The sequence below is a fragment of the Oncorhynchus masou genome, chromosome 30 (assembly GCF_036934945.1).
Source record: "Oncorhynchus masou masou isolate Uvic2021 chromosome 30, UVic_Omas_1.1, whole genome shotgun sequence".
Classification (NCBI taxonomy): domain Eukaryota; kingdom Metazoa; phylum Chordata; class Actinopteri; order Salmoniformes; family Salmonidae; genus Oncorhynchus; species Oncorhynchus masou.
In genome coordinates, this window is record NC_088241.1 from 13,142,887 (window position 1) to 13,214,385 (window position 71,499).

Genomic DNA, 71,499 nt, shown 5'->3' on the forward strand with positions numbered 1-71,499 from the left:
AGGGCCTATTTCACATCGACAGCCCCTCAGCAGGCGCCCAGCCGGTCGTGTACTGTGTCCTTCATTGATCTTTTCCCAGAGAAGACAAAGATAGATAAAGAGGAACACGGTGGTATGGTGAAGACGGACGGGTCTGAAAGGCAGGAGTAGAATTGTTAGTTAGAGACCATAGAAAAATCTGGACACCGATATCCAAACTCATTACCATGTCAACTGTAACATTTCCCTTGGTGTTCAAGCAAGTATGATAACTATGACCCTGGTGTTATCTTATTTGAGAACGATTACTTCTCAGAAGCATTGTTATACAGTTTCTTACTTTTCATTAACAGTGGTATGAATTCTGACAGTACATGAGAAGTTTCTAATCAAATCCATAATTTAGCCCAAACTATATTGTCCCATACTAACCCTTCCAGCCCACAACAACCACTGAATCTCCTGAGAGGGCCTTATTAAGAAACACCGAGACATTATAGTTTGTATCGTTCCTCTGATCTTGCCCAGTGCTATTATAGCAGGTCGACACGGGAGTTCAGTTTCACATCGTCTTGTTTAAATCAGTGTCTTGATGTTGTGTGTCTAATAAACTGTGCTGCTTTGCCTCATCAAGACTGATAATTATGTTTCTGGTGAGAGAGATGAGCACTTCCACATACAGTACATAACAACACAACGCTTCCTTCCTTCCTCCGCCCACCATCCCGCCCGGCTCCTAACAGGACTCCTCGGTAGTTAACGCTACTAATTAGTGCTCCTCTCTCCTATGGATCCATCTGCAGTTTCACAGACACCGGGGGAGGTGGAGGAGGGAAGATGTGTGTACCCCAAACTCTGCAGATCGAAACATTTTGCTACTCACCACAATCACGGTATATGTTGGGGGCATTTGAGTCCGCCTGTCCAACTTCTCAATCTAAATAGTAATCCTTTTGATTTGATTGGTTTATTTGAATCCCCAAAAGCTTTCACAGGGGCATCAGTATTCTTCCCGGGGTCCACAAAAACAAAAACCCTGACAAGTAAGAAAACTCTGATGGACAGTCACACAAATGTAAAATACATCGATATACAAACAATACAACAAAAAATTATGTATTTGTTAGAGTGTCTGTGTGTTGGTTTGTCAGTCCCCTCATTTATATTGGTGTTGTCACTGTTGTTGTTTTTTAAGGAATGTACAAATGTAATCATATCAAACCTCTCTTTCACTGTATGAGTACACAACCACACCAGCCACATTGTCTCTCGTCAGATAGCGCCCCTCCTCCACGACACTCGTCCCTCAATCGGTGCAGGTGGAATCAACGTGCTATCTGATGTAAGACAATGCACCAGACATGCAAGTAGCTATAGAAACTAACATAAACCCTAACCTGAACACACATCCTACCCAGAGGCACTTTTCAAGTTTCTCCTAAAGATAGAATCAAATGGACATTAATAATATAACTCCTCTCTAAATCTGTCCACTTCTAAATTGTCCCTCATCTCAACCAATAAGTAAAGGTCAGCTGGTTACCATGGTGATGGGTCGGGGGACTTGCCTTGCCTTTGTTGAAATGAAAAGGAACAGTGGAAGTAAGAAGAATCAAGGGACTTAGTCACAAGGCTCAGATCCACAAAAGGAGTGAGAGCACGGAGGATGTGAAGACAAATGTGTCCAATAGCCAATATCTAATTAAACAGGTTGTCTATGTGAGCAGCTGAGAGTACAGAGAAATAGTGCCTGTCTGCTCCTGCACAGTGAGGGTGGATGGAGGAGAGACCAGGAGCCACGAACAGGTCTCTTTTTAGCAAGGTCCCCGGTAAAAAGAGATACACTCTGAGAAAATGAATCTTTTATACATTCTCCTTTGGCACAAGAGAGACTTTTATCTCTGTCCCATTAGCATTTTTGGCGCTGAAGCAATTTACATTTTTATAGCATAATTAATGAACAAGAAAGTAATTTACATTTTCGCTCCATTCGCCGGGCACATTGTCTGGAGCATATTTGATATTTGGAGGGGGCCAGTATTTGGGAATGTGTGGGCGAGTTGGTGTGTCATTGTCTCTGTATTTGTGTGTGTCGATCAGTGTGTCAAGCAATGTGTGTGTGTGTGTGTGTGTGTGTGTGTGTGTGTGTGTGTGTGTGTGTGTGTGTGTGTGTGTGTGTGTGTGTGTGTGTGTGTGTGTGTGTGTGTGTGTGTGTGTGTGTGTGTGTGTGTGTGTGTGTTTGGAAGTTTTCAAGGAAAAGATGGAACAAAATAGGCCTTAATAAACAACAGGGGAGGAATAGAGGAGGAGAGGTGTTTTCAGGTGCAAATTGAGGCCAGAGGCGACCTGTCTTTTACTTCAGCTGGTGCTCACATCAAAAGGCTGGAGGCAGAGTCCTTCACAGCAAATTAAACCATTCAAGCAGCTCAAAGGGAAATATAATTCATACAAGTGTCATACATATTCCCGACAAACATAAAAAGAGAAACTGTGTCATTATTGTTTTGCATTTTTCCCTCTCCAGGTTGATGACCCTTGTGACGGTTAACCCTATAAAGCCTGGCTCTTATCTTTTGAAAAGGGCTCTCACGTTGATAGTGGTTTTCTGGCTTAAACATGAAAAGGAACGTTAGAATAAGGAATATCCCATATAACATTAATGTATATCAGTGAACGAGAGCGACCCGGCACTATGTATTTTACTGGTTTGTGACTCACTAACATTGTCCCCGGTTAGAGAGGAATAAAGCAGCCCAAGAGTTAACACACAGGAACTTTACTTAAACACACTGAGGAAGATTAATATGGGGATGAACATGGGAATGTACATTGGGATATAAAGTGGGAAAGATAGTGGAATGGTACACTCTTAGAAAAAATAGTTCCAAAAGGGTTCTTCGGCTGTCCCCATAGGAGAACCCTTTGGGTTCCAGGTAGAATCCATATAGGTTCCAAGTAGAACCGTTTTGGGTTCCATGTAGAACCCTCTGTAGAAAGGGTTCTACATGGAACCCGAAAGGGTTCTACCTGAAACCAAAAAGGGTTCTTCAAAAGATTCTCATATGGGGACAAACAAATAACCCTTTAAGGTTCTAGATAGCACACTTTTTCTTTTTTAGAGCATAGTGGTTCTGTAATGGACAGAAACAGAGGTCATTAATACACACACACACCGAATGAATACACCAGGGCACAAATGCATAGATACAGAATCTTACAGAATATAGCAGTAGTAAATGTGAAAAGACTGTATAGATTGCATATGCCATCTGCAGAGTAACACACAGCACAGTAAACTCAACATACAATAGACAATAATAGGAACTAACTATGAAGAACAATATACAAACGTCACACAACTCACTTTTAACACCCACACCATCCCACAAGTCAAGAGATATGAGTGAGTCCAGTTGTTGATGGGCAGAGGCAGATGTTGCTCTCTGCCACTGCTTGATGGAGACTGACAGTATAGTGGGACCTGCAGACGATGGGCAGATGTCCGAACCTCTAGTAACCTCCCTAGCGATCACACAGGTCACACAGGTCAGAGGGAGTTTGAGGGGCAGGTTTTTGTTACCCACTAGAGTCTAGATTCTCAGGCTCCGGTCATGGGGGATGGGGAGTGGAGTGTGGAGCTTAGAGTTGTGAGGTGCTGATAACAGTCACCGGCAAGGAACTCGTAACCATCATCTTTAGTTTATTTGACCCTGAAATGAATGTGATTTATGCATACCTGTGGTCTAAATGATTAAGTGTTTTGTGGGGTAAATTATATCTGTTTTGAAACTGTCACCTGCAACAAGACAAGCAGTCAGGATGTGTTTTTTCTCTTCAGCCAGGCTTCAAGCAAGACGTGATATAGACGTCCAGGGGAAATTTTCCATTGAACTCTGTGACACTGCTATGTGTGTGAGCGTAATCTAATCAGGTCTGTACAAAACCTGAAGGCACAGAACAGAACAATAGCCTACATGGTGGCAGAGGGGAGATTTCGGACATTGTCACATGCCAAAATAGAACAGGCGTGCTAGTAAAATATGTAAACCTTGATTAAAGAGCAACAAAAAAATAAAATCCCTGACAACACTGCAGCCAGCTGTGTCCCAGTAACGTGGCTGTAATTCTAATCAGGTTTTCCCACTCACAAAATGGAGGTGTTCCTAACACATTGAGGTTCATTGTATTTTCCAACATCAAATACAGTCAAAAAGCAATCATATTTGTCACAAAACAGCTGAGTCACTCTCACAAGGTGTCCTACCTACACTTATAGAGAGAGACAGATGTTTACTGATGTGCCTGGCTACCCTTTAGTGCACCACAGCTACATGTCCCAGTAGAATTTGCCAGTAAAGTTCCTCCATATCGACTGTCTGTCACAAACTGTATATAGCCTCGTTATTGTTATATCATTTTCTTGTGTTACTTTTAGATACAAAAAACAACAACTTTTGTTTATTTAGTAAATATTTCTTGAACTGCAAGTGGTTAAGAGCTTGTAAGTAAGCATTTCACAGTAAGGTCTACACCTGTTGTATTCGGCACATGTGGCAAATACAATTTGATTTGTGGTGATCCCAACACTTGGCATTACTGAGTCTGCTGGTGGTAACACATCTAAACATGCACTCTAAGAAGTCTGACTGGGGCTGAAATAGAATTAATTAAGACTAAATACATTATCATAAAGAGAGAGAATCTAACTTGATTACTTCCCCTTAAGGCAATTCATCTCTGGCACCTGCTTTGACTTGACATGCCTTGCTCCTGGCATCCCAGGGGGGATTTCATTGCCATCTTATGCTTGTGTAATTACCATCAACTGGTGTGGACACAGACTCACCCTGAAGAGACATTTGAAGATAATCAATGGATTGACTGGTTCTGTTGAATGAGCACCAATTATGGGACTCTACCTTCTCATAGAATGGAAGAGGTGGCGACAGGCCAGGAATCACTGATGGTGTGTTTGGGATTTATTACAAACAATGGAGAGGTCTATTTTTGTTTATTTGCAGATGTATTCCCTATTATTTACTATAGTATAGGTTTATTGTTTGAAATATGGCTGAACAGTCTAGCATGGGAGCCTTCTCCTTCAGGCCTTCTTCTTAGTAAAGCTTCTTGGAGTAGGGCGAAGACAAGTTGGCCCTTGACTCTGATCCTGGGTCAGTTTAGCATTTTCCTCACTAATGGGGTTGGGAGAGGGGAAGCTGATCCTAGGTCTGTACCAATGGGGAACGTCACCCTGGAGCAGAATTCTCCCAGTCCATTGTCTGTGGAATTCATGAGTTGCTGTCCGCTTCAATGGTGCTGAATCTCGAATCCGCTTTAGCACCATTGAACATTTTACTCTTTTGACAAAGTCCAAATTTGAGTCATAAGGTGACATATTTTCCTGCATCACAATTCATATTACAGGCCTACAGCATAGGGACTCAGTTGGCCAAAAAGAAAGCAATAAGGGTGATATGTTTTGGCACAATCATACATTACACAATAACTTATCCATCCCAGAGTTGCAGACATCCTGCAGGGAGGAAGAAGGGGAATGCCTTGTATCTTCCTCCCACCCTGTCCCTGAAGCCGCGCCCGTATTAAGTGAAGAGAGGCTCGAAGGTTGCAATGCATGTTCCCAGATAGGGCAACTCCTCCTTTCCTTCCTCACACACCTGAGAGAGAGTACCAGGGTCCTCGCAGTACACCACAGCCTATCTCTTGCATGCAAAGTAACGCCCAGTAGCAATTAAAGAAGCCAGTTACTTTGGGAACCAAATCTAGGGCGGGGAGCGCGCACGGCGCGTGTGACGGGCGGCTGACGTTTCCAACTGTCCTCTCCCGCAACGGAAGATGCACACTGTGGATGTTTGTATAAGCGCTGGAGACGGCCGTTTTCTGCATTTTATTAACGACGGCCACGCATCGTCAGTTGCCTTGCATCCCCACGGAACATCATGCGAGTAGGAGCGACGCACCCAATGCCATGCTGAGCAACTCCCCGACTTTTCTGCTGGCTCTGACCACCGTAGCCGGACTACTCCAGCGGTGCCACGGCTGGAGCGACGAGGACCTCCTGTTACCCCCCATCAACTCCACCAACAGATTCTTGGCCAACTTGGAGGTGGACGTGCACTACTCGAAGAGATCTGTGGAGGAGAGCGAAGCCTCCTCGTCAGACACTTCGTTACAGCCGTTGCCACATTGCAACGTCAGCGTGCAGAGACTTTTCCCCACCTCGCTGGTGGCTCGATGGGACAGCAATTTCGGTTTCCAGTGCGATGTGTTTATATATACCGCCAATAACAATGGAAGGGCTTTTTTCTCTGCTGCTATCAACAGAGCCATCTCACCTGTTTTCATCGAACACCTCGGAGTCACCGGCGGCCAGCAGGAGTTTAGACTGTGTGTTGGATGTGGCATGTCACGATACCGGCGATTCGGCAAGTCAAAGGCTCAGCAGACGGGGGATCCCATCAATTTCTGCTGTGTTGACTTCAGCCTTGACGAACTAAATGGGGACAAAAGTTGGAGATTGAACCGTAAACCCATCGAGTCAACTCTTGTGGCTTGTTTCATGACTCTAGTGATAATAGTGTGGAGTGTTGCTGCCCTCATATGGCCGGTGCCTATTATTGCAGGATTTCTGCCCAACGGAATGGAACAGAGACGGCCGAGATAAAGAATGATTAAATTCTGGAGATAAGCCCCCAAGCCAATAGGCTAAAAATACTGTAGAATACATATTTCAACGTTTTTTTCCCCACATTCTACCCGTATAAAAGAATGTCCGTTTCCAATTTTACCGTTTAGAATGAAAGAGTGTATTTTTGGCTTTGGTCTATTTCCTATTGATAGGCCTTCACTATAAGAAGACCAATAGTTTTAAAGATAGGTTGTGGTATTGTAAATCTAGCCTCTGTATTACATTGTCTATATAATAGGTGCATAGGTAGAGTGTGTTAGCAACATTTCACTGTAAACAGTGTTCATATGGTTTTAAATATTTGTAGGATTATTGCCTATGGCCCTGGCAGTGGTGTAGTGGTGCCTGAAGAAGTGGGTATACTCTAATTTTGCCAAAAATGTCCCAAACGGTCCGCCCAGCAAAGGAAAGGTGCCCTGTGTGAAAAATTATATGAGAAACAGTGACATACATTCTGTATTACCTAAAATTATATATTCCATATTGGTCTTTCACAGTCAGACCAACCCAAGCTGTACTGTGCAAGTAGGCTAATTGTAGACATACTATTGAAACAAATAAATTAGGCTGTCAACTGAGTCAGAAATTCAAAGGTTTCAGATCTATTTATTTATATTCAGATTTTCACTCTCAAAGTCACAATTTGTTTTATAGAAAAACAACTAAATTGGATGTTCTATGTCCATAACAATGCTTTCAATGTCCATAACAAAGTCCATAACAATACCACATCAGGAGACCACTTTTGAGCTCTGGGAAATATCTAAGATAAACTATTTTTGTGTAGTTGCCCTTTAATAATTCCAGTGTGATGGCACCGAGCACTGTTGTTTGTTAGTGGTGTTTCTGTAGCACGTGAGATGGAATTTGCAAAACAAATGGCCACTGGATTAATGCAAATAATCATCATACCATTCTGCCATGTGGGCATAGGCTCCTTTGTAGCTAGTTAACATTTCCCAGTTTTTGGGAAAGCCTTTCCATCTACCAGAAGATGGCTTATTGTTGGCATCACTATATTTTTCCTGTTACGTAATTGTTTGAAACCTAGATGTTTTACTCCATATTATGAGGCATGCCTTAGCATTTCTTCAATGGAGCCTATAGCCAAAATCCCACTGTAGAAAGGTGGAGGCAATTATTTGATAAAGACTTCCTCATATGCATTATCCTGTTCTTTCAACTTTATTTCATTGTCTAGCAGCCAAATGCATTATCCTATTCATATTAGCAACTGATGAAGGTTGTTGTATCTTTAGACTTCCCATAGTATCTACATTTCTTATGGATATTTCAATCTCCATCCATGAAAACTCTCACATGTGCGGTGCACATTTTAGAATGGTATTTTCCTGCTAATTTCATTTTGGAACATTCCCGTGTAGGCCTACCGCCATGTGCCCATTGCAGCATCTAAAATGTGAAGAAATAATAGTTTATCAACATTTAATTTAAGCATGAAGAAATACACGCAATGCCCACTGAAAACCTGTGCATACCCTCCGCTACACACACCACTGAAGCCTGCTATTTGTTGTGTTTATGTAGAGAGAAATTATAGTTTTCTCATGAACTTGAATGAAAAAGTGTGCTGTAATACGTGGTGGGTAGATCTTGTCAAGAATAAATGCATAAATGTCATAAGCCTACTTGAATTTATTTTGGATGTTGTATCAAATATTTTGACGTATAGGCAACCCCTCTCTGATATTGTTTAATATTATTTATAATGTTAGATTTATCTATATAACACAATTAAATCTAAGTTGATACCATATTTGTATTTATTTGTATGAGATAACACGAGTGAATAAATAAATAAAATGTATTTGTTTTACATAATACGGAGGTGAGGAGACCTATTTATTTTGAACTAACGGCTTCGTGACCGATTACACGAATAGACTGGGTCGGTGAAATGTGCTATGGTCTGTAACTGAAAGAGAAACGACAATGCTCCATTCTCTGTTTGAGAGAGCTTCAGGGAATAGCAGCTGGGAATTTGCATTCATCTTTCAAATGTGAGTTGGCGATTAGAATATTTTAGGTAAGCAAGTTGATGTGCTTATGTGTTTCTGAGTAACACACAAACCACTGTGTACAAACTGGTTGAATTTGTCAACACATGGAATCTACAGCTATTGTTTCAATTCAACCCAGGGTTCAAAAAAAATAATAGACCATACATACATACCTGAAACCTAGGGTTTCAAGCTTTGTTTGAGTTCAAATTTAATCTTCAAATTAATAATTTAAATGTTATGTTGGACTCACGTCTCCACCTCAACCAAAAAGCATGGTTAAAGAGTAGGACTAAATCAATTACACGTTATTGAAAGTGAATTTAAACGTTGATTAGATTAGATTAAGTCCTATTATTTAACTTAGATTTTTGTTTGAGATGGAGACATGAATCCAACATATAAATCATAAATGTTTCTACAAACTGGACATTGAATTGTGTTCGGTTGTCAACGCAACCAAATATCACCATTTGAAGGACATGTATCTTCTGCTTGGATAGTTCCACCTGTGCCACTGAATAAGTCTGCCTTTGATTCCAGTTTGTCTACAAATGTATAATTTATATGTTGGATTCAAATCGCCATCTCAACCAAGAATCAAAGTTAAAGAATAGGACTAAATCAAACGTTAAATGCACTTTAAATACAGCTTTATTGGATGTAATCCTATTTAACTTTGATTATTGGTTGAGATGGAGATGTGAATCCAACATATAAAATATTAATTTGTAGACAAACTGGACTTAACGTCAGACTAAATCAGCGGCACAAAATATACATCTCCTTCAAATAGTGATATTTGGTTGCGTTGACAACAAAGCACAATTGAATATCACTTTTGCGATACAGTAAATAGCCTGTTAACTTGTCGATAAGTTAACAAATTGTATGTTGGATTCACGTCTCCAACTAAACCAAATTCGATATCCTTTAAATGTCGATTTTTTGGTTGTGTTGTCAACCAAACACAATTCAATATTACTTTTGTAATAGAGTAAATAGCCCAAAACTAAGTATATCTTACAAACTAATGTAAGAGTATTTATTAAACCTTAAAATGAGTAACACATCCATGGTCACAACGTGAAGATAGCCTACTGTAGCTATAAATGACTTCTTATGTCATCATAGAAAGTGTGCATGTTGAAGATAGCATGCAAAGGTTGCAGGTCTGTAGAGAACTTGTAAGGGTTGTCGTCGGGAGAAAGGGAGGAGGACCAAAGCGCAGCGTGGTAAGTGTTCATGATGATGTTTAATTAAACCTCAGAACACTAAACAATAAATTACGCCGTGATTTACCGAAACAATACCGTGTGGCCCAAACACTCACACGGAAACAAACACCCACAAATCAAAAGTGAAACCCAGGCTACCTTAGTATGATTCTCAATCAGGGACAACAATTGGCAGCTGCCTCTGATTGAGAACCATACGAGGCCGAACACAAATACCAACATAGAAAAACAAACATAGACTGCCCACCCCAACTCACGCCCTGACCGTACTAAAACAAAGACAAAAACAAAGGAACTAAGGTCAGAACGTGACAGATCTTCACAATTGCTATAATAATCTGTGCAGAATCTTGAACAGCATTGATCACTTGCACTATGTACTTTCATGTAATCTCAACTGCAATCCAGGTAATTTGGTTGTGCTATGAGATTAACCCATTTAATCCCAAATTTTTCCCAGACATGAAAATATCTAAATATTGTGTCATTAGAAAGCCTTTGAAATAATCAATCATATTTTTTTTACGTTTTCATGGAAAAGTAGGTATAAAGGTGTATTTTATGGCCGTGGGATAATGTGATGTATACTGAATTAACATATTTCTCCTATGCACTCATGAAAATGCTTCTATATCCCAGCCCAGTTATTAACACATTTAAAACTCTGTCACTAGCAGTCCCCAGCATTGCTACTAGAATTCCCCATCACATTCTAGTGTGACTATTTTACACATCAAAAACCCTTATACAACATGATATGAATACTGAGAGAAAAAACAAAAATCAACAACCATCAATGTATTTCAACATTGGTACTTTAGTGCAACATGTACTGAAACATTAATATTGTAACTTTATTGAAACATTTTAACTTGTACTTTAGTGCAATATTCATTGTAACATTGTCATTCACTGAACAAAATAATATATATATATATATATATATATATTATACACATACATATATACATACACACACACACACACACACACACACACACACACACACACACACACACACACACACACACACACATATATATATATATATATATATATATATATATATATATATATATTTATTATAGAGGTAGGCTTCAGGTTGGCTTCAGAACCAAGTGCACGATTTGTTTGTGCATCACTATTTTGAACTACGATCAGTCAGATGCTGTAATACATTATGTCTTGAATCAATTGATCCTCTTTTCCAAAAACATTTCAGTCATTTTGATTGTCTTTTTCCATTTTTCGTCGACTTTTCTTTTCTTCCGTTGTACTGCTTCTCCTCACCCTTTATTGACTTTTCTATTTTTCTTTCATTGGCTTTTTCAGCTCTATTTCATTCTCTCTTATCTCCTTTTCTGCTGTCCATGGTATATCTTGAAGCACTCAATGTGCAGTGGCGATTTCCATTTCTCACATGCATAGGTGTGCGTTTGTCACAATGACAACATCTGTGGAACCGGTGCAACGTGTTGATTGGCCAGTGAGAAGCTTTTTCATATCTTGCCTGATCTTCAATAGTAGCAGCCAGTAGAGATCTCCTTCCGTGGCTCAGTGGTTTCGTGCCAAACATTTGCATAAGAGACTGTGCCACTATCCATGAGAAGGTGAGCAGGTTGATGGTCCCTCCCATAACATCTCTGTAAAATAAATGGCTGTTTACGAGTGCACTGTTGAGAGACCATGCAAAGATGGGCCACCACCACTTCTTAAACCTGATGGAAATATGGTATCTTGAAACCTGTAGGTTGTGAAGTTCAACACCACCCATGTGCTCATTGTATCGGTTGATGCATTTTGGTTGTGGGACTTTGTCAAAAGGCACGTCAGGCTCCTTGTTCTATCTCTTGACAGAGGTCTCACTGTATTTCTCCTCCATGTTGGTTGCCACTGTGACAATGTTATTGTCTTTCTAATGGACCAGCACCTTGTCTCCTTGGGTCAGAACCTCAGAGGTTCCCCGAGGTAACTTCATGAAGTCCTTCTGTGGCTTGAATGGAACATCAAACAGACAATTTTGCCTCATCGTTCCAGAGCTCCCATATCCTCTTTTTGTCATTTCATCGAGGAGTGCAAGCGAAGTGAAGAGGTTGTCATGAAGGATCTTGCAACCTTGAGGCACCTGAGATTGCTCTGCAACACCAAGAACGACACTGGGTCCATGACCTAACCCAGTCTCAGGAAGGAGAGTGTGAGGTGGTGAGGGGTAGGTCATCATCACTGATAATGTTGTTCCTGTCATGATCAGTTTGCATAGGTTCAGCATATACATTCAACAGCCTGGCTGGCAAATGGCCTGTCTCCCCCTCATAATCCAAATCTGACCCATCGCTTGTCTGGGCAGTCACCTAGATCCAACATATCCAGAACTTGACTCAAAGTGAAACTAAAAGAAATAACAGAGTAGAAAGTTAGATAAAACAAGACCTATGTATGTGTATATCTATGTCTATCTGTGTTATCCTGCCGGTCACTATTGTTGCCGTCAACATATTTACTCATTCTATGACCACACTGAACAAAGTTGAGTAATTGCAAATGCATATATCAAATATTAGACACCTTAAAGATGATGTGTACCAAAAATCTTTTTCCTATCTGCATATTAACGTACTTTACTAACCTTTTGTTTGGGAGCTTTAATGCAGCCATCGTCTTCTCATGATGCAACCAGGAAGTAAACAGCTCTGGTCATGTGACAATTTAAAATAAACATGTAACACTGCACATATTTCATTGTGACTCTTTATTATTTAAATCTTTTTTAAGGTCACTATTGTAACTGATGTGATAAAATAGGTTAAGCACAATGATTACACATTAAATGTTGTATAAATACAAAATATCTGACATTGTATTCCCATTTGAACTTTGTTGTGCTTTTAAATGGTTGAAAGTGCAGTGATACATTGGGAATTCAAAATCATTCTGGCTGACTTTTTGAGTGTGTGAATAAAGATTGAAATCTCATTGATCAACATCTCAACCAAATATTACCCACATTTCCACGTTGAAATGACATGGTGTGCCCAGTGGGAAGCATCCTTGTGTTAAATTATGTCTGTGAAAGGAGAGAAGAATCTCTCTCAACAAGCTCCTTGCACCCCCTTTTGTTGATCCTCCTTGCTGCTCCTGTTCACAGTCATTACCCCAGTCATAGCTTATCCTCGCAGGGAACACTCCTGCATCTCAGGCCCTTACCACCATCTCTCTGGTGAATTCACGGATAATCAATAACATTGCTTGTTCCAACTTGTTTCTTTCACTGTCAGTCCCAATCCCCAGATCTTTAGCTATTGCTTGTCTAGGAACTTTAGCTATTGCGTTGTCTAGGAGTGTCAGGTGAATTCAGCACATGGCTCTAATGCATAGATGGTATGTGTGCTATATTTGCCATGTGTGCTTGAGTGTTACAGAAAAATGGCTTCTGCTCTGCTGGACAATCTAAGGCGGCATTATTATTGAGTTATTACATGACAACAAGTCATGGATTTCAACTTTTGAGCACCACGTAGTCTAATGATGATCACCCTATTTTTAATTAAGTTGAACTTGTTTGGTAAAGAAAAACAACAGTTCATGGTGTGGCCAAATGATATGTGGCATTGGTCCAGTGAAGCTTGCTATCGAGGTCTAAAAGGCTAGATTTGACTAAATACCTATCAGACCCCAGTCCGTTCATTTTGTATTACATTAAAGATTATTTGTCTATAAACTTTTTTTAAACGGCACCGAGTTCAAATATGTTGCAATTCTTTAAGCAACAACTCACCTGTCCGAATGACTGCAAGAGGAACGCCTTACCTGAGAAGTGACGTCACACAGCAGGAAAGCAAATGTAGGTGTAACCCATTTTCCTCAAAGCAAAAGAACTACACGGAGGTCCAAAGCCGTAGTTGTGCCAATTTTAGTTCAGTTATATAGCTTATCGTTTGAGATACCGACGCTGAAAATAAAGGCATGACTTTATCAACGGTCGGCTGGGCTGTGCAGCTTTTGGGGATCGCGTACGCCGTGTTCGTTCTATCAGGTAAATCTGCTTACTCAGTTCCATTACATTACACATCCTGGGGAGTTTTGTTAAGAGCCGTGATGCTCGGTCTGAACGATAACAAGCGTCGCATGCGGTAAGGTTTTGGGGAAGCATAAGGACATTGTCTTTCATTTCGGATAAATTGTTACACATCCTTATAGGGTTAGATTGAAGACATAGTGGACTACCTGTGCTAATTAACCCTCCTGTTGTGTTCGTTTCATGTTAATTATTTCTGTGTTCCCGGTCCATCCAAAATGACTGCCCCATTATAGCTGATTATACATCCATAATAATACATCCATAATAATATACATATTATCACATAATGTTGTGTTAGATCTTTTTATCAACTTAAGTTCTTGTGAACATTACACGTTTTGAACTTCTATTTGCAATTTATGGCCTGTAGGCCTCATTGACCTGAGCTCATACAACTAGTTTTTGAGTAAAAAAAGCACAATGTATGGATTATTTTGACTGGAAAAATACTCAGATGAAACACATTGTGCTATTTATAACAGACTACTTTGTATCAAAGTTTAACAAAGACTCTCTCCACCACACCAATGTCATGATCAAAGATATGATCAAGAGCCTCACATCCAGTAAATCGTTAAGGTCATTGTGCTGCGATATAATTAATTGTGAGCAAGGCCTCAAAAAATCTTTATATACCAGACCTGCAAGAAAAGTTCTATATATTATTGAAACAATGAGTTTCATGGACAACAAACTGCTGGAAAATAAACTGCTTCATCGATAAGCCTTGAGGAGGGCGGTGGAGTGTAGCTGTGATGGTGGGCTGTATGTTCAACCTATGGCTCAGTCTCTCCTTTTACTCCAGCTTCTCCTCAGGGATGTTGTCCATGTTTGTGAGAATGACAACAGGTGTGGTTCCCATGGGGGAAAGATTATATTGGGGAAAGGTTTCCATGGGGGTTGCCATGGAAGCCAAGAAGGGTGGTGGGAGTTACGTTTCACATTCCCAGCTCCTGCAAGGACCTGCAGGCCTACACCCACGCGCTGTCGGATGCCCGCTGTGTGTTTGACATGGGGGTGAGTGGAGGAGCTTATTACTGGGTATTAAGGGGGTTAGTTTACATGGTCAGATAGAGTGGTTATGAATTAAGTCTGTCTAGGTTGTCCTCTGATCAGGAAGGTTAAAGGGCCAACCACACCAAGGACCATAACTAAATGATCTATAACTACATACGTTGGCGAGCATCCAGCTCCTTTATTGTTCTGTATGTTGAAGGAGATGTCGTCTACCGTTACAGGCAACGTCTGCCGTTACAGGCAACGTCTGCCGTTACAGGCAACGTCTGCCGTTACAGGCAACGTCTGCCGTTACAGGCAACGTCCGCGTCTACCGTTACAGGCAACGTCCGCGTCTACCGTTACAGGCAACGCCCGCGTCTACCGTTACAGGCAACGCCCGCGTCTACCGTTACAGGCAACGCCCGCATCTACCGTTACAGGCAACGCCCGCGTCTAACGTTACAGGCAACGTCTACCGTTACAGGCAACGCCCGCGTCTACCGTTACAGGCAACGTCTACCGTTACAGGCAACGCTACCGTCACAGGCTCTACCGTCACAGGCAACGTCTACCGTCACAGGCAACGTCTACCGTCACAGGCAACGTCTACCGTCACAGGCAACGTCTACCGTCACAGGCAACGTCTACCGTCACAGGCAACGTCTACCGTCACAGGCAACGCGTCTACCGTCACAGGCAACGTCTCTACCGTCACAGGCAACGCCCGCGTCTACCGTCACAGGCAACGCGTCTACCGTCACAGGCAACGTCTACCGTTACACAGGCAACGTCTACCGTCACAGGCAACGCCCGTTACAGGCAACGTCTACCGTCACAGGCAACGCCCGCGTCTACCGTCACAGGCAACGTCCCGTCACAGGCGTCTACCGTCACAGGCAACGCTCCGCGTCTACCGTCACAGGCAACGCCCGCGTCTACCGTTACAGGCAACGCCCGCGTCTACCGTTACAGGCAACGTCCGCGTCTACCGTTACAGGCAACGTCCGCGTCTACCGTTACAGGCAACGTCCGCGTCTACCGTTACAGGCAACGTCTACCGTTACAGGCAACGCCCGCGTCTACCGTCACAGGCAACGTCTACCGTCACAGGCAACGTCTACCGTCACAGGCAACGTCTACCGTCACAGGCAACGTCTACCGTCACAGGCAACGTCTACCGTTACAGGCAACGCTTACCGTCACAGGCAACGTCTACCGTTACAGGCAACGCCATCTGCCGTTACAGGCAACGTCTGCCGTTACAGGCCAACGTCTACCGTTACAGGCAACGCCTGCCGCGTCTACCGTTACAGGCAACGCCCGCGTCTACCGTTACAGGCAACGCGCCGTTACAGGCAACGTCTACCGTTACAGGCAACGTCCGCGTCTACCGTTACAGGCAACGTCCGCGTCTACCGTTACAGGCAACGTCTACCGTTACAGGCAACGCCCGCGTCTACCGTCACAGGCAACGTCTACCGTCACAGGCAACGTCTACCGTCACAGGCAACGTCTACCGTCACAGGCAACGTCTACCGTCACAGGCAACGTCTACCGTCACAGGCAACGTCTACCGTCACAGGCAACGTCTACCGTCACAGGCAACGCCCGCGTCTACCGTCACAGGCAACGTCCGCGTCTACCGTCACAGGCAACGTCCGCGTCTACCGTCACAGGCAACGCCCGCGTCTACCGTTACAGGCAACGCCCGCGTCTACCGTTACAGGCAACGTCCGCGTCTACCGTTACAGGCAACGTCCGCGTCTACCGTTACAGGCAACGTCCGCGTCTACCATCACAGGCAACGCCCGCGTCTACCGTCACAGGCAACGTCTACCGTCACAGGCAACGTCTACCGTCACAGGCAACGTCTACCGTCACAGGCAACGTCTACCGTCACAGGCAACGTCTACCGTCACAGGCAACGTCTACCGTCACAGGCAACGCCCGCGTCTACCGTTACAGGCAACGTCCGCGTCTACCGTTACAGGCAACGTCCGCGTCTACCGTTACAGGCAACGCCCGCGTCTACCGTTACAGGCAACGCCCGCGTCTACCGTTACAGGCAACGTCCGCGTCTACCGTTACAGGCAACGTCCGCGTCTACCGTTACAGGCAACGTCTACCGTTACAGGCAACGTCCGCACTGAACTAAAGGCTGCCGCTTTCAAGGCGCGGGACACTGATCCGGACTCTTATAATAAATTCCGCAGCTGGCCACAACCGGGAGACCCATGGTGCGGCGCACAATTGGCCCAGCGTCGTCTGGGTTAGGGGAGTGTTTGGCCGGCAGCGATGTCCTTGTCCCATCGCACACTAGCGACCTCTGTTGCGGGCTGGGCACATGCGCGCCTACACGGTCGCCAGGTGTGGCTGGCTTCCGGGTTAAGCTGGCTTTGTGTCAAGAAGATGCGGCTTGGTTGGGTCATGTTTTTTGAGGACGCACGGCTCTTGACCTTTGCCTCTCCCGAGTCCGTACTGGAGTTGCAGCAATGAGACAATTGGATACAATGAAATTGTGGAGGGAAAAGGGGTCAAGGTTTTAAAAAAAAAAAAAGATTTAATCCTACTACACCGGCTCTGATGCTCGTCGGATGTGGCAGGGCTTGAAAACTATTACGGACTACAAAGAGAAACCCAGCCGCGAGCTACCCAGTGACACGAGATACCAGACGAGCAAAATGCTTTTTTGTGCTCGCTTCGAGGCATGCAACCCTGAAGCATGCATAAGTGCACCAGCTCTTCCGGACGACTGTGTGATCACGCTCTCCGTAGTCGACTAGAGTAAGACCTTTAAACAGGTCAACATTCGCAAGGCCGCGGGGCCAGATGGATTACCAGGACGTGTACTGTGACCATGTGCTGACTAACTGGCAAGTGTCTTCACTGACATTTTAAAACCTCTCCCTGTCGGAGTCTTTAATACCAACATGTTTCAAGGAGACCACCATAATCCCTGGGTCCAAGAACACTAAGGTAACCTGCCTAAATGACTACCGACCCATAGCAATCACATCTGTAGCCATGAAGTACTTTGAAAGGCTAGTCATGGCTCACTTCAACACCATCATCCCAGAAACCCTAGACCCACTCCAATCTGCATACCACCCCATCAGAACCACAGATGATGTAATCTCTCCTGCACTTCACACTGCCCTTTCCCACCTGGACAAAAGGAACACCTGTGTGAGAATGCTGTTCATTGACTACAGCTCAGCGTTCAACACCATATTGCCCTCAAAGCTCATCACTACGCTAAGGACCCTGGGACTAAACGCCTCACCCGGCAACTGGATCCTGTACTTCCTGACGGGCCGCCCCCAGGTGGTTAAGGGTATGCAACAACACATCTGCCACTCTGATCCTGAACGCTGGGGCTCCTCGGGGGTGCGTGCTCAGCCCCTTCCCGTACTCTGTTCACCCACGACTGCGTGGCAAAGCATGTCTCCAACACCATAAAGTTAGCTGACATCAACAGGGGTATGTATGCCTGATCACCAACATGGTAGAAGCAACGCTCCCCATCCAACCTGACAGAGCTTGAGAGGATCTGTAGAGAAGAATGGGAGATAATCACCAAATACAGGTGTGCCAAGCTTGTGGCGTCATACCCAAGAAGACTCAGGGCTGTAGTCACTGCCAAAGGTGCTTCAACATGCATTCAGACCCTTCACTCAATACTATGTGATTTTATTATTATTAGTAGTAGTAGTTGTAGTCATTTTTTTATTTTTATACATTTGCTAAGATTTCTAAAAACCATTTTTTTGCTTTGTCATTATGAGGTATTGTGTGTAGATTGAGGAGGGAAAAGTGATGTGATCCATTATATGTGGGATGAGACAGTATTTCACTAACATCAAGGCGGTGGCCCGTTCCTGTAGGTTCATGCTCTACAACATCCGCAGAGTACGACCCTGCCTCACACAGGAAGCGGCGCAGGTCCTAATCCAGGCACTTGTCATCTCCCGTCTGGATTACTGCAACTCGCTGTTGGCTGGGCTCCCTGCCTGTGCCATTAAACCCCTACAACTCATCCAGAACGCCGCAGCCCGTCTGGTGTTCAACCTTCCCAAGTTCTCTCACGTCACCCCGCTCCTCCGCTCTCTCCACTGGCTTCCAGTTGAAGCTCGCATCCGCTACAAGACCATGGTGCTTGCCTACGGAGCTGTGAGGGGAACGGCACCGCAGTACCTCCAGGCTCTGATCAGGCCCTACACCCAAACAAGGGCACTGCGTTCATCCACCTCTGGCCTGCTCGCCTCCCTACCACTGAGGAAGTACAGTTCCCGCTCAGCCCAGTCAAAACTGTTCGCTGCTCTGGCCCCCAATGGTGGAACAAACTCCCTCACGACGCCAGGACAGCAGAGTCAATCACCACCTTCCGGAGACACCTGAAACCCCACCTCTTCAAGGAATACCTAGGATAGGATAAAGTAATCCTTCTCACCCCCCCCCTTAAATGATTTAGATGCACTATTGTAAAGTGGCTGTTCCACTGGATGTCAGAAGGTGAATTCACCAATTTGTAAGTCGCTCTGGATAAGAGCGTCTGCTAAATGACTTAAATGTAAATGTAAAATGTGTGTGTGTGTGTGTGTGTGTGTGTGTGTGTGTGTGTGTGTGTGTGTGTGTGTGTGTGTGTGCGCGCGTGCGTGCGTGCGTGTGTGCGTGTGTGCTCAAATACAAATGCATGTGGCGGTCTGGGAGAGGGAGTGTGGCTATCTGATGAATGGGCATGTGCCTGAACTCAATTTTATACACTAATTGTAGTCTCAGCCATTAATTTCTTATGACGGGTTATTTTTGACCGGGAACACCACAGGTGTACAAAGGTTAAAAAAAACACAATTTTTTTAATGAAAATCATCAAAATGAATTTTGTGTGTTCAGATGCCCTGTGTGGAATAAGTCATGGAACCTTATGACAATAAGATGAAATGAACTGCAGTTTTCAGAGAGAAACTTGTAAATCGGTCCAATTCGACCGGAACACAGCAGGAGGGTTAACTATCTTCTCCAAACACCTGTGTGTAGATGGAAGACAGTTGCCACAATACTGTCTGCTGCAACTGTGTTAAAACCAAAGAAAACAATGTACAGTACAGTAAGTTTGTATTTTGCATTTGTGAAATGATTTGAATGTGATATGAAATTAGAGGGATTTATGTTTCTAGAACCATACCGTAATTGAGATTCGATTCACGTTTAGATGGAGCATTTGGCTGTTTAGGCTTCCAGAGCCAATTCACCACAGAACATGTAAGGTTCTTGAACTAAGGAGTAATGTTAAGCTCCTTTTGTCCAATATATGGCCCGCTTTAAACATTTAGAAGTGAACTGTAATACATTTGTGATTATTGTGATTCTGTAAAAAAATATATACAAAAATGTAACTGAAGAATAGGGAAATTATTTGAGTTCCTTTTTATTTTATGACGAGGTCATTGCATTTGTCTCTATACTATAAAGATGAAAATGTGTATATATAGATATATATACAATGATATGTTCTATGACATGTTTCCCATGATAACACTTACTGATAGACACTAACAGTATTATGAAGTTGCAGGGATATTCTTGAATTGGAAGAGGATGTATTATATAGGTAGACAATGCATTAAATCATTGTTGTTGACACTGGCACAACCACACACAGACCTTTGAAAGGCCAGTCAGTTTCCTAAAACAAAAGTGTGTAGATGGGATGCAAATGACAAACAACATAGATGTTGACTGGTCCATGTTGTGCTTTATGAATAAACATAGGAAAACGTCTTTAATGCATACGTTTGGTTCAGTGGATAAATAGGAAGGATGTTGAATGCACTGTTGAATGCATTGGTTCTATCCAAAAGCCAACTAAGTAAGGAAAGAACTTCCAACTCATTTAATATTTTATTAGGAATCAGGTGGACCAACGGCTTATCAGTTTCTATATGTAGACCAGGGCCACTGAGTTTGCATTGAAGATTACGGGGGGGGGGCAGTATTTGCATAGGTCAGACAATAGGATCAGCATCAAAAACAAGGAGGATGAGGCTCAGGCACTCTGCGTATATTTAAAAGGCATTAGAGTGCCTTGGTCCACTTTGTTTTTTTGATGGCCAATTAACCCCTTTATCAAGAGCACCTTCAATTTACAAATATCTACTATTGTATTCTAGCAGCACTTCCCTTTGTTTTTTTCTACAATCTGTAGGAGCAGTTTGGTTTGTAATAATATAGCTAGGTAGTCAGAATAATGTTTAGTCAAGCATCCAGAAGTTCTGGCTTACACATCTTATCCGAGTGTCAACAGTGACAGCTGGACTGTAATAGCTGTACATGTAACAGCGAGGCACAAACAAGGCTTTCCAGTAACGTCTCCAATGTCAAACAGTCACACAATCAGATTATATCTTGGCTACATTACTAGGTAAGGTTTTGGGGAAAGCATAAGTCAGACAGATAGAGAGAGAGAGAGAGAGAGAGAGAGAGCGCGCTTGTATGTGTGTGTGTGTGCTTCAGATAGAGAGGGAGATTAAGAGAGTGATTGTCTAAAGACAGATTAGGACGTTTACAGATACAGCATCACAGATATATGACAGTCTGAACTGTTGAACGGCCAGGCCTATGTTTGTTCAGTAGGCCCTAGCTCACAGACGTGGGGCTGGTTAGTCATACAGGAAGTGGAGCCAAGCTGTTGACATCGATCATCTCCCTACACACAAAAAAAAGGACATGAGGTCAGGCTGAGAAAAACTGATCAGTTGTCTTTTCTGTCTACTGAGTAGTAGTCTTACATGACAGTCAGAGAAAAAAAGGATATTGTTTTGTATTCTAAGACTCTGCTTATGTTTTGTACAAATTAATATAGTTTTGATAGAGGTGTGGTTATGTAAAATACCCATGTGGTATAGAACAACCCTGCCTCCCCAACTGATGCCACTCTTCTACCTTAATTCATCAATCCCTTCCTTGGTTGTTGTTCATTCAGAGGGTGTGACACTGACCCTCACCCCTGACCAGGGCACTACTCTCAACATCAGCCAGAGTTCAGAGCGCAGCAGGGGGTCAAAGTGTACGGTATGCACTGGTACAGGCTTGAAGAAGTCCTGCTCCAGGGCTGGAAGTGATTATGTGGTGCTGCTGACAGACCCCAAAGCTGCTGTGAACATGGTGTTCACCTGCACCAAACCAGAGGAAGTCTTTACTGTGGAGGTGGTCAGGGAAATAGGTAAGTACTCTCTATGAAATATATAATGGTAGTGGTTCCATGGTATTTAGAGTGTCCATAGTATCCTTAGAGTGTCTATAGTTTGTCCACATGGTACAGAAATACAGTGTCGTTACAGTATAGGCACATTGTGCACTGTAGTTATATTGCTATTACATAGTGCTTACAAGTGGGATACCTGTGTGCATTTTCATAATACATAGTCCATATTTGACTGTGTGTGTGATCATACCTGTGTGTGCGTCTCTGTATTGACTTCCTCTAACTCCTACCCTCCTTCCATCAGATTGTACCACAAAGTCCTGTAATGGGGACATCACCCCCATTGAGTCTAGAACCGGTACACTTCCACTCCAGAACTTCAACCGTACCTTTATCTGGAACCTGAAGGCCCCGGTTCCACGGGCGTTCCATTTGGACTTCACCCAGATGGGGCTGAGACAGATCCTGCCCTCTGAGAGATGTCCAGACCAGCACACGTATACCCTGCTAGCCCTCCAGAGGACAGGGGAGGCTGCCATTGGGACGTACTGCAGGAACGGCAGCGTCTCTGGGGCTCAGGTCTTGAACCAGGGCAGGCTCTCTCTGGAGGTCACTGGAGGACGGGAACTGAACCCCACCATGTTCAACGTGTCTGTTGGAGAGGAAATCAAATGTGAGTTGGTCAGACAGTGGTTTCAGATAACTGATGTAAAATCACAGTGTTTTCATTAATATAAATGGATTTCTATGTTTTTAGTCATGGCCACAGACATGATTTAATGGACCTGGTTAACATTGTATTTTCTGACACTTCATCAACATATCATTGTCCCTCAGCACTTGCTGTCCTCAAAGTGACTTTACCGGAAGGGATGTCATCTTCGGAGTTGCTCTCTCCAAACTACCCAAATAGTTTCCCTGACGATGACCTGATGGAGTGGAAGTTTGTGGTCCCTCCCAAACACAACGCTACGGTTGTCTTCCTGGGTCAGACCCAGCCGCAGTGCCTGAAGAAGGAGCCGGCTGTGGAGTATCACTACAGTAACGGGCGGTTCGCGGTGGTGAAGAAGCTGTCGGACCCCCAGCCGGCCCAACGTCGGGACTCCTTCTCCCTGATCCTAAGGAACTGTGAGATGAACAGGATCGGGGACGGCTCCACTGGTCTCTCCCTCCACTTCAAGGTTTCAGCCAAGAGGAGGAGTCTTCCAGGTCACTACAGGACACTGTGTACAATAAACTAGATGGCCTTAGAAAACTTTTTCCAAAACCCTCCTTGATTATCCCCAGCAATTTGACTGACTTTATCTTTTCCATTACCAGCATGCCTGATTCAACTGGTCAACTACATCAAGCTCTTGATAACTTGAATCAGGTGTGCTAGTACTGGAATAGGGAAGTGGAATGGCTAGGTGTTCTCCAGGAAAGGTTTGCAAAACACAGCTTTAGTAAAAAAGGAGAGGATGAATCATGTGTGAGTTTGTGGAAAGCCCTGCTCTTTCCCTCTCAATTCCTAACACGTATGAACACCGAAGGCAATCTTTTCCATTCCAACCATTACATTGAGGCAATCCTCCTATAGCTCCTCCCACTGAGACTCAACTGAAGTCATGGTACCTACAGTGCATTCGGAAAGTATTCAGACCCTTTCACTTTTGCCACATTTTATTACATTACAGCCTTATTATAAAATTGATCAAATGTTTTTTCCCCCTCATCTATCAACACACAATACCCCATAATGACAAAGCAAAAACAGGTTTAGGCGATTACAGCCTCAAGTCTTCTTGCTGATCCTCTCAAGTTCTGCCAGGTGATGAGCGGTGCCTGGTTTCCTCCAGATGTGATGCTTGGCATTCAAGCCAAAGAGTTCAATCTTGGTTTCATCAGACCAGAGAATCTTGTTTCTCATGGTCTGAGAGTCCTTTAGGTGCCTTTTGGCAAACTCCAAGCGGGCTGTCATGTGCCTTTTACTGAGGAGTGGCATCCGTCTGGCCACTCTACCATAAAGACCTGATTGTTGGAGTGCTGCAGAGATGGTTGTCTTTCTGGAAGGTTCTCCCATCTTCACAGAGAAACTCTGGAGCTCTGTCAGAGTGACCATCGGGTTCTTGGTCACCCACCTGACCAAGGCCCTTCCGCCCCGATTGCTCAGTTTGGCTGGGCGGCCAGTTTTAGAAAGAGTCTTGGTGATTTGGTCTTTGCTCTGACATGCACTGTCAACTGTGAGACCTTATATAGACAGGTGTGTGCCTTTCCAAATCATGTCCAATCAATTGAATTTACTACAGCTGGACTCCAATCAAGTTGTAGAAACATCTCAAGGATGATTAATGGAAACAGGATGCACCTGAGCTCAGTTTCGAGTCTCATCACAAAGGGTCTGAATACTTATGTAAATAAGGTATTTTTTTCTAAAATGTTTAAATGTACAAATATGTTTTTGCGTTATCATTATGGGCTATTGTTTGTAGATTGATGAGGAACAAATGTATTGCATCCATTTTAGAATAAGGCTGTAACTTAACAAAATTTGGAAAAGGTGAAGGGGTCTGAATACTTTCCGAATGCACTGTATATTAGCATTTTTTGCTCATCTTATCCAAATTATCATAAAGTATCAAAGGGATGGGTGACCATCCCTTTAAGGCCAATTGTTGTGTAGTGTCACATGTATTTAGATAATGTAGTAGTAGTGGTAATAGCTACTGTAGTTGTACAGATCCAACATATTACAATTCATTATAATAACATGGAGCTTTTAGATCAGTGGTAATTTGACAAACCACTCTGTCTTGTGGTTAATGTTTACAACCACAAAAGGGATTACTGTAGCTTTAATATACAGTTGAAGTCAGAAGTTTACATACACTTAGGTTGGAGTCATTAAAACTCATTTTTCAACCACTCCACAAATTTCTTTTAACAAACTATACATCTACTTTGTGCATGACACAAGTAATTTTACAACAATTGTTTACAGATTATTTCACTTATAATTCACTGTATCACAATTCCAGTGGGTCAGAAGTTTACATACACTAAGTTGACTGTGCCTTTAAACAGCTTGGAAAATTCCAGAAAATGATGTCATGGCTTTAGATGCTTCTGAAATGCTAATTAACATACTTTGAGTCAATTGGACATGTACCTGTGGATGTTTTCAAGGCCAACATTCAAACTCAGTGCCTTTTTGCTTGACATCATCGGAAAATCAAAAGAAATCAGACAAGACCTCAGAAAACAAATTGTAGACCTCCACAAGTCTGGTTCATCCTTGGGAGAAATTTCCAAATGCCTGAAGGTATCACGTTCCTCTGTACAAACAATAGAACGCAAATATAAACACCATGGGACCACGCAGCCGTCATATAACAGCTCAGGAAGGAGACGCATTCTGTCTCCTAGAGATTAATGTACTTTGGTGCGAAAAGTGTAAATCAATCCCAGAACAACAGCAAAGGACCTTGTGAAGGTGCTGGAGGAAAGAGGTACAAAAGTATCTATATCCACAGTAAAACCAGTCCAATATCGACATAACCTGATATGCCGCTCAGCAAGGAAGAAGCCACTGCTCCAAAACCGCCATAAAAAAGCCAGACTACGGTTTGCAACTGCATATGGGGACAAAAATCATATTTTTTGGAGAAATGTCCTCTGGTCTGATGAAACAAAAATTTAACTGTTTGGTCATAATGACCATAGTTATGTTTGGAGGGAAAAGGGGGAGGCTTGCAAGCCGAAGAACACCATCCCAACCGTGAAGCACGGGGGTGGCAGCATCATGTTGTGGGGGTGCTTTGCTGCTGCAGGGACTGGTGCACTTCACAAAATAGATGGCATCCTGCGGAGGGAAAATTATGTGGATATATTGAAGCAACATCTCAAGACGTCAGGAAGTTAATGCTTGGTCACAAATGGGTCTTCCAAATGGACATTGATCCCAAGCATACTTCCAAAGTTGTGACAAAATGGCTTAAGGACATCAAAGTCAAGGTATTGGAGTGGCCATAACAAAGCCTAGACCTCAATCCCATAGAAAATCTGTGGGCAGAACTGAAAAAGCGTGTGTGAACAATGAGGCCTACAAACCTGACCCAGTTACACCAGCTCTGTCAGGAGGAATGGGCCAAAATTCACCCAACTTCTTGTGGGAAGCTTGTGGAAGGCCACCCGAAATGTTTAAAGGCATTTCTACCAAATACTAATTGAGTGTATGTAAACATCTGATTTATTTCATTCTCTCTGCTATTATTCTGACATTTCACATTCTTAAAATACAGTGGTGATTCTAACTGACTTAAAACAGGGAATATTTACTAGGATTAAATGTCAGGAATTGTGAAAAACTGAGTTGAAATGTATTTGGCTAAGGTGTATGTAAACTTCCGACTTCAACTGTATACAGCTTTTAACATTGCAGATGTCACTGGGGCAGACTTTTGGTATTCTTCTTCCTAAATGTGAAATCCTTGTATTAATTTTGCTGCGTGCCTGCATGAGTTATAGTAAGTTAGTCAGTGGAAGTGGATGTGCAGCTACATGTATATGATTTCTTTGCAGTGTTGTGCAACGTGGACCTGAGGAAAGAGCGGAAGCTTTCCCTCCATATTGAGAAGACTAACCTCATGTCTGACTGTGAGCTGAAGCTGAACTCTGTCACCCAGAAGAAAATCACTGTTCCCTCAGGGAAGATCTCTCAGTTGTCCTTCCAGGACTGCCCAAGTCAGGAGCTGCTACTGACCGCCTTCAGAATCATAGGTAACTAAGGCCTAACTAGCAACACTGCTCTGCTCTGAGTTATACAACCATAAGCATTATTATTAACACTATGCTGCTCGCCCAGTCACTAACTTCTCATTGTGTTGGTCTGGCTTGACGTCATAGAAAAATAACATGATTTACCATTCAACATGTGTGTGACTGTGGCCTTAAGCCCTAACTAAACAATCACTGCAATTCAATGCTACATTTTTGGCTTCCATTACACTTGAAACAATATCTGGAGTGTGGTAATTAGGATGAACAAATACTTTGTCCTTCTTGAGATCCCAAGGCACCACAAACTCATGGTACATATTGAACTTTATTTTGGTTTGTATCCTTTAACTCTTCTCCATTTCTCAGAGTGCCATCAGTGGAGGGGCTGCCCAGCAGCAGCAGCCCCTGTCCCTCTGACGGTGCCCGTCCTGGAGAGGTGTCTTCCCGCCCCCCTGGGCAGTGTCACCTGGATCCTCCGTCCCCCTCAGCATGGCACGGTAGAGCTCCTGCCCACTACTGGCAACCTGAGGCAGTCCCTGCCAGAACAACCCTGCAACGGCTCTGTCACTCTCACCGTGGCCGAGGACGATGACGGCACCACCGTGGGTCAGTTCTGCCCTCAGGGAGCCATACACAAAGTCCAGGTCCACACCAACGTGTCCATTACAGCTTCAGCCTCGACCATGGGAGGCAAAGAGAGGTGGCCATTCTCACATCCTTTACTCAACATCTCCTTCACCAGGGAGATTGCAGGTAACATGTTTTAATTAAAGATTTAACTGTGTTATTGTGAAGTGGAAACATCTAGGAGCAACAACAGCTCAGCGGTAGGCCACACAAGCTTACAGAATGGAACCACAAGAGGGCTGAAGCACTTAGCGCGTAAAAAGTTTTGACTGTCCTCGGTTGCAACACTCACTACCGAGTGAGTTCCAAACCGCCTCTGTAAGCAACATCAACACAAGAACAGTTTGTAGGGAGCTTCATGAAATGGGTTTCCATGGCCGAACAGTTGCACACAAGCCTAAGAACACCATGCGCAATGCCAAGCATCGGCTAGTGGTGTAAAGTGGTGTGAAGCTCACTGCCATTGGACTCTGGAGCAGGGGAAGGCGTTCTCTGGAGTGATGAATCACGCTTCACCATCTGGCAGTCCAACGTTTTTTTTTGTTGTTTTTTTTTAAATGGTTCGGGCTAGGCCCCATAGTTCCAGTGAAGGGAAATCTTAATGCTACAGCATACAATGGCATTCTAGAGGATTCAAATTTGTGGCAAAGTTTCAGCATGACAATGCCCCATGCACAAAACGAGGTCCATACAGAAATGGTTTGTCGAGATGAGTGTGGAAGAACTTGACTAGCCTGCACAGAACCCTGACCTCAACTCCATCGAACATGTTTGGGGTGAATTGGAATGCAGACTGCAAGCCAGGCGTAATCACCCAACATCAGTACCCAACCTCACTAATACTCTTGTGGCTGAATGGCAGCAAGTCCCTGCGTAATGTTCCAACATCTAGTGGAAAGCCTTCCCAGAAGAGTGGAGGCTGTTATAGCAACAAAGGGGGGACCAACTCCATATTAATGCCCGTGATTTTGGAATGAGATGTTTGGCGAGCGGGTGTCCACATACTTTTGGCCATGAAGTTACAACTTTAATGAATTGTTTTACATAAAAGTAGTACTATAACTGCACATATTTTATTATCCCCCTGATGTACACACAGAGAGATACATCTTCACGGTATACCCAATGAAAGGAGTACCAACTCTCCTGGCCACCCCTAGTTGGCCTGTGGGAATGAAGTCCTACTCCACTGTGTCCTGGATCGTCAATGTCCCCTCCAAGCTGGAAGCTCACCTCATGTTCGACAACATCAGCCAGCCCAAGTGCAGCAACCGCCACACAGGCATCAGGTACAACTAGGATAGAATGGGGTACCCCTCTGAGATGTCCTCTCTATGTTTCTTCATTCTAGGGAGTTTTTCTTGGCCACTGTGGTCTTTCTTCCTTGCTTGATCTTGGGGTCCAGGCCGGATTACTGTAAAGCACTTTATGATGTGCTGTAAATAAATACATTTGATTTGATCAGGGTGCAGATCCTGGGCTCCCTGGAGGAGATGTACAGCCGGCGGGAGGACGAGGAGGCAGGCAGGAAGATCATTGTCTCAGAGAGCTTCTACCTCAACATGTCCAACTGTATGCCTGAGAAAGGAGACTTCAGCATGCTCACACGGATCACACTGCACAAGGATAAGAGTGAGTGACCGACCATGTGGAGTAGTCATCATGATAAGCAATGTTGTTCTATCTCCTCTCACTCCCTTCTTCCACAGGCCCTCTCCATAGGTTGTTTGTTTAAAGTGAATTTGAAAATGCAGTGAAAATCTAACGCTCCATGTTTTTCAGCATTTCTCTATACCATTCTAATATTTTGTTCATTCTGGTCTTACTACACTGAGTATACCAAACATTAGGAACACCTTCCTAATATTGAGTTGCACTCCCCCCATTTTGCCATCAGAACAAACTGAATTCATCAGAGCTTGGACTCACTCATTAGGTAGGATTAGGCAGCTGCCTATGGCGGCAGATTGACGAGGGTGGCATTTTGAGGTAAACTGACAATTTTCTGAGCTAAACTGACCAAAAAATGAACGTTTTTCTCAACCAGTGGCATATGGCCTTTTTTTTAGGTGAGGATTGATGCCACCCTTTGATAAGCAGTGCCCACTTTGTCAAAGGCAAGGGCGCAAAATATTCTGCTCTGCACCAACATTCAGTCAAAGAAAATTATCTAACATGAATCAGGTAGCAGATATAGGCTATGGAAGAAAGAGTGTGGCCTTTTCTGTAGCCTACAGACTGGAGATATAATGTAATGAGACAGACACTTTTTACATCATACAGGTTTCTCCCATTAAATAGCCTAACCTAAATGGCGCTCAATCAAATAAAAAATGTGTTGTCATGTTAACAAACAACATATCCTAAAAACAGGACAGGTCAAAGTTAAATGGACAATATGGAATGGACAATCACAACTGTTTTCCAGGAGTTTCACCCCATTGTCGTGATCAGTGGTTTCAATTTTGTATCTCTCCATTTTTGACAAGCTGATCATAGCAAAAAGTACTTTTGCACTTCACGCTGTGCAAATAGGCTCATGATAACTCCTGATAAAGTTGGTAGCTGATTAGTCACAGGAATCCGTACTAATGAAGCAAATGAAACGACCTGTTTGACAAACAGTGGGCCTACCTAGCACATGGATGGGCATGCATAAAATTCCATTGGGGGCCACATGGTAGGCTACACCCCAGTAGGCACAAGCCAACGCCTTTTGGAAGTCTTTTGTGTGTGTTTTACAAAAGTTAGGATTACCACATTGATGGGCATTCATAGAATTCAATTTCAGGCTACACCTCTGCGAGCACGGATGCATGGACCAACTCCTTTTGGGTTTCATTTTTTGGTGCAGTCCGGATCGGCCTTGATTTACAAATCCATGGACATTGATTTTTGATCCAATAGAGACCAAATCTTTTAGACATTTTTTTCTTGCTTACTGGGAGTATAGTAGTTTTGGTCTCGCCTAGGGTGTGTGGTGGAATTATTCTAATCAACGGACTTTTACATTTCTTCAAAACAATTTAACTTTATTATTTAATTAGTGCAGTAATGGAGTTGGTCAGTAACCACCCTGGAGGTGATCCCTGAGAACTCAACCAGCGGAACAAAGCCACAGCATTTTATAGCAAAGTCCATCCTCCTGGATGTTCATGACAAATCACAGATGAGAGAATTTATACAAAGGTACATTGTGCTCTCATGCAACAGACATCACAATTACATCGCAACAGGTTTCTGTCTCAAGGTAGTTTACTGCTTGTTTATACAGAAATACTAATGTAACATAGACACTAGGTCATTCCCTCAAATGATTAAGTTCAGTGTTCATCTGCCATATGGGAGAGAAAAAGGAGATAGGGTCTCCCTGGCACCGACAGACAGGCACACAGACAGTAATCATGGGATGGAATGTTGTCTTATCACCAAGCCATCATAAATCTACTGTCAGCGTTAAAATCTCAGCGGCTCCTCTCAGACACATAGACATAGAGTTCTAAGAACACTATTCTGTTGCCTATTAGACATAAGACAGTGTGAATGTACTAATATAGGGATACATTCTAATATTAAAGTAATGTGATTAACATGTTGTAATTCAACGACAGGTGGCAGAACGGCAAGGACCGGCCCTGGTTGAGTCAAGTTGGCTGGATGTCCTTTGGGTGGTAGACCATTCTTGAAAACCATGGGAAATTGTTGAGCTTGAAAAACCCAGCAGCATTTCAGTTCTTGACACAAACTGATGTGCCTGGCACCGACTACTATACCCTGTTCTTGCCCAAGGCTTAAAAATCCTTCTTTAACCTGTCTTGTCGCCTTCATCTACACTGATTGAAGTGGATTTAACAAGTGACATCAATAAGGGATCACAGCTGTCACCAGAATTCACCTGGTCAGTCTGTGTCATGGAAAGAGTGTTCCTAATGTTTTGTATATTAAGTGTTATCAGCCTCCAGATTTGAAACATTATGTTAGTGAGTGGGTTGATAAGGGGTATCAGTGAATATTGACCTGTGTGTGTGTTCCTGTTCCTAAGACCTGCTTCTGACCAGCATTCTGAGTGCGGTGGCAGCTCTGCTGGTTCTCATGGTGGTTGTGTTGGCTGTGGTTTGTGTGGTGATCAAGTAAGTGAGCTACCTTTTCTCTAGTCCTTCATGATAAATGTTGGGATGGTTTCTCAGACAGATCCATCTCCAAGAAGAAAAAGTAGCAGGAGCGTATTCCAAAACAACCACAAGTGCTCTTGCAGAGGAATGGTAATGCAAAAGTTATAACCACAACTAGGTGCTAAGGACACCCTGATTAAGGCCTATACCAATATGCATTGGTGTATTTTAGTGTTTTAGCCCACGTTGAAGGTTTTTTAACTTTCAAAGTGTCTGGCCTTTGATTTCTTTATGCCACTTTGCACATGTGGTTATAATTTTTCCTATTCAACTAGAGATTAATATCCATTGAAAGTGCTTTTTAGTCCAGGATTAGGCTTAATCTGTCTGAGAAACCGTCCTTTGAGTACATATGGCAACTATGCATTAGAAGCCGACTCGTGACACTCTCCATTCAATAGTTTTTTGATATTTAAAAAAATGCATTTCAGTATACACAGACCTTCAGCAGACGCGCATGGGCCTCACTCAGGCCTCCTTTACTAGGATATGGAACTGGAGCATTTTATCAGTCATTTCTTCAGCAAAAACTGCTGTAGTGTTCTAATCAAGTATGATTACGACAATATAGGCTACGCCTCCCTCACGTTCACATTGTTTTTACAACTTCAAAATAAAAAAATACTGCTTGTAAAGGCATAATATGGACAGGCTCAGGCTGCCGGTCATAGGCCCAGGTCAGGGTGGTCTTCAAGAGTCCTGATATGCAATGTCAGACCCTGGCGAGTTTCAAAATGTTTCTTACACAAGACAACGATACAGTTTCAGTTTGATTGCTCTTCCAGCAAAACCTCCTCATCCTCTGTGAAACATATACCACAGATGTAACAAGAAAGTGATCCTGTACTTGCAACATGAAAATGTAGACGTTCTTTCAAACTTTCTACAGACTCAAAGGTTCTTCCGCAGACACCACACCGAGATAGCTGTGCATGTCTATGGGCATGAATCACTAGAGACGTCACGGTGATAAGGTTTAGCACATATTTTACAATGACTAACAGCATTACTGGAGATGGGGGATTTCAGATGTGACAACAGACATGGAAGCTTGGTCCAGCTTTAGTCTGTGTTCTCTTTGACTTGAGTGGAGGTCCTTCACTCTCCAGCCGATCAACACTTTCACCGCTCTCACTCTGAGTTTCAGACCAGTCTGAATTTACTGCAGAGGGGGGCTGAGAGTCACTGAAGAACTCTGTTTTAATCTGTTCAATTTGCGTTGTGGTGCTGGGTAGCTCATCCCTCTCTGTGTTTTCTTCACATTGGGTTAAAATTTGGTAAAAATGTGAGGACTGATTTGGGTTCTGATTATAGTCACCTTTTACTCTGGCAGTAGATATGAAGGCTTCTGTATCAGCAGAATCATCAGTATCATCAGTATCATAATCCATCGCTTGAAGCTGCTCTCGTCCCTGATTGATGACCCATAGGTCCTCCTGTTCCACTTTAATCTGGGAAGGGTCCTCCTGCCCCAGACTGGGACTACAATCCTGCTTGCAGTGCTGCTGCTCAAGGGGAACCTCCTCTTCAGAGATGGGGAGAGTGAGCTGCTGGAGGTCTGTGGGAAAAAGAGCATGACAAATTTAGCTAGTACATTCAAATGCTGAGAAGCTGGCTTACAAGAAATGTGTTCTAGCCAGATACATGTAACTTTTGAGCTACACAGTAACCACATTTCCAGACAGTTTTATGCAAGTCATACCATATATATATATAAAAACACGATAGCTGTGATGGAAACTGGAAGTTTCAGTGCAGTTGTATAAATGCCTACAGATAATATGTTCGTTTGAAAGTGTGATCTTTTTGTGTTGGTAAAATAAATTATGCGATAAAAGGCGGTGCAAACGAATTACTTGATGGATGCTTTACAAATAATTATATTATCGCTGTTTTCCATAATAATCTCATGTAGACTAGTTTACCAGGAAAGCCTGTAGTGTAGGCTTTATGCGAGCTGTTGGCGAGAACACACGTGCCATGACCAGAGTAGGCACATTAGCTATTTAACGGGACAGTTTGTGACGAAACTATTGGTAGAGTTGAACATGTGATGAAAACATATTCAACTTTTGATTTTTATTCGGTACATGAAACCTTAAACGAAAAAGTACATGGTGTGCACTACGTCATGTACACCGTTTGGTGGAAACGCTACTGGTGGAGAAAATTCGAATTTTCTTAATGTGGATTTTAGAATGAAAAACGCATGAAAATCTGTCGCCAATTGGATGAAAATTTAGTGATGACTCAAATTGAATTTACCAACATGCATTAGGTATCTGTATAAAATGATGGTTGTTACGGGCTTAGCTAATAAGTAACGCACCTTCAAGTCTCTGTAACCTTATTTCTGGTTTAAGAACAACATCCAGCAGCCTCTGTAGCCGGGCGTTCTCTTCTTCCGAACGGGACACTTTTTCCTTGTACTCTGCTATCGTTCGGTCTTTCTCCTCTTTTGAACGGCATAATTCTTGCTGGTACACTGCTATCGTTGTTTCAACTGCCCCGAATAGCTCATCGACAGCCTCTTTTAATCGCATGTTAAGCAACATTCTCAATGATTTTATGTTAGGCAACATTTTGTAGTTAACTAGCTGAGTAGCTGCTAGCAAGTGTTTTTCCTGTTCCACATGCTCTTTTTCGAAACACATTTTTATACCATTACCACCTGCTGGAGTGGAGTGCAACAGTGACGGTGGACTGTTGTGGAGATACATTTTTTTATTTAACCTGTATTTAACAAGGCTATGTGTATTTTACTTGTACTTTAGCTTGTCTATATTAATATAGCTACACTCCGAGGTATTTTCAATTTCGAAAAATGGTAATAAGGGATTACTTGTTTGACATTGTTGTCATACCAGTAAAATGTGTTTTTTGTTTGTTTATTTGCCTTGTTTGTAACTTGGTTTTTTTAAACATATTTTGTACATTATGTTGCAGCTACTGTCTCTTACAACGGAAAATAACTTCTGGACATCAGGACTGCAATTACTCACCATGGACTGGCAGAATCCTTTTTTTCCTTTAACGAGTGACGCGAACGATATACTGCTTTCTCGGGAACAGGCCCAGATCCCCGTGATTTGCGTGAAGAGGAGGCAGAGAAAAAGGGGCCAGAGGACAGGCTGTCTTCTGAGAATTCGTAGGTGATCGAATAAACCCCCACTTCCTTCCATTCTGATAGCAAACGTGCAATCTTTGGACAATACAATGGATGACCTACTCTGAAAATTAAACTACAAATGCGACATTCAAAACTGTATTTTCTTATGCTTCATGGAGTCATGACTGAATGACGACACTATCAAAATACACCTGGCTGGTTATACGCGGCACCGGCAGGGTAGAACTGCGGAGTCTAGTATGATAAGGGGCGACGAACTATGTATTTTTGTAAATAACAGCTGGTGCGTGATTACTAAGGAAGTCTAGAGCTATTGCTCACCTGAGGTAGAGTGTCCCATGATAGACCACACTATCTACCTAGAGAGTTTTCATCTGTATTTTTTGTAGCTGTTTACATAGCACCACAGTCAGAGGCTGGCACTAAGACATCATTGACTGAGCTGTATTCCGGCATAAGCAAACAAGAAAACGCTGACCCAGAGGTGGCGCTCCTAGTAGCTAGGGAAACTTAAATCCATTTTACCAAATTTCTATCAGCATGTTAAATGTTTACAATCAGAGGGGAAAAAAACTCTGGACCACCTTTACTCCACACACAGAGACGCATACAAAGTTCTCCCTCGGCCTCCATTTGGCAAATCTGACCATAATTCTATCCTCCTGATTCATGCTTACAAGCAAAACTTAAAGCAGGAAGCACCAGTGACTAGATCAATACAAGTGTTTATATGATGGAGATGCTAAGCTACCGGACTGTTTTGCTAGCACAGACTGGAGTATGTTCCGGGATTCCTCCGACGGCATTGAGGCAGGGTATCCTAGTGGTTAGAGAGTTGGACTAGTAACTGGAAGGTTGCAAGTTCAAACCCCCGAGCTGACAAGATACAAATCTGTCGTTCAGCCCCTGAACAGGCAGTTAACCCACTGTTCCTAGGCCGTCATTGAAAATGAGAATTTGTTCTTAACTGACTTGCCTAGGTAAAATAAAAAATACAATTGAGGAGTACACCACATCAGTCATTGGCTTCATCGATAAATGAATTGATGACGTTGACAGTACGGTCATACCCCAACCATAACTACATTAAGAAAACTACTTGCAACATCCGCACTGAGCTAAAGGCTAGAGCTGCCACTTTCAAGGAGCGGGACTCTAACGCGGAAGCTTATAAGAAATCCTGCAATGCCCTCCAACGAACCATCAAACAGGCAAAGCGTCAATACAGGACTAAGATCGAATCATACTACATCGGCTCTGACGCTCGTCAGCTGTGGCAGGGCTTGCAAACCATTACAGACTACAAAGGGAAGCACAGCCGAGAGCTGCCCAGTGACACTAGCCTATCAGACAAGCTAAACTACTTCTATGCTCGCTTCAAAGCAAATAACACTGAAACATGCATGAGAGCACCAGCTGTTCCAGAAAGACGGTGTGATCACGCTCTCCGTAGCCGATGTGAGTAAGACCTTTAAACAGGTCAACATTCGCAGGGCCAGACAGATTACCAGGATGTGTACAACGAGCATGCGCTGACCAACTGGCAAATGTCTTCACTGACATTTTCAAACTCTCCCTGTCCGAGTCTGTAATACCAACATGTTTTAAGCAGACCACTATAGAGCCTGTGCCCAAGAACACTAAGTTGACCTGCCTAAATGACTACCGACCCATAGCACTCATGTCTGTAGCCATGAAGTGCTTTGAAAGGCTGATCATGGCTCACATCAACACCATTATCTCAGAAACCCTAGACCCACTCCAATTTGCATACCGCCCCAACAAATCCACAGGTGATGCAATCTCTATTGCACTCAACACCATCCTTTCCCACCTGGACAAAAGGAACACCTACAGTGCCTTGCGAAAGTATTCGGCCCCCTTGAACTTTGCGACCTTTTGCCACATTTCAGGCTTCAAACAAAGATATAAAACTGTATTTTTTTGTGAAGAATCAACAACAAGTGGGACACAATCATGAAGTGGAATGGCATTTATTGGATATTTCAAACTTTTTTAACAAATCAAAAACTGAAAAATTGGGCGTGCAAAATTATTCAGCCCCTTTACTTTCAGTGCAGCAAACTCTCTCCAGAAGTTCAGTGAGGATCTCTGAATGATCCAATGTTGACCTAAATGACTAATGATGATAAATACAATCCACCTGTGTGTAATCAAGTCGCCGTATAAATGCACCTGCACTGTGATAGTCTCAGAGGTCCGTTAAAAGCGCAGAGAGCATCATGAAGAACAAGGAACACACCAGGCAGGTCCGAGATACTGTTGTGAAGAAGTTTAAAGCCGGATTTGGATACAAAAAGATTTCCCAAGCTTTAAACATCCCAAGGAGCACTGTGCAAGCGATAATATTGAAATGGAAGGAGTATCAGACCACTGCAAATCTACCAAGACCTGGCCGTCCCTCTAAACTTTCAGCTCATACAAGGAGAAGACTGATCAGAGATGCAGCCAAGAGGCCCATGATCACTCTGGATGAACTGCAGAGATCTATAGCTGAGGGGGGAGACTCTGTCCATAGGACAACAATCAGTCGTATATTGCACAAATCTGGCCTTTATGGAAGAGTGGCAAGAAGAAAGCCATTTCTTAAAGATATCCATAAAAAGTGTTGTTTAAAGTTTGCCACAAGCCACCTGGGAGACACACCAAACATGTGGAAGAAGGTGCTCTGGATCAAAATTGAACTTTTTGGCAACAATGCAAAACGTTATGTTTGGCGTAAAAGCAACACAGCTCATCAGCCTGAACACACCATACCCACTGTCAAACATGGTGGTGGCAGCATCATGGTTTGGGCCTGCTTTTCTTCAGCAGGGACAGGGAAGATGGTTAAAATTGATGGGAAGATGGATGGAGCCAAATACAGGACCATTCTGGAAGAAAACCTGATGGAGTCTGCAAAAGACCTGAGACTGGGACGGAGATTTGTCTTCCAACAAGACAATGATCCAAAACGTAAAGCAAAATCTACAATGGAATGGTTCAAAAATAAATATATCCTGGTGTTAGAATGGCCAAGTCAAAGTCCAGACCTGAATCCAATCGAGAATCTGTGGAAAGAACTGAAAACTGCTGTTCACAAATGCTCTCCATCCAACCTCACTGAGCTCGAGCTGTTTTGCAAGGAGGAATGGGAAAAAATTCAGTCTCTCGATGTGCAAAACTGATAAAGACATACCCCAAGCGACTTACAGCTGTAATCGCAGCAAAAGGTGGCGCTACAAAGTATTAACTTAAGGGGGCTGAATAATTTTGCACGCCCAATTTTTCAGTTTTTGATTTGTTAAAAAAGTTTTAAATATCCAATAAATGTCGTTCCACTTCATGATTGTGTCCCACTTGTTGTTTATTCTTCACAAAAAAATACAGTTTTATATCTTTATGTTTGAAGCCTGAAATGTGGCAAAAGGTTGCAAAGTTCAAAGGGGCCGAATACTTTTGCAAGGCACTGTATGTGAGAATGCTATTCATAGACTACAGCTCAGCGTTCAACACCATAGTGCCCTCAAAGTTCATCACTAAGCTAAGGACCCTGGGACTAAACACCTCCCTCTGCAACTGGATCCTGGATACTCCCTGTTCACTCATGACTGCATGGCCAGTCACGACTCCAACACCATCATTAAGTTTGCAGATGACAACATTTGTAGGCCTGATTAACGACAACGATGAGACAACCTATAGGGAGGAGGTCAGAGACCTGGGGTGGTGCCAGGACAACAACCTCTCCCTCAACATGATCAAGACAAAGGAGATGATTTTAGACTACAGGAAAAAGAGTACAGAGCAAGCCCCCATTTTCATCGAAGGGGCTGCAGTGGAGCAGGTTGAGAGCTTCAAGTTCCTTGGTGTCCACATCACCAACAAACTAACATGGTCCAAGCACACCAAGACAGTCATGAATAGGGCACGACAAAACCTATTCCCGCTCAGGAAACAGAAAAGATTTGTCATGGGTCCTCAGATCTTCGAAAGGTTCTACAGCTGCACCATCAAGAGCATCCTGGCTGGTTGCATCACTGCCTGGTATGGCAACTGCTCGGCTTCCGACTGCAAGGCACTACAGAGGGTAGTACCAACGGCCCAGTACATCACCGGGGCGAAGCTGCCTGCCATCCAGGACCTCTATACCAGGCAGTGTCAAAGGAAAGCTCTAAAATTGTCAAAGACTCCTGCCACCCTAGTCATAGACTGTTCTTTCTGCTACTGTACGGCAAGCTATACCCGGGGCACCAAGTCTAGGTCCAAGAGGCTTCGAAACAGCTTCTACCCCCAAGCCATAAGACTCCTGAACACCTAATCAAATGGCTACCCAGACTATTTGCATTGCCTCCCCTCTCCTCTCCCCCTCTTTTACACTACTGCTACTCTCTGTTGTTATCATCTATGCATAGTCACTTTAATAACTCCACCTTCATGTAAATATTACCTCAACATTGACTCGCTATTGTTATTTTACTGCTGCTCTTTAATTACTTGTTACTTTTATTTCTTATTCTTATCCGTATTTTTTTAAACTGCATTGTCGGTTAGAGGCTCATAAGTAAGCATTTAACTGTAAGGTCTACACCTGTTGTATTCGGCGCATGTGACTAATAAAATTTGATTTGATGTGTCATGCTAAGTGCACACATACATAGGGTATTTATATAATTCTGGGACTTAATAAGTGTGACTATTTAAGACAACATAATTTGCTCTCTTTACAGTAGCCTACCTTGTGTGTGTTAATGTGTTTTGATCTCCCTTCTGTTGAATAGGAAGAAGAAAAGGCAGCTGTCTCACCAAGTGTCCACCTACAACCCCAACGGTACCAGCTTCCTGCCAGGGCACAACGGGAGTTTCCCCAAATCACGAAAAGACAACGAGTCCCACATCTACGCCTCGATCGAGGACACACTTGTATACAGCCATCTCCTGCGAGATGGGGCAGAGATGGGTGTCTATGGAGACCCGGCTGTGGATGTGTACCAGAGCTTTACTGGGCCCACAGAGACTAAGCCCCTCTCTCTGGGGACAGTCTCTGAACATCCAGAGGTGGGCATCTACCAGCCTTTTGTGCCCCCATCCCATTTTGCCCCACCCGTCCCCAATAGACCCTTAAGTCAAGCCCAGCAGCCTATGGTGGACAATGAGCTGTACGGCTCCAGAAGCAATGGTGACAACCCTGCACAGTCTCAACCGAACAATATGAACACAGAGCAGGCTCCAACGGTGGAGCCAGAGGCTCATGACTGAAAGGGAGTGGACTGTAGGTTGGGGGTATATGCCAAGCACAGTACCATAGCCCTTCTATTCATAACAGTATCAGTCAAAAGTTTGGACACACCTACTCAATCAAAGGTTTTTCTTTATTTTTACTATTTTCTACATTGTATAATAATAGTGAAGACATTAACTATGAAATAACACATATATAATCATGTAGTAACCAAAAAAGTGTTAAACAAATCAAAATATATTTAATATTTGAGATTCTTCAAAGTAGCCACCCTTTGCCTTCTCTCAACGAGTTTCACCTGGAATGAATATAAATTAACAGGTGTGCCTTGTTAAAAGTTAATTTGTGGTATAAATTTTCTTAATGCATTTGAGACAATCAGTTGTGTTGTGACAAGGTAGGGGTGGTATATAGAAGATATCCCTATTTGGTCCCTATTTGGTATAAAATCAAATATGCGAAGAGAAACGATAGTCCATCACTACTTTAAAACATGAAGGTCAGTCAATCCAGGAAAACTTCAAGAACTTTGAAAGTTTTTTCAAGTGCAGTTGCAAAAACCATCAAGTGCTAGGATGAAACTGGTTCTCATGAGGACCGCCACAGGAAAGGAAGACCCAGAGTTAACTCTGCTGCAGAGGATAAGTTCATCAGCCTCAGAAATCGGTAATTAACTGCACCTCAGATTGCAGCCCAAATAAATAGAGTTCAAGTAACAGACACATCTCAATATCAACTGTTCAGAGGAGACTGCGTGAATCAGGCCTTCATGGTCTAATTGTTGCGAATAAACCACTACTTCAGGACACCAATAAAAAGAAGAGACTTGCTTGGGCCAAGAAACAAGAGCAATGGACATTAGGCCAATTTGAGATTTTTGGTTCCAACTGCCGTGTCTTTGTTAGACGCAGAGTAGGTGAATGGATTATCTCTGCATGTGTTGTTCCCACCATGAAGCATGGAGGAGGTGTGATGGGGTGCATTGCTGTTGACACTGTCAGTGATTTATTTAGAATTCAAGGCACACTTAACCAGTATGGTTACCACATATTTCTGCAGCGATACGCCATCCTATCAGGTTTGCACTTAGTGGGACAATCATTTGTTTTTCAACAGGACAATGACCCAAAACACACCTCCAGGCTATGTAAGGGCTATTTGACCAAGAAGGAGAGTATGTGCTGCATCAGATTACCTGGCCTCCATAATCACCTGACCTCAACCCAGTTAAGATGGTTTGGGATGAGTTGGACTGCAGAGTGAAGTAAAAGCAGCCAACAAGTGCTCAGCATATGTGGGAACTCAAGACTGTTGGAAAAGCATTCCTCATGAAGCTGGTTGAGAGAATTCCTAGCGTGTGCAAGGCTGTCATCAAGGCAAAGGGTGGCTGCATTGAAGAATTTAAAATCTAAAATATATTTTGATTTGTTTAACACATTTTTGGTTACTACATGATTCCATGTGTATTATTTCATAGTTTTGATGTCTTCACTATTATTCAACATTGTAGAAAATAGTACAAATAAAGAAAAATGCTTGAATGAGTAGGTGTGTCCAAATGTATGTGATTCACTGTAATTTCTTAGAATGTATTGTGTGTCAAAGAAGCCCACTGTCTGGATTTGGCCAGGGTTGTTCCGGGTTTTGGTCACTAGATGCCCCCATTGTGCTTTTTGACCTTATGTTTTTTCCCTTGTTCCCCATTATTATTTGCACCTGTACCTCGTTTTTCCCCTGATTGTATTTAAACCCTTAGTTTCCCTCAGTTCTGTGCTCTGTGTTTGTATGTTAGCACCCAGCCCTAGTGTTCTGTGTTTTCTTGTCGATTCCGGTGGATGCTCTTGTGGAATTCTGTTTTTGTTTTTGAGTGTCTCTTGAGGCTTTTTTTGTGCTATTCCTACCACCTTTTGGATTTGCCATTTTTGTATTTAAGGACTTCTCCTTTTTACTTAATTAAATACACCATCTTAAGTACTGCTGTGTTTGCCTCATCTTCTTGGTTCTGTTGACTAATCGTGGCTCAGTTGGTTAAGTGACTGTTTCTCACTCCGGAGACCCAGGTTCGTAACTGGGTCCTGACAGAAACACAGAGCCAAAAATGAACCCAGAGGCAGCCAGTTCCCAGTACCTTTTTTCCATGCTGTCCCACCACCAGGAGACTGTCCAACGCCACGAAGCCGCCCTGGTTCAGCAAGAGGCCTTAATGGCTAGACATTCTCATCTTCTGTCGGAGATGCTGACTTCCATTAAGCAAATATCTGATCGTCTTACCCCGGCAACAGTTCCCGTCCCAGTACCTCAGATTCACGTACCCATGGCAGTTAACCCCCTGGCTGAACCTCGTCTTCCACCTCCCCAACGGTTCTCAGGTGATCCAAGTGCTTGTAAAGGGTTTCTCACCCAATGTTCTCTCTCCTTTGAGCTACAACCCTCGTCGTTTCCCACCGACCGGTCTAAGATCGCTTATATCATCACCCTGCTGTCGGAAAAAGCCCTGGCCTGGGCTACTGCTGTGTGGGATGCCCATAGTTCCTGCTGTGCCAGCTACTCTGCCTTTGCTGAGGAATTCAAACGAGTGTTTCAAGGCCCAAGCAGTGGTTCTGACTCAGCCAAACAGCTCCTGACTCTCCACCAAGGTTGGTGCAGCGTGACGGACTATGCCATCCAGTTCCGCACGGTGGCAGCAGCAAGTGGCTGGAACAACGAGGCGCTCACGGTGTGCTTTCTGAAAGGCCTTTCCGACACTATCCAAGATGAACTGGCCACTCGGGAACCACCGGACAATCTCGAGTCCCTGATCAAGTTGGCCTCACGCATTGACCAGCGTCTGAGAGAGAGAGAACTCAACCGTAGACCTCTAGCCCCTATCAGTCCCAGCTCCGAGTCCCCACCTTTATCCTCGCTGGCTCCATCGGAACCCATGCAGATTGGACGCATCTCCCAGGCTGAGAGAGACCGCCGGATGAGGGAGCGACGCTGTCTATATTGCGGCAAACCGGGCCATTTCCGTTCCACGTGTCCTGGGCTCCAGGGAAACGCTCTGTCCCGTACAGACCGGGGGGAACTGTAACGGGAAACATAACCTCCTCCCATCCGTCCAACTCCCGTCTGCTCATTCCAGTCACCCTCTCCTGGGACAACCACAAGCATCACCTTCAAGCCTTGGTAGACTCTGGAGCCGCAGGTAACTTCATGGATGGTGTCTGGGCGAAGGAGAATGGCGTTCCCTCTGAACCTCTAAGTGAACCCATGAGGGTCACTACATTGGATGGAAGCCCTTTGGGATCTGGACTTGTCACTCATGTCACTACCTCCTTGCGACTTTCAGTTTCACAACACCAGGAATTGATGAACTTTCATTTGATCTCCTGTTCCGAGTTCCCTCTCGTCCTTGGATACCCCTGGCTTCACAGCCATAACCCTCACATCGACTGGTCTGTGGGCACTATCAAGCAGTGGGGTCCTACGTGCCAAGCTACTTGTATTTTCCAGAATTCCCGAGTTCTACTCCCGAGTCTTTAGAATCCATCGACCTGACCCGAGTTCCCGAGTGTTACCATGACCTCAAACTGGTGCTTAGCAAACAGAGGGCCACCATGCTACCACCCCATAGACCTTACGATTGCCCCATCGACCTGTTTCCGGGCACTTGCCCCCCAGGGGTCGGATCTTTTCCCCTATCTCCACCCGAACGAGCTGCTATGGATACCTACATCAAGGACGCTCTGGAAGCAGGCCTCATGCGTCCATCCACCTCCCCGGCGGGAGCAGGGTTTTTCTTTGTGGCCAAGAAAGACGGTGGATTACGTCCTTGCATCGACTACCGGGGACTCAATGCCATAACCGTCCGTAACCGTTACCCGCTACCCCTTATGGCCACAGCCTTCGAGCTGCTCCAGGAAGCAGTTGTTTTCACTAAGCTTGACCTGCGGAACGCATACCATCTTGTGCGGATCAGACCTGGTGACGAGTGGAACACCGCTTTCAACACGCCTACTGGTCACTATGAATACTTGGTGATGCCCTTTGGCCTGACCAACGCCCCAGCGGTGTTCCAAACGCTCATAAACGATGTGCTTAGGGATATGCATAACTTTTTAGTGTTTGTTTACTTGGATGACATCCTCATCTTTTCGAGCTCCCTTCAAGAACACACTAAGCATGTCAGACAAGTACTCAAACGCCTCCTGGACAGCCATCTGTACGTTAAGCCGGAAAAATGTGAATTCCATTCATCCCGAGTACAATTCCTGGGATTTGTAGTGGAACCCGGTCGAGTCCAAATGGACCCCAGGAAGGTAGGGGCGGTAGCGGATTGGCCCACCCCCAAATCCGTTAAGGAAGTTCAGCGTTTCCTGGGCTTCACAAACTTTTACCGCAAGTTCATCAAGAACTTCTGCTTGGTGGCAGCCCCTCTCTCAGCTTTAACCAAGGGTGGCAATGCAAGGTTTTTGTGGGGAAGAGAAGCTGAGACGGCCTTCCAAGGACTCAAGCAGCGCGTTCTCTCTGCTCCCATCCTGATACTACCGACTACGGATGAACCATTTGTGGTGGAGGTAGACGCATCAGAGGTTGGTGTTGGAGCTGTCCTGTCTCAGAGGGGTGAAGACAAGAAGCTTCATCCGTGCGCTTTCTTCTCACACCGGCTTACCCCGACTGAGAGGAACTACGATGTGGGGGATCGTGAACTCCTAGCGGTTAAGATGGCATTGAAGGAATGGAGACACTGGCTCGAGGGGGCTTCTCACCCGTTTCAAGTGCTTACGGACCACAAAAATCTGGAGTATATCCAGCAGGCGAAGCGGTTGAACTCTAGACAAGCTAGATGGTCTCTTTTCTTCAATCGATTCCAGTTTATCCTCACCTATCGGCCCGGGTCGAAGAATCTCAAACCGGATGCCCTGTCCCGAGTCTACGCTCCTGCCATTCGAGATGACACGGACATGCCTGTCCTTCCTGCTGCTAAGATTGTGGCTCCGATCTCGTGGCAAGTTGAGGATACCGTGAGACGTGCTCAAGCTAGCGAACCGGACCCGAAAGGAGGTCCTGCCAATCGGTTGTTTGTCCCCAAGGCAGTGAGGACTCAGGTCCTTCTGTGGGGGCACTCCTCTCGCCTCACCTGTCATCCGGGCGTAGGTCGCACCTTGGAGTTCATCCAGCGTAAGTTCTGGTGGCCTACCATAAGAGAAGACGTTGCCACTTTCGTCAATGCCTGTCCCGTGTGCTGCCAGGGCAAATCTTCTCACCTCCGCCCTCAAGGACTCCTTCACCCTTTACCTGTTCCCCACAGACCCTGGTCCCATATCTCATTGGACTTTATTACTGGACTTCCTCCATCCCATGGCAATACTACTATCCTAGTCATAATCGACAGGTTTTCAAAGGCGGCCAGGTTCGTCCCTCTGACTAAGTTACCTTCTGCCAAGGAAACGGCTGAGTTGGTAATTAATCATGTGTTCCGAGTCTTCGGCATTCCTCAAGATATGGTTTCTGACAGAGGTCCCCAGTTCGCCTCAAGGTTTTGGAAGGCCTTCTGCCAACTCATGGGGGCTTCTGCCAGTCTATCTTCAGGGTACCATCCGGAATCCAACGGCCAAACAGAGAGGATGAATCAAGAGCTGGAAACCACCCTCCGATGTATGACTCGTGACAACCCTTCCACATGGTCATCCTTTATTGTTTGGGCCGAATACGCGCACAACACCTTGCGCTCCTCCTCCACTGGTATGTCCCCGCACGAGTGTCAGTTTGGCTATGCTCCTCCATTGTTCCCGGACCAGGAGGCAGAAGTCAGAGTGCCTTCAGCCTTGAAGTTCGTCAGACGCTGTCGGCTTATGTGGAGGAAGACCCGTCTTAATCTTATGCGTTCCTCACAGAGGTACCAACAACAAGCCAACAGACGTCGCCGTCCCGGGCCTACCCTGCGCCCCGGCCAGAGAGTCTGGCTCTCCACAAGAAACTTACCTCTACGGGTGGAGTCTCGCAAGCTGTCCCAAAAATACATCGGTCCCTTCAAGGTTGCCAGGAGAGTTAACCCAGTTTCTTATCGCCTACACTTACCCAGATCCCTTAAGATTAATCCCACATTTCACATTTCATTGTTAAAACCTGTTGTTTTTTCTCCCCTTGTCCCGGCAGACAGACGTCCCCCTCCGCCTCGTGTCATTGGAGGCCAGCCGGCTTATACCGTCCATCGGATACTGGATTCCCGCCGGGTGCAGTGGTCCTGGCAGTATCTGGTGGACTGGGAAGGCTACGGTCCCGAGGAGCGCTCCTGGGTTCCTGCCAAAGACATCCTGGATACTGACCTCATTCGTCAGTTCAGGGCCCTCCACCCTGAGAGAGCTGATAGGAACGTCAGGAGCCGTTCCTAGGGGGGGGGATTCTGTCAGGATTTGGCCAGGGTTGTTCCGGGTTTTGGTCACTAGATGCCCCCATTGTGCTTTTTGACCTTATGTTTTTTCCCTTGTTCCCCATTATTATTTGCACCTGTACCTCGTTTCCCCTGATTGTATTTAAACCCTTAGTTTCCCTCAGTTCTGTGCTCTGTGTTTGTATGTTAGCACCCAGCCCTAGTGTTCTGTGTTTTCTTGTCGATTCCGGTGGATGCTCTTGTGGAATTCTGTTTTTGTTTTTGAGTGTCTCTTGAGGCTTTTTTTGTGCTATTCCTACCACCTTTTGGATTTGCCATTTTTGTATTTAAGGACTTCTCCTTTTTACTTAATTAAATACACCGTCTTAAGTACTGCTGTGTCTGCCTCATCTTCTGGGTTCTGCTGACTATTCGTGGCTCAGTTGGTTAAGTGACTGTTTCTCACTCCAGAGACCCAGGTTCGTAACCGGGTCCTGACACCCACATTGTTTGATAGTTGGTAATGTCATGTGTTTTGGCTTTGGGCACCTTTTCACTGCATAGTGAAAGTGTAACTTTCTATGTGAGCATTACCCATGCTAAGTTTTTATGTCCCAAATGTTTGCTTTCAATTTATTTGAAGGGTATGTACAGAATGTTGATTTTCCCTCAATGTTGTAATTTTTTAAAATGTAGTTTGAACAATAAGGACCAGTTTCGTTGATGTAGAAATCCTAGTCTTGGACTAAAAAGCAATTAGTTTCAATTGATTGCTCCATTGAGCATCCTTTTTTTAAGGAATATGTTTAATCTGGGTCCTGGAAACCGACCCTCAACTTTTAAATAATCTTACTTTTGAGTTAATAATAATAGAGATGAACATACCATGTGTATTTGTATATTTCATTAAGTTTACAGTGAATGTGTAGGAAGATAAAATTTAAAGGTTAAAATGGATTATGTCAAAATCCTATTTTTTGCGCACATACACACACACACTTTAATCATAGTTTATTAGTCATATGCACAGGATACAGCGTAAACGGTGAAATAAAATGCTTACATGCGAGCTCCCTCAACATTGCAGAAATAATAAAATGAGCGGTAAAACTAACGCAGTCCTGATAAAGGAATTTATATCTTTAAAGTAATGACTAAAGAATTCCACCCTGAAACCATATAATTGTATGAAATGTGTGTGTGACTAGGCCATTGTGTTGTACATATGACCTTGTTGTAACTCTGAAAACTGACAACAGGAAAGAGGGCCCTTCCAAGGCCTCTCTAATCTAGGGAGGAGAGGAACAGCGAGAAACTGCCAAGGCTGGTAGAAAAGTGATAAAACTGTGTGTGTGTGTGTGGGGGGGGGGAGTTATAAAATGACTGTTTTTGCATTTCTGACTTCAGAGCTCTCTGAATAAAGAATCAACCCTTTGCAGAATCTGAGACTTTGCCTAGTTATTATTAAAGAGAATCTGTGCAAATAGTCTTAAGGTGCAGGTGGGGCCTCCCGGGTGGCGCAGTGGTCTAGGGCACTGCATCGCAGACTCCGGGTTCGCACCCAGGCTCTGTCGCAGCCGTCCGCGACCAGGTGGTCCGTGGGGCGACGCACAATTGGCCTAGCGTCGTCCGGGTTAGGGAGGGTTTGGCTGGTAGGGATATCCTTGTCTCATCGCGCACCAGCGACTCCTGTGGCGGGCCGGGTGTAGTGCACGCTAACCAAGGTAGCCAGGTGCACGATGTTTCCTCCGACACATTGGTGCGGCTGGCTTCCGGGTTGGATGCGTGCTGTGTTAAGAAGCAGTGCGGCTTGGTTGGGTTGTGTTTCGGAGGACACATGGCTTTCGACCTTTGTCTCTCCCGAGCCCGTACGGGAGTTGTAGCGATGAGACAAGATAGTAATTACTAACAATTGGATACCATGAAATTGGAGAGAAAAGGGAGTCAAATTTAAAGTAAATAATAATAATAATTAAAAAAAAGGTGCAGGTGGACATCCGCCAGGGTTTAGCTGTCCAACAGTCTAATGGCCATGAGGTAGAAACTGTTTCTGAGCCCTGATGCTCCTGTACCGCATGCCAGGCAGTAAGGGAGTAAACAGTCCATGTCTGGGGTGGCTGCATTCTCTGGCAATCTTCCGGACTTTCCTCAGACACCGCCTGGTGTAAATTTCCTGTAGGGCTAGGAGCTCGCCCCCAGTGATGGGCTGGGCAGTTTTCACCACCCTCTGTAGATCCACGTCCGAGGGCGGTGCAGCTGCTGTAGCAGGCGATGATGCAGTCAGTCATAATGCTCTCGATGCAGTCAGTCATAATGCTCTCGATGCAGCTCCAAGGTCCGCTAGAGGGTGCTATTATTATCCTGATGTCAAGTAATAGCGCCCTCAGCGGACCTTGGGGCTACTCTCGATGGTGCATCACACACACACACACACACACACACACACACACACACACACACACACACACACACACACACACACACACACACACACACACACACACACACACACACACACACACACACACACACACACACTTTCACAATGGCCTTTTCTCATTTGGGTAAAAGTCCATCCTCTTTCCTCCAGCCTCTCTCCTCTGTGACCTGGAAACCGATAAGTGGTTGAGTGGTCGAGGAAGTGCCAATTCTTTAGTAAGCAGATGTAGCCTATAGTCAAAATTTCACCATAGAAACATGGAGGCAATCATTTTATAAAGACTTCCTCATATGCGTTCCGCTGTTCTGTTGGTTTTCTTTCAACTTTATTTCATTGTTTAGCGGCTAAAGGCATTATTCAAGTCATATTAGAAACCAATCCCATTATAGATCCTGCATCTTTAGATCTCCCCTCTTTCTACATTTCTAGGATATTTTCATCTCTTTTCTTATGAGCATTTAAGAAAGGTGTTTTCCTGTAAATTGCATTTAGGAACATTTGCGTGTATGCCTTACTGCTGTGTGCACATTGCTCCACATAAAATATGAATGAATAATAGTTTATCAACATTATAAGTTAAACATTCTGATCTGTTCTATTAGCTTTATAATTGATATGGCGTATCCCTCCATTACTTTGTATACCCAATGCCCACTGAAAAATAAGTTTGTATATGGTAATACAGCAATATACCCTCCACTACACCACTGCAGAGGACGGAGGAGAGAGGATGCAGGATTTAAGCAAACCAATTGAGGAAATGCCAATGACTACAGTATAAAGGAAAAGGCCAATGTCATGGCCCTTTACGAATATACTAGACTAAAATAATCTATTGAAGAAAAGTTTAAAACGTTTCATACATGATACCGAACTAATAATACTAATGAGTAGATAATAACCTAATAGATTTGAATGGAAAATGTATCCGTATCTAACAAATAAAATTGCATAAATAGCCATTCGATGAGTAAACTTTGTCAAACCAACCTTCTGCGACTCAGAGTGCGAACTAAAAAGGATTGCCGATGTAGTCGATCAACAGCGGGCCCACAGACAGATATTTCAGTGGATGTATAAATGTGAAGCATCCGGTTGGCGTTTCCACTAACTACCAAATATGGTAGTGAGAGGAAGCCCACTGGCGCGCAGTGGGAGAAGATGTAACGAGATGGATTTTGGCCGAAATTCTGCAAATCTTCTCATCAATTAAACATTTGATCTCAATATAGTTTTCTGTTCCCAAAACTAGAATATATTATGAACAGAACAGACTAAGTCTTGTAGACTCCGCCATTTGCAAACGTTTTACAAAATCACGCTGTTTAGGAGTGCAAAGTCAAATTGAGTTATTGCACTCGAGCACTTCACAGGGTAGGCGTTCCCTAACGGAAATATGCAAAATAGATACTAGTACGCGCCAATAGGATAGCGCTAGCGCTTGCTTGGCTCTGCCCACCTTCCTTGCTTGTTCTGCCCACTATGACTATTTTGTTCCCAATGGAAATGACAAGCTAAGGTTTATCTTGGTTATATAAAAGTCTTTGGTGGGCCCTTCTTTGAGCACGCACACGTCTGTGCCCGGTTGGTTAACTTTGCTAGCTCATTGATGGACCATAGTAGAAGAAAATGACAGATTACGCTGAGGAGCAGCGAAACGAGCTGGAAGCTATAGAGTCAATTTACCCGGACTCGTTTACAGGTTAGTTTTCTACGAGTCTGTCTCGGTTGGTTTCCAAGCTGGCAAACGCTAGCTAGCCAGCTGGCTAACGCATGCCAGCTAGTTAGCAAGCCAACAACCCTCAATATCTAGGAGAAATTGTTTTAGCTAACGATCACATAATGAAACGCCCTCGATCACCACACACTCAACGTTAGTCAGTGCCACTGTCCTCTTTAGCTAGCTAAACAAACTCAACTGCGCTTACAGTGCCATACAGTTAGTCAGGCTCTCCAGCAGGTGAGTTGATCATAGTCAACATCTTCCACTTTTCAATAGCGAAATTATTTTCGAGCAACGTTTTGATTTTTATTAATTTGCATAACAATGATTTGACTGCTCTGCTGACTTTCATATTTGTTTTGGCCCTCCTGTAGTGCTATCAGAGGTGCCCACCAGCTTCACCATCACTGTGACATCGGACGCAGGGGAAAACGATGAAAGTAACCTAACCTATCACTCTCTTGCCCGAGTCTTGTGTAGATCTGTTCAGCTACACTAGCCTGGTCCCATATGACATGACTCGTCAGTCGAGTTGGCTAAAGCACTTACGGATCTGGGACCAGGCTCTTATTGTTTGTTTATTTGTTAACCTAATGCCTCTGTGTTATTGTAGCGATTGAAGTGACTCTACAGTTCACCTATGTGGAGAAGTATCCCGATGAGGTGCCGCTGTGGGAGATCTACTCCCAGGAGAACCTGGAGGATTCAGACGCAGAGGGCATCCTCACCTTACTGCAGCAGCAGGTCTGTTACACGCATGTCCACACACTCACTCCATAGGGCTGTTACGGTGACAGTATTACAGAGTCATGATGGCAGTTAAATTCCATGTGACAGTTTAGTCACTGTAATTTGACTTCTCCAAGCTCTGATGCTGCTCATGGTCATTAGTAGCCTACCAAACTTGCTAACTGCCTGGTACACCACACTCTATTGTCCCTCAAATCACTGACATCAATGCAAATGTAATTGGAAATCAAATCAAACACTTCATGAGAGCTAATGAGCGCAAAATTTCTATAGGCTATGCAATTGTGTGAAAAAACAGAGTAATGACCTCTAGTAAATAGAGGAGGATCCCATCAGCTTTCTATAGGCTAGACCTACTATATTTATTTCTCAATCTTCCTAATATTAAGCACATTGCTTCTCTTTAAAACAGGAGTATAGCCTACCTGGCTGGCATGAAAATAGGCTCCTTCCATTCGCTATTTAATTGCAAAGATGACGTATTTTTTTCCCCGCTGCCCCTGTTTCAAGACAGGTGCATGCATAATGGTCAATTTCAAAACAAATTTCACGCATATTATTTACTATATGTGAAGATTAAATTACATCAAGAATATTGTGATGGGTGACAATATTAGCCTATCACTTGTGAGTGATGTGGTAAGATGGCGCCGAAGAGGATGGCTGTCGTTTTACATGCCGTAACCAATTGTGCTATTTTGTTCGCTTTTTTATTTTAACTTATTTTGTACATAATGTTGCTGCTACCATCTCTTATGACTGAAAATAACTACTGGACATGAAAACTCACCACGAATTGGAAGAAGCTTTTTCCTTTAACGAGTTTCACGAGAGATACACTGCTCCCTCGGGAACAGGCCCAGATCCCTGTCATTAGAGTGAAGAAAAGGAGGAAAAGAGAACGCAGATCAGGCTGCCTTTTAAGAATCCGAAAGCGAGCGAGTGATCTCCCACTGCCATCAATTCTACTTGCTAACATGCAATCATTGGAAAATAAAATTGATGACTTATGATTGTCCTACCAACAGGACATTAAGAACTGTAATATCTTATGTTTCACTCATGGCTGAACAACGACACAGGTAATGTAGAACTGGAGGGAGTTTCAATGCACCGGCAGAACAAAGAAGCTACGTCTGGTAAGAATTGTTTTACTTGGGTCAAACGTTTTGGGTGGCCTTCCACAAGCTTCCGACAATAAGTTGGGTGAATTTTGGCCCATTCCTCCTGACAGAGTCAGGCCTCCTTGCTCGCACACACCTTTTCAGTTCTGCCCACACATTTTCTATAGGGTTGAGGTCAGGGCTTTGTGATAACCACTCCAATACCTTGACTTTGTTGTCCTTATGCCATTTTGCCACAACTTTGGAAGTATGCTTGGGGTCATTGTCCATTTGGAAGAATGTCCGTGGAATTTCCATGAGACCGGCAGTTATTTGCTTTACAATCACTGGCTAACAGCCCTACTCACTCACTCACGGTCTGTTCCATCATTCTCGCCTTACTGCAGCTTTGTATGTTTGATTGTCCGTCAGTCTCTCTCTGCCTGTCTATTCAGCCTTACTCGGCAATGACAACGCGTACATCTGTGTTTTTAAAATTTTCTAGGCTGAGGAAAACCTTGGAATGGTGATGATATTCACCCTAGTGACAGCAGTTCAGGACAAACTGAACGAATTAGTGGACGAGATAAAAAACAGAAGAGAGGAAGAGAAGAGGCGAAAAGAGGAGGCAGCGGAGGAGGCTGAGAAGGTGCTCTTCCAAGGAACAGTGGTCACCATCGAGAACTTCCTGTCATGGAAAGCCAAGTTTGAGCTGGAGATGGCTGAGTTGAGGAGGAAACGGCAGAAAGAGGAGGAGCAGCAGCAGGCTGGGAAGATTAAACTCACAGGTATGTGCCTACCCCCCCCAAACCCCTATTCATCCCCAGCCAAAAGCCATCTGGATTAGGGTTAAATGGCGGGAACCTGGTTACGGAGATTTACAGCCCAAAATCACTCCCTTTTCCCAGGATAAATAACTGCGAGACACTGGTAAATATATTCAATTATTTATGCAAACAGCTTGGCTTGAAATGGATCTGTTAAATTATATGCAATGTTTAAATCTGGCTTCTCTACGGCCTCTGTATGATAAATCATCCGTGCTCAGGGTGGGGACAGACTGCCCATTTTAGTATGGAGTACAGTTCACAATGCATGTAGACCTATCATTTCATCGTGGTAACTTTTCTTCTTGTGACAGGTACATTTGCATAGTCTATGCGTCAGTAATATAAAGACCAAATATATGTCTAATTTACCCATCTCCATCTGGCTTCTTTTTTTCCCAGGCTGTTTTAAAACAGCAGCTATCTCGAATATCATTGCTTTAAATCAGTGTACTTTTTCAGTCTCTCTCTCCATCAACCTCATTCAAATTGCATCCGAAATAGATAATCGTGTTCTAGATGTCCTAGCCTACCTCTTTCAGGTAATAAATTCAATTCAGTATTAGCCTTATATTTAGCTAATTAATGATGGGTTATGCATAATAATTTTCTAACTTATAGCCTCGGTCTCTTGCGCAATAAGCACTCATCAGTGTGCCGTTGACCCCTCTCCTTTCCCATGCAGGAAAAGCTAGACTGGATTAGCTTGCGGGACATGATTTTTCGTAGCATTTCTTATACCAATAGACTATTCGGAGACGCAAGCTCTTGTTTACTGAAAGTTGAATGCAGCAGCCAATAAAACTCACGGGTAGTTTGAAATAATAGTCAATGTGCGATGCCTGTAGGCTATAGCAGTTATTTGTTCAGACCAATAAACCATTCAGTCTTTGAAGTGAAAGCCTTCTACATCTAATTCTAGTCCTGTATTATTCAAGGATGTCTTTTAGAATGAAGATAATGCCAACTTTAACTGTTGAAAGTGAGGAAGGATTGAATCAACAAGAAGTAGGCTAATAACATTTGGGGAAATATTATGAAAGGTGTATATATGCGTCAGCCTACTAATTATACAAACAGACCCTATTATATTTTGATCAAATTCGCTAGCCTATACTTGTAACTTTTACTGAGCAGCACATGCAGCCTACAATGTATTTTAATGTATGGCTCAGGTAGCATCAGGCTTGAATTTTCAATCAAATCCAGACAGGCCTATTTATATGCTTTTGAATGGCACTTCCAGTTTTGGCGGGAAATACCTGGTTACCGGTAGAGAAATGATTTATTCTCAGGATGGAACATTTGGAAAATACCTGGAAAATATTAAACCCTAATCTGGATGCTACATCTCCGCCATCATGTACAGTCAAAACATGAACCCAAGTGCTTCAAGTTTCTGCATTTTTTTATTTAACCAGGAGAAGTCCATTGAGTCTCTTTTACAGGGAGACACAGTGTGCACAGTTGGAAAGGTAGTCCTAACTTGGTAATGTCCCTGGGGACTTTAAGTAGCAACCATATTGAAGACAATGTCTGTAACTCCTAGTGGTGAAGGAGAGCCGGCTACAGAGGTAGAGGGAGTTTGCCCAGAAAGGCTTTATATTAGAGGTCGACCGATTTTATGATTTTTCAACGCCGATACCGATTATTGGACGCCCAAAAAAGCAGCTACCGATTTAATCGGCCGATATTTTTATTTTTTATTTTTTTGTAATAATGACAATTACAACAATACTGAATTAACACTTATTAACTTAATATAATACATCAATAAAATCAATTTAGCCTCAAATAAATAATGCAAAAACAAAGTGTTGGAGAAGAAAGTAAAAGTCCAATATGTGCCATGTAAGAAAGATAACGTTTAAGTTCCTTGCTCAGAACATATGAAAGCTGGTGGTTCCTTTTAACATGAGTCTTCAATATTCTCAGGTAAGAAGTTTTAGGTTGTAGTTATTAAAGGACTATTTCCCTCTATACCATTATTTCATCAACCTTTGACTATTGGATGTTCTTATAGGCACTTTAGTATTGCCAGTGTAACAGTATAGCTTCCTTCCCTCTCCTCGCTTTTCCCTGGGCTCGAACCAGGAACACAACGACAACAGCCACCCTCGAAGCAGCGTTACCCATGCAGAGCAAGAGAAACAACCACTCCAAGGCTCAGAGCGAGTGACGTTTGAAACGCTATTAGCACGCGCTAACTAGCAAGCCTTTTCACATTGGTTACACCCGCCTCATCTCGGGAGTTGTTAGGCTTGAAGTCATAAACAGTGCAATGCTTGACGCACAACGAAGAGCTGCTGGCAAAACACACTAAAATGCTGTTTAAATGAATGTTTACACGCCTGCTTCTGCCTAACACCACTCAGTCAGATTATATGCAACGCAGGACATGCGAGATAATATCTAGTAATATCAACCATGTGTAGTTAACTAGTGATTATGATTGATTGTTTTGTTATAAGATAAGTTTAATACTAGCTAGCAACTTACCATGGCTTACTGCATTCGTGTAACAGGCAGGCTCCTTGTGGAGTGCAATGAGAGAGAGGCAGGTTGTTATTGCATTGGGCTAGTTAACTGTAAGGTTGCAAGATTTGGTCCCCGAGCTGACAAGGTGGAAATCTGTCGTTCTGCCCCTGAACAAGGCAGTTAACCCACCGTTCCTAGGCAGTCATTGAAAATAAGAATGTGTTAATTGACTTGCCTAGTTAAATAAAGGTATAATGAAATACCGATTTCCGATTGATATGAAAACTTGAAATCGGCCCTAATTAATCGGTCAACCTCTACTTTAAATGAACACATACCAATGTAGCTGTCAGTGCATGTAAAGTGAGGTCCAGTCCACCATTTGAGACAAGGTTCTTAATGTTGGTGAGCGTCTTGGCATTTGTACATGATTAACACTTTTTTTCTCTATCAGGAAAAAAGCTATTTGAGACCGATCACAATCTTGATACATCAGATATACAGTTCCTGGAAGATTGTAAGTATAGCGGAGTTATACAACTGTAGTGTGTGTGTGTGTGTGTGTGTGTGTGTGTGTGCGCGTTTGCCTCAGTATGTCTGAGGTAAGAGAAGTATGGTGATTAGCGAGGGGGATCTGTAAAAGGTTGAACAATGACTTTGCGCTTCCCTCCTGTTCAGCTGGAAACAGTGTTGAAGTGGATGAGTCCCTCTTCCAGGACCTTGAGGAACTTGACCTGGATGAAGACGACCCTGACTTTGACCCTCTGGCACTGGGAAGTGATGAGGACTGAACTAGGAAGAAGAGAAAGATGCCATGGGCATGTTCCAGGCAGACATGTTTTCAAATACTATTTATAATCTTTAAAATACTTTGAGCATTTGCTCTAGCCTGCCTGGGGTGCCAGATGAGTGGGGATTGCAGTGTCTTGACTATTTTATTGAAAGCATTTGAAATAGTATTTGAAACCAGGTCCGGTCCCAGATCATCTTTATTGCAGTCACGTTGTGCCGCACAGATTCAGATCCCCAATGCCTGGGGAAACGTTTTGCATCTCAGGAACGACATCAATGAGATAGAGAATTCTTCTGAAATGCGTAGCACGACTAATATTTACGACTTTGAACGCAACCGATACTAACAGGAGGGGATCATCACAGGAAGGGGAGTCACAGTATCTGACCAAGCACAGAGAAGACAACCAATAACACCCACATTTGTTTTAAACATGAACTATAACTCCAGTTGACTGTAAACACAGAATCACCTCAAGGCATTTATACACCCTTGTCAATGAGTTGATTTATACCCGGATGCCATTAAAGATGCACTATGCAGAAATCTCTTCACCATTTCCTGGTCACAAATATTCTAGTTTGCTTAATTTCAGTTTGACAAAACAAGTATAGTGTAGCATCTAAACCTCTGAAATGTCTTTTCCATAAACAAAAATCTTGTCAGCTGTTTGAAGCTGGTGTACAAAATAAAAGATACTTAAATAGGTTGCATAGAAATAGCTCACATAGAACAGATCTACTGCTTCTTAGACTTTCAATGAGAATGAAAGATCCATAACTAGCATTTGTGTTAAGTACTTTTCTTGGATGTGGGGGACTAAGGACTTTACATTGCCATCTAGGTAATCTGAATGTGGAAAAATAGGGAATAAGTGCTTGTCGGCTTGGAATTCATAAGGCAGTTGTAGAAACCCTGACTGACCCACAGAGGGCAGCAGCACATTTTGTTACGGAACATAACCTTCAAAAGACACTGGTTGAATTCGCTGTTTCCTTATTCTATCACCATATAGCTAAAATGAGTCAAGAAAATTGCTTTTAAAAATATATAGTTCAATTCTTTAAACTTTATGAATGTTTTTTATACACATTAAAACCGACTGAAACTGTGGGTACAGCGCATGAGAAGTTACTGTACACTTGCGAAACTATTTTTCCCTCTAAAATAGCTTAATATACATTTTGGATTGATGGCTACTACACTGAACCAAAATATAAATGCAACATGCAACAATTTCAAAGATTGAGTTACAGTTCATATAAGGAAATCAGTCAGTTAAAATGTATTAGGCCCAAATCTATGGATTTGCATGACTGGGAATACAGAGAAGAGTCTGTTGGCCACAGATACCTTCAAAAGGAAAGGGTGTGGATCAGAAAACCAGTCAGTATCTGGTATGACCATTTGCCTCAGAGATCAACATCTTCGCATAGTTGATCAGGCTGTTGATTGTGGCCTTCGGAATGTTGTCCCACTTCTTTTCAATAGCTGTGTGAAGTTGCTGGATATTGGCAGGAACTGGAACACACTGTCATATGTTGATCCAGAGCATCCCAAACATGCTCAACGGGTGACATGTCTGGTGAGTATGCAGGCCATGGAAGAACTGGGACATTTTCAACTTCCAGGAATGAAAATCCTTGCAACATGGGGCTGTGTATTATCATGCTGAAACATGAGGTGATGGCGGTGGATGAATGGCACGACAATGGACCTCAGGATCTTGTAATGGTATCTGTGCATTCAAATTGCCATCGATAAAATGTAATTATTTTTGTCTGTAGTTTATGCCTGCCCATACCATAACCTCACCGTGGGGCACTCTGTTCACAACGTTGATGTCGGCAAACCACTCAACGCCACATATGCTGTCTGCCCAGTACAATTGAAACAGATTAATTTGTGAAGAGCACACTTCTCCAGCATGACAGTGGCCATCGAAGATGAGCATCTGCCCACAGAAGTTGGTTATGATGCCAAACTGCAGTCAGGTCAAGAAACTGGTTGGGACACAGATGAGCTTCCCCGAGATGATTTCTGACAGTGTGCAGAATTTCTTTGGTTGGCTGGTCTCGGACGATCCCGCAGGTGAAGAAGCCGGATGTGGAGGTCCTGGGCTGGCGTGGTTACACGTGGTGTGAGGTCAGTTGGACGTACTGCCAAATTCTCTAAAATGGAGGTGTCTTATGGTAGAGAAATTAACATTCAACAGCTCTGGTGGATATTCCTGCAGTCAGCATGCCAATTGCACACTCCCTCAACTTGAGACAGGTGGATGGATTATCTTGGCAAATGGAAAAATGCTCACCAACAGGGATGTAAACACATTTGTGCAATGAATAAAAGAAAGAAGAAATAAGCTTTGTGTGTATGGAAAATTTCTGGGATCTTTTATTTCAACTCATGAAACATTTTTGTTCAGTATAGCTTATAACTAGCTTATTAAATTATCTAGGGTAACTTGTAACCAAGGCAGTGTTTTTTCTGGATCAATAATGGGCTTAGGTGGTGGATGTGGCAGGGGCATGAATTTTAGAGAACATTTTAGAGACCCTCATCTTCGCCGTTTTAAAGCCAATTTTCTGCAATTCTATGCATTTTGCGATGGCTAATTCTGTGTTCTTTTGCTCAAACATGAAATATGTAGTGCTAAATTAATTGTTTGAGGGATTTTTCAATTGTCCCTGACTTTCTAGTATTTATTTAGGTGACTGTTAGTTTTCAAAGGTTATTTTATGTAAGGGATAAATGCCCACGTTCTGTACATCATAAACAAATATTCAACAATGCTGTGGTATAAAAAAAGGCATTTAGTCATTTAAGTTTACAGTAAAAGCGTTTTTCCATCCTGAAAAAAATTGTTCTTTTTACACTATTTGGACTTGAAAAAATGCTTCGGGGGCCCGCCCAAGGATTAAAAACATCCCTGCAAGACGTGACTGGGATGTCATCACGTGACACTAGTGACGTCATTGATGTCCCAAGCAAAGGAGAGGGGCACGTCCCTCATCTTCTCCTGGAAGACACTGTCAAATCTCTCGCTCTGTGCAACAGTGAAATGGTTCTTCCAGTCCCCAATGGTCCCTGTCAAGAGTGTGGATGGAAATCAGTCAATAATGTAAAAGAGTATTAAAAGGGCAATTCCACCACTTTTCAACATCATTTTCATTATCTCCAGCATAATACCAGTGTACATACAGTATGTGAAAATGACACATTTCTACATTTCGTATATAAATATCTAAGGTTAAAGTTCTACCCGAGAACAACAAACACGAGATTTGCGGTGACGTGCAGAGCAATAAAATACCCTCCCTCTGGCTAGAAACTTGTAAATCACAGTTTCTTACTTTTAATCCTACCCTGTGATGTCAGATTTAAAAAAGAATAGGACCTTAGCTTTTTAACTCACCATTTCCACATATGTAGACAAGTATGATTCCAGAGATCATGAATATGAGGCTGAAAAGTGGCAGAATTGCCTTATAAGATCAAAAATGATCAATTTAATTTTTCTTCAGGTTTGCACAGATTATAATCCGGATGGTTGTATATCTATCGGAACATTGGTTCAGTGTAAATGTGTGGGGGCCTGGTGTTACAAGTACAGTACTATAAGGCCTTTGTGGTTGCCCTTGGCTTGATTAAGGCTGAAATAATTTGCAGCTTGTGCAATCCTCATACCAAAGTGTATTGATAAGGAGACAGGTGACCATTCTGTTATCACATTATATGATGACTTAGAAGGTGTGACGTGCATACCTTTCCTCATAAACGTGCCCTTGTTGTGGTCAAGCAGGGAGTCGGGCACTGTCTTGTAGTTAGCCTGCGGGTTCTGTTTCATGGTTCTAAAGGTGCTGTGTTCCACTACACTGGCCATCTGCTCCTCTGTCAAATCCTTCCCTAGAAACCTGCACATCCTCTCCACCATGGAGTGCAGGTCCTGCAACACACACACAGTTCATGCTTTGAGACTCATGTAAACTCACAAACCAACTCCGAGTACAGGACAGGATGGACAAGTAGATGGACAGGTAGGATTCGCCACTGTTGGTACCTTGATCATCTCTTCATATGTGATGTACAGGAAGTTCATGTTGTCTCTATTAGCGTACCACGTCTTGATGTGCTCAAACCAACAGCTCCCAAAAACTGCAACACACACAGCAAAGACTCAAATGGATGCTTCATAACCAGCCTACCACCATGAAAGCATAGATGAACCTAAGGATACTACAGGCAAAAGTGTTTATAAGGCTTTCGACATCATTCATTTCAAAATAATCACAATTAACTGACTTAACTGTAAGCATAACGCATTGTTGGCTAGTGCCAACTCCCCATAGAACAAAATACTTGGCTTTGCACATCATGTATGATATTCATAGTCCTTAACAGGACCAAAGGCACACATTCTACTTACCTTTCCCTTCCATGAATTTCTCAAAGAAATCATTGAAGTCCTTCGGTGTCTCCAGCATGGCTGCATATTTGTGGAAGTGGTAATAGGACACGATAACATCCTTAGGGTTTCTGGCCACATAGATCACCTTAGGGAAGCAAGATCATACTGCACATCAATAGATTGACTGTAAAAAAAACGATCCATCTATATCAGTAGTAATAATTTAATGAAAGTAATCCTGAAGGTAATGACAAATAGTGAAAATAGACTTCCGGTAAACACTTAAAGCCTGCAGGTACTATGCATTCTAAGACTTATAATCAGCATGTATACCGACCATTTAGAGCACATATGTCAGAGTCAAGGCCCGCGGGCCACATCCGGCCCGCGAGAAGGTTTTTTACGGCCCCTGGGATGATCTTGATTTATTATTAGAACCGGCCCGCAGACCGCAGCAAGCCGGCAGCCCGCAGATCTTTTACACGCACCAATACTACATTTCCCACAATGCAACGGTGACGCACCGAGCAGTAGGCTGCTTCATTTCAATATTTATTGGCACAGCAGTCGTCAGCATCACAGTAAAATTAACTTTCAGATACCCATCAAAAATGGCAAAACGGAAGGTGGACACTGAGAACCGGGGTTTCAAACAAGGTGGGAGTCGGAGTATATGTTCACGGAGGTAGCTGGAAAACCTGTGTGTCTTCTGTGTGGAGAAAGTGTGGCGGTACTGAAAGAGTATAATCTGAGACGACATTATGAAACGAAACACGCGGACAAAAACAAGAATATGGACATGGAACAAAGGCTACAAAAGGCAGAGGAATTAAAACGAGGCCTCAAATCTCGACAGGCTCTGTTCAAAAAAGCCAAATCACAAGGCCAGGCTGCTGTCAAGGCCAGTTTTATTTTGGCAGAAGAGATCGCTAAATCAGCCCGGCCATTTACGGAGGGGGCGGCAGTGGGTGCTGCGGAGTTCGCCCGTTTCCTCCCCGACACAATGCCCCAGCTGCGCATCCAGGCTGCTCAAACGTTGTCTATGTTTGGCAGCACATACCTGTGTGAACAACTTTTTTCTTTGATGAACCTGAACAAAACATCACACAGAAGTCGACTTACTGCTGAACACCTCCACTCAATTCTGAGGATTTCCTCAGCTCAGAGCCTTACCCCGAACATTGATGAACTTGTGGAAAAGATGGGACACCACCAAGTATCACCCTCAACCTCAAACAAGTGAACATTACTGTGCAATCACATATTTAGAGTTTTTACTCAGTTCAAGTTTAAAAGTTAAAGTTTAATATTTGTTTTCACTGCATGTTACTTCTCCTTAAACAAAGTGTTGTTTTTGATTAATAGATTTTTGCACTTTATTTTATTGTATTTCAATCCAATTATATTTTAAAAATATTTCAGTTGAGTGGATGATAGAAAATTGCTATTATTGTTTTTTTCTTTGAAGTAAATTTAGCCCACTTTTGCTAAAATAGAAAATATAGGCTACTGATGGTGCCTTGAATACCGGTTTCTTTCATTTAATGTTCATGTTATGGGGATTTTTATATAAAGGAAATTTGTCTTTTGTGTCTGTTGAAAATTAAAGATTACTGACAGAGCCATAAGAAAATATTGCTTTATTTATCTGATCATATTGGAATATATTTGTTAGGTTTTCAGTAGGTTCAATTAGGTTCACTAGACTATATGCGTCATTTAAAAATTTTTCAATGAACATTCGAACAGTCCGGCCCTCGGCTTGTAGCTAAATTTTTTATTTGGTCCTCCGTCCATTTGACTTTGACACCCCTGATTTAGAGTATTTTGATACACAGATATATATAAAATATTAAAAGCCTTATAAGGCATTAAAAAGGCTCATACATAACAAGTAAGAAAGCATTATACCTGCAGGCTAACACCAATACCAAAGTGCTAATTATGAAGTGCTAATACCACAGAATAATATCCAAGTGTTACCAAAATGAGCCTTGCATTCCACTGACCTTTCCCCTCTTTTGTCTGATGGCGAGAGGCATGAACTTGTACTGCAGGTGGGTGACCCGTAGCCTGGGGGAAGGGGTAGCGTTAAACTCCTTCTCACTGCCAATCAGCTCGATCCATGGGACGCGCTGCGCGTTGAGATGCTCTGTGTTTGGAGTGACGTCACCTTTGGCTTCTATCAGAGTCAGAATCTGCTGCATCCAGATCGTCCCTGTCAATCACAGCAGAGTGGACACTACAGGTCACCCAGAGGTAATTTCAATTCAATTTAAACTTCAATGTCAGTCCTACCATACAATGTACATTACTGGATAGCTTGGCCCTTTCACCTCACTATCTTGATTTGATAACACCCACGCAGTTTAACTGACAATTCAGGGGTTATTTTTATTGGGGAAAATGTAGTGAACTTTTGTTTCTCAGGGATTTTACACTAACAAGTATGTGGACACCTGCTCGTCGAACATCTCAATCCAAAATGGGCATTCATTTGGAGTTGGTCCCCCCTTTGCTGCCATAACAGCCTCCACTCTTCTGGGAAGACATTCCACTAGATGTTGGAACATTGCTGCGGGGACTTGCATTCATTCAGCCACAAGAGCCTTAGTGAGGTTGGGCACTGATGTTTGCCAATTAGGCCTGGCTCGCAGTCGGCGTTCCAATTCATCCCAAAGGTGTTCGTTGGGGTTGAGGTCAGGGTTCTGTGAAGGCCAGTCAAGTTCTTCCACACCGATCTCGTCAAACCATTCTGTATGGACCTTGCTTTGTGCACAGGGCATTGTCATGCTGAAACAGGAGAGGGCCTTCCCCAAACTGTTGCCATAAAGTTGGAAGCATAGAATCGTCTACAAGGTTATTGTACGGTGTAGGGTTAAGATTTCCTTCCACTGGAACTAAGAAGCCTGGCCCGAACTATGAAAAACAGCCCAATACCATTATTCCTCCTCCACCAAACAGTTGGCACTATGCATTGGGTCAGGTAGCGGTCTCCTGGGATCCACCAAACTCAGATTCGTCCGTCGGACTGCCAGATGGTGAAGTGTGATTCATAACTCCAGAGAAGGTGTTTCCACTAATCCAGTGTCCAATGCCGGTGAGCTTTACACCACTCCAGCCGACGCTTGGCATTGCACACAAGTCTAAGATCACCATGCGCAACTACTCGGCCAAGAAAACCCATTTCATGTTGTTCCCGACGAACAGTTTTTGTGCTGATGTTGCTTCAAGAGGCAGTGTGGGACTCGGTAGTGAGTGCTGCAACTGAGGACAGACAATTTTTAATACGCTACGTGCTTCAGCACTCGGTGGTCCCGTTCTGTGAGCTTGTGTGGCCTACTACTTCGCAGCTGAGATGTTTCCACTTCACAATAACAGCACCTACAGTTGCCCGGGGAAACTCTCGCATGGCAGAAATTTGACGACCTGATTTGTTGGAAAGGTGGCATCCTATGATAGTGCCACGTTGAAAGTCACTGAGCTCCTGAGTAAAGCCATTCTACTGCCAATGTTTGTCTATGACGGTTGCATGGCTGTGTTTGATTTTATACACCTGTCAGCAACTGGTGTGGTTGAAATAGCCAAATCCACTAATTTGAAGGGTGTCCACATACTCTGTATATATAGTGTATTTGAATGTGGACATTGTCCTGCCTACCGTCACTGTGCTACTCCTGCTCTGATACGATGCTTATGGGACATCGGTCTGTTACACTTTAATCTAGCCTGGTTTAAACCATTGTTTTCAGCCAAGGGGAGAATAACAGGGCATGGCAGCATTCCACCTAATGTAAGGATGCGGGCAAGATTCTGCGCCGGGAGAAAATACCAGTTTTGTTGGCTTAAAACAACTAGGACATTTCTTTCACTTATCTGGGCTGCTGGACTGATACAAGTTGAGAACAGAGCCCATTAACAGATAAGCAAAGTAAACTCGCTGAACGAGATCTAATCAGTTGAGCTGAAACTGTGTAAGAGGACCTTAGAGATAAAAAGAGGTATGCAGGAATGTTTTAAAAGCGGTAATCAACTGGGTATTCTAGGTAAGTACATCCATGCTGTCTCCAGTATTCACCTGACTTGGGATAAGTGACGGCGAATACGTCTGAGTCTCGGATCTCCCAGTTCTGGATTTGGTCGACCTCGTCGGGAGAGTGGACCCCATTGATCAGGTTGAAGTTCCGGTGAGGAACCAGCATATAGTCCAGAATCTGGGGATCAGTGGAATCCAAAGGATCTGAGAAGACAAGATATAATCAAAGGCCCACTCATTCAAGCAATCTGGATCTGTGTAAGCATTAACACACAACAGGGAATAACCATACACCTCCAGCCGTGTGAGAAGGCACGAGGCCAAAGTTCTACTCATCTAGAGTTGAAACGCTGTGCTTGATTAGACAAAAATCTGAAATAAACACCCAAAAAGCCCAGTAAATTAGGCTGTTATTCCAAACAAATGTATATATAGCTATCAGATCACAGGGAGCCAGGAGGATGCCAAGTGGAAATGTTTCAAGGGGAAATCTGGGATTAGAAAAACAACTGGTAAACAGCTGAGGGTTGGGGCTGGAGAAATGTAAACATAAACGGAGTCATGGATGCAAGGACTGACCATTAATGATATCAAAATGATAGTTATGAAACCATATAGGGTTTGTTTAGAATAACATTGTTATTCTAAACAAATAACACTATTTTGGGTTCTGGTGGAGTAAAACAGTTGACCTAAACGCATGAGGCATTTACAAGTTATATTCTTCATGAAGCAGCAATGGCTACATGCCATTAACTCAAAAGTCATAAAATGTATGTAACAATCCCAGATTGACCCTTTAACAAAAGGAGACATTCAATAACATTCAAGTACCTATAAACAAAGTCTGGGTACAGAAAAAAGTCTTCATATGAAGGACTAGCAAATATTTCAGTCAAGATAAATGGTGGGTTTGCTGTGCAACAATGCAGTTCTAGCTGTAAATCATAGAGGGACAGAGAGCATGTTGTTCTGTTCACGGGCTGGTCTGAATCACAGGTTTAAAAAAAGTTGCTTAGTTTGTGTCCATCAAGCTCAAGCCTTGGTCACCATTCATGGTCCTATGTAATCCTTTCTATCTCTTACCGGGTGAGACAGATCTTGCATGCAACAGTGCATAATATATATATATATGGACAGTAATGTACACTTCAGACATGCAAACATCTCACTGAGATGTTCCAAATATGACAATACCACAATTACGCACCTATGTATCACACAGAGAAAACAAAGTAATTACTTGTTTCTAACTATGCCACTCAGATTCTGGTTTAACATTAAATTAACATGATAAAATGGCAATACATGGGTAGGCACTGTATTCTGCAATAGGCAATAGAGCAACCCATTTGAACTCCCAACTATAACTCCACGCACTGCACAGAATTCCCTACCTGTCTTTGTACGGATGGAAGTTGTCATTGTATGCCAATGTGACAAAATCCACAGTCGGTGTTGGCTACTATGAAATCCCTGGCCCCAGGTAGTTTTTTGCAGTCAATTCACAACTATTCTTAAAAATAAGGTTTTATGATGGATAGCGGGCAGAGCGAAGTAAAATTCACCCTGTGTCCAATGCGCACCCGAATATCACCTACTGTCCCAAATAGAAGACGCGGAAGACAAACACGCGTTTCAGCTGGTTTTTTTATTCGTGTCGTGCGCGAGGAATACTGACCGCCTATACAATTTAAGCGCGTTTGCGCACGCAGCAGTAGGGTTTGTTTCCTGCGCGGTCGCACTTGAGATTAATTTGCCTTTTTTAAACACAGCGTTACAGACTCCATGCAATGTGCCATATTTTACATCCCCCATGACCGACGAAAAACGGGAAACGATTTTGATTAGGCTACAGAGGAAATCCGGTATTCTTAATTAGTTTGTTTTACTGAGAAAATTAATTGAGAAACGTTTTTGAGGCCAAATTAATTTTTGTTTTGTCAACATTTGGTGCACTCACTCTAACACACACACTTTCCACTCTGTGCATCAGAGGTGGCACCACACGTACTAGAGTGATGTGGTGAAAATGTATTATGGGGCTGTAATCTTTCCTGTTCTGGTAACCTAACCAGGTAAAACCCAGGACCTTAAACGGTATGCCGTGATTAATCTGTTGTATTAAGGTTTAAAATGGGCTATGGTGGGACCAGAGTTGTTCTAATCAGGTCACATGGTTTAAACAAACGAATGTCCTTGGGGAAGATGAAACCACTGTCAAACTGCAGCAACCTTGTAGTTATATATTAATTATATTAGGACTTCGGTTGTTTACACAGAAAGCAGAGAAAAGCAACATGATTGGACAAAGCATCCTGTATGCGGGTTTGTTGCGTCATATTGTCCCGCCCAATGCAACTCTAGGCCTAATTAAAAATCTCATCTAACTCAGCCTGTTAGCTATTGTGTTTATTGATTAATTCCAGTTAATCATTTTGGATTGAAAAAGCCTAGGTAGTCGAGTCAGTCCAAGTTTGAATATAAACCAAATTTCATCCAATTCACATTTTCTCACAAACAAATTGGCTATAAATACACCAAGTTACTGCTTCCTTCACCCTGGCCAGAGACAGTGCACATAGTAGTGATCAGACTGAACAATTATATTGTTTCCATGCAATACAGCATGTCAGATCGCTAATGTTTAAGTGCATAGGCGGATACATTTACGGAGGAGTTATTTTTTGTGTCTGTCTGGTGTGATGTGTTATCAGGCTTGCTAAATAAATACCAGCGGAAAGTGGAGACTTAAACTTTGTGCATTGTGCCCAGCCCGCGTGACCTGCGATTTCTGTGAACCTGATTGGTTAACAAGGCATGTAAAGAGCCTGAAGCAGCACTCCAGTGTGACTGGAAGAGATCTTGTCTTCGAGTTGACAAATCATGAGGCAAATCGGTCTAAAATACAGAACTTTCCCCCTCTTTTTAACGTTTTGCGTTGATATATTTTATTAAACTGAATAAAAAAATGGTGATTGTCAATGGCAAATGTAATTTCTCCACGTTTTCTGGCCAGGTCCTGTTATGCATGGACCCTAATACTTCTGATGGATTCATATTTTGTTAGAGGGCAACAAAGCATAACCTTTCACCAGTTCGTGAAATTTCTCTAATATGACAGTAATATGTCCAATACATATTTATTCTCTGTAGAACTGATAAGGACATATGTAGTCGCAATCCACACATCTGTCAGTTATCAGTGAGCTGTCACATTGCTGAGAGGGCATGGACAGGAATCAGGACAGAGGCTTGGAGGAAAAAGAAGTTCCTCCAACCAACCCACAGACTGCGGTCCTAACAGTTCAATAGTAATTAGAGCATTCCAGTCGGTGGCCTGGGAATAATATGTATTACAGAATGTCCTTCTCACCAGCAACTTTTTATTTATTTATCTGTCCTATTCTCAGTAGTGATCGTGTTGCCAGGTGACTTGCCAGGAGGGTGTGTGTCATCTGTGTTTGTGAGAGAGTATATGTTTGTGTGAGTGAATGTCAGTGTGTGTGTGTATTGGTTCCACCGAAGCCGCACGTACCTAGAGGGCCCCAGCCCCCAGATACGGTAAGAAGATAAAAGCTGAGGTTACGGAATGTTCCTCCTCAATTGGAACAGGACAGAAGGATAAAGTGTGACTCAACACTAAATCATCAGTGGTCTCGATGTCTCCCCATGTAACCTGACTCATGTTTGAGAAAGGGGAGAACTACTTGGTCTTGTTTTCTGATTTGACAATACATGAGGAGGGGCTGGTCTATTCCTACTTCTAGTGAAAGACAGTGTGGGACAAAGATGCACCAGGCGTGTCTCTCCATGAATGCACTCCGTTTATGTTTGTGTGTGTGTGTGTGTGTGTGTGTGTGTATATATATATATATATAAACTCAGCAAAAAATAAATGTCCCCTCAATGTCAACTGTGTTGATTTTCAGCAAACTTAACGTGTAAATATTTGTATGAACATAAGATTCAACAACAGACATGAACTGAACAAGTTCCACAGACTTGACACAGGCGTGACTAACATAAATGGAATAATGTGTCCCTGAACAAAGGGGAGGGTCAAAATCAAAAGTAACAGTCGGTATCTGGTATGGCCACCAGCTGCATTAAGTACTGCAGTGCATCTACTCCTCATGGACTGCACCAGATTTGCCAGCTCTTGCTGTGAGATGTCACCCCACTCTTCCAACAAGGCACCTGCAAGTTCCTGGACGTTTCTGGGGGGAATGGCCCTAGCCCTCACTCTCCGATCCAATAGGTCTCAGATGTGCTAAACTGGATTGAGATCCTGGCTCATCGTTGGCCATGGCAGAACACTGACATTCCTGTCTTGCAGGAAATCAAGCACAGAATGAGCAGTATGGCTGGTGGCATTGTCATGCTGGAGGGTCATGTCAGGATGAGCCTGCAGGAAGGGTACCACATGAGGAGGATGTTTTCCCTGTAACACTCAGCGTTGAGATTGCCTGCAATGACAAAAAGCTCAGTCCGATGATGCTGTAACACACCGCCCCAGACCATGAAAGACCCTCCACCTCCAAATCAATCCCGCTGTAGAGTACAGGCCTCGGTGTAACGCTCAATCCTTTCGACAATAAACGTGAAACCGACCATCACCACTGGTGAAACAAAACCACGAATCCAGTGAAGAGCACTTTTTGCCAGTCCTCTCTGGTCCAGCGACGGTGGGTTTGTGCCCATAGGCAACGTTGCCGGTGATGTCTGGTGAGAACCTGCCTGACAACGGGCCTACAAGCACTCAGTCCATCCTCTCTCAGCCTATTGCGGACAGTCTGAGCACTGATGCGGAGGGATTGTGTGTTCCTGGTGTAACTCGGGCAGTTGCTGTTGCCATCCTGTACCTGTCCCGTAGGTGTGATGTTCGGATGTACCGATCTTATGCAGGTGTTACACATGATCTGCCACTGCGAGGATGATCAGCTGTTGCCATGGCAATTTATTGCCCTGGCGACATCCGCAGTCCTCATGCCTCCTTGCAGCATGCCTAAGGCACATTCACACAGATGAGCAGGGACCCTGGGCATCTTTCTGTGTTTTTCAGAGTCAGTAGAAAGGCCTCTTTATTGTCCTAAGTTTTCATAACTGTGACCTTAATTGCCTAACGTCTGTAAGCTGTTAGTGTCTTAACGACCGCTCCACAGGTGCATGCTCATTAATTGTTTATGGTTCATTGAACAAGCATGGCTAACAATGTTTAAACCCTTTACAATGAAGATCTGTGAAGTTATTTGGATTTTTACGAATTATCTTTGAAAGACGGTCCTGAAAAAGTGACATTTCTTTTTTTGATGAGTTTATTACATACATACATATAGTGGGGCAAAAAGGTATTTAGTCAGCCACCAATTGTGCAAGTTCTCCCACTTAAAAAGATGAGAGGCCTGTAATTTTCAACATAGGTACACTTCAAATATGACAGACAAAATGAAAAAAAAAATCCAGAAAATCACATTGTAGGATTTTTAATGAATTTATTTGCAAATTATGGTGGAAAATAAGTATTTGGTCAATAACAAAAGTTTCTCAATACTTTGTTATATACCCTTTGTTGGCAATGACAGAGGTCAAACGTTTGCTGTAAGTCTTCACAAGGTTTTCACACACTGTTGCTGGTATTTTGGCCCATTCCTCTATGCAGATCTCCTCTAGAGTAGTGATGGTTTGGGGCTGTTGCTGGGCAACACGGACTTTCAACTCCCTCCAAAGATTTTCTATGGGGTTGAGATCTGGAGACTGGCTAGGCCACTCCAGGACCTTGAAATGCTTCTTACGAAGCCACTCCTTCGTTGCCTGGGCGGTGTGTTTGGGATCATTGTCATGCTGAAAAACCCAGCCACGTTTCATCTTCAATGCCCTTGCTTATTGAAGGTTTTCACTCAAAATTTCACGATACATGGCCCCATTCATTCCTTCTTTTACACGGATCAGTCGTCCTGGTCCCTTTGCAGATATTTCATTAAAAATCATCCGTTTCCAGCTACAATAGTCATTTACAACATTAACAATGTCTACACTGTATTTCTGATCAATTTGATGTTATTTTAATGGACAAAAATGTTGCTTTCCTTTCAAAAACAAGGACATTTCTAAGTGACCCCAAACTTAGTGTGTGTGGTTTTTTTTTTTTTTTTTTACAGTTAATTCTTGTCATTTACCAGTAATCTACAATGTTTGGTTACAGTCATTTCTGGTAGTTCAATAAATATATGAATAGATGTTCCATTCTCAGTGTGTCCTTACGCCTTCTACAAGGTCCCAATTCTACATGCAGGAATATGTTGAGGATTTGAACAGAACAGAGAAAAAGGCGATATTAAAAATACATAATTTATTACCTTAATAAAATGTCAAAGAAAATTCAACATGAAATGTTTTTGACAGTTACAAATTTACATTCACAGTCAAATGAAT

General features: G+C 43.3%; 5 protein-coding genes across 7 annotated transcripts in view; 3 read left to right on the forward strand and 2 right to left on the reverse strand.

Annotated features, from left to right (window-relative positions):
• Positions 1–5,805: 5,805 nt before the first annotated feature.
• On the forward strand, positions 5,806–8,527 carry LOC135523081 (transmembrane protein 158-like). The gene has a single exon (XM_064949808.1). The coding sequence runs from the start codon at positions 5,966–5,968 to the stop codon at positions 6,659–6,661; it is 696 nt and encodes a 231-aa protein (XP_064805880.1). The 5' UTR covers positions 5,806–5,965; the 3' UTR covers positions 6,662–8,527.
• A 5,257-nt stretch (positions 8,528–13,784) lies between these two features.
• Positions 13,785–42,128, forward strand: LOC135522076 (CUB domain-containing protein 1-like). The gene is made up of 10 exons (XM_064947998.1): positions 13,785–13,977; positions 22,004–22,243; positions 22,530–22,898; positions 23,063–23,434; positions 26,786–26,983; positions 27,350–27,736; positions 28,710–28,899; positions 29,076–29,242; positions 31,653–31,740; positions 39,694–42,128. The coding sequence occupies exons 1-10, from the start codon at positions 13,908–13,910 to the stop codon at positions 40,169–40,171; spliced, it is 2,559 nt and encodes an 852-aa protein (XP_064804070.1). The 5' UTR covers positions 13,785–13,907; the 3' UTR covers positions 40,172–42,128.
• An 8,346-nt stretch (positions 42,129–50,474) lies between these two features.
• On the forward strand, positions 50,475–57,733 carry LOC135522079 (RWD domain-containing protein 1-like). The gene is made up of 6 exons (XM_064948001.1): positions 50,475–50,648; positions 51,044–51,109; positions 51,283–51,413; positions 53,028–53,310; positions 56,282–56,344; positions 56,506–57,733. The coding sequence occupies exons 1-6, from the start codon at positions 50,576–50,578 to the stop codon at positions 56,616–56,618; spliced, it is 729 nt and encodes a 242-aa protein (XP_064804073.1). The 5' UTR covers positions 50,475–50,575; the 3' UTR covers positions 56,619–57,733.
• Positions 57,734–58,964: 1,231 nt separating this feature from the next.
• LOC135522078 (amine sulfotransferase-like) lies at positions 58,965–66,748 on the reverse strand. Of its 2 annotated transcripts, XM_064948000.1 has the most exons (8): positions 66,462–66,748; positions 65,107–65,268; positions 63,038–63,246; positions 61,047–61,173; positions 60,681–60,775; positions 60,386–60,566; positions 60,036–60,085; positions 59,620–59,707 (listed from the first exon to the last, which is right to left on the reverse strand). In XM_064948000.1, exons 1-7 carry the CDS (start codon positions 66,487–66,489, stop codon positions 60,072–60,074), a joined length of 816 nt encoding a protein of 271 aa, XP_064804072.1. In that variant the 5' UTR covers positions 66,490–66,748; the 3' UTR covers positions 59,620–59,707; positions 60,036–60,071. The 2 variants fall into 2 exon arrangements, with proteins under 2 accessions (XP_064804071.1, XP_064804072.1); XM_064947999.1 differs by lacking the exon at positions 60,036–60,085 and having other exon boundaries at positions 58,965–59,707; positions 66,462–66,745.
• Positions 66,749–71,401: 4,653 nt separating this feature from the next.
• The window catches only part of LOC135522080 (zinc finger-containing ubiquitin peptidase 1-like), a 17,127-nt gene continuing 17,029 nt past the window's right edge, over positions 71,402–71,499 (reverse strand). For both annotated transcript variants that reach the window (XM_064948004.1, XM_064948003.1), the window contains one exon: positions 71,402–71,499. This exon is cut by the window's right edge and continues 68 nt beyond it. The gene's annotated coding sequence lies outside the window, so the exon portion shown is untranslated.

What these genes read in the sequence shown, in the direction of transcription:
- LOC135523081 (XM_064949808.1), top strand. Translation starts at nt 5,966, where the DNA reads ATGCTGAGCAACTCCCCGACTTTTCTGCTGGCTCTGACCACCGTAGCC.
- LOC135522076 (XM_064947998.1), top strand. Translation starts at nt 13,908, where the DNA reads ATGACTTTATCAACGGTCGGCTGGGCTGTGCAGCTTTTGGGGATCGCG. An exon ending in CGCCGTGTTCGTTCTATCAG is followed by an intron (nt 13,978 to 22,003) that starts GTAAATCTGCTT and finishes TTGTTCATTCAG; the next exon opens with AGGGTGTGACACTGACCCTC. An exon ending in TGTTGGAGAGGAAATCAAAT is followed by an intron (nt 22,899 to 23,062) that starts GTGAGTTGGTCA and finishes ATTGTCCCTCAG; the next exon opens with CACTTGCTGTCCTCAAAGTG.
- LOC135522079 (XM_064948001.1), top strand. Translation starts at nt 50,576, where the DNA reads ATGACAGATTACGCTGAGGAGCAGCGAAACGAGCTGGAAGCTATAGAG. An exon ending in TGGGAAGATTAAACTCACAG is followed by an intron (nt 53,311 to 56,281) that starts GTATGTGCCTAC and finishes TTTCTCTATCAG; the next exon opens with GAAAAAAGCTATTTGAGACC. An exon ending in TATACAGTTCCTGGAAGATT is followed by an intron (nt 56,345 to 56,505) that starts GTAAGTATAGCG and finishes CCTCCTGTTCAG; the next exon opens with CTGGAAACAGTGTTGAAGTG.
- LOC135522078 (XM_064947999.1), bottom strand. Translation starts at nt 66,489, where the DNA reads ATGACAACTTCCATCCGTACAAAGACAG. An exon ending in TTCCATCCGTACAAAGACAG is followed by an intron (nt 65,269 to 66,461) that starts GTAGGGAATTCT and finishes TTGTCTTCTCAG; the next exon opens with ATCCTTTGGATTCCACTGAT. An exon ending in GGGCACGTTTATGAGGAAAG is followed by an intron (nt 59,708 to 60,385) that starts GTATGCACGTCA and finishes CACTCTTGACAG; the next exon opens with GGACCATTGGGGACTGGAAG.